This window comes from Gallinula chloropus (genome assembly GCF_964237585.1).
Source record: "Gallinula chloropus genome assembly, chromosome: 1".
NCBI classification, from domain to species: Eukaryota; Metazoa; Chordata; class Aves; order Gruiformes; family Rallidae; genus Gallinula; species Gallinula chloropus.
The window spans coordinates 92,776,173-92,838,852 of NC_140085.1; the positions used below are offsets into that span (position 1 = coordinate 92,776,173).

General features: G+C 38.3%; 2 protein-coding genes across 4 annotated transcripts; both read left to right on the forward strand.

Moving 5' to 3' along the window:
* Positions 1-2,200: 2,200 nt before the first annotated feature.
* Positions 2,201-17,950, forward strand: LOC311203553 (filamin A-interacting protein 1-like; the record flags this gene model as incomplete). 2 transcript variants are annotated; one of them, XM_084278285.1, is made up of 2 exons in its annotated part: positions 2,201-2,311; positions 2,833-5,955. In XM_084278285.1, exon 2 carries the CDS (start codon positions 2,948-2,950, stop codon positions 5,606-5,608), a length of 2,661 nt encoding a protein of 886 aa, XP_084134411.1. In that variant the 5' UTR covers positions 2,201-2,311; positions 2,833-2,947. The 2 variants fall into 2 exon arrangements, with proteins under 2 accessions (XP_084134411.1, XP_084134412.1); XM_084278286.1 differs by lacking the exon at positions 2,201-2,311 and adding an exon at positions 17,762-17,950 and having other exon boundaries at positions 2,841-5,587.
* Positions 17,951-25,065: 7,115 nt separating this feature from the next.
* Positions 25,066-58,945, forward strand: TBC1D23 (TBC1 domain family member 23; the record flags this gene model as incomplete). 2 transcript variants are annotated; one of them, XM_084279229.1, is made up of 19 exons in its annotated part: positions 25,066-25,100; positions 33,201-33,312; positions 33,516-33,621; positions 36,722-36,926; positions 39,479-39,602; positions 41,531-41,655; positions 41,752-41,795; positions 42,567-42,670; positions 43,426-43,548; positions 44,561-44,653; positions 47,214-47,384; positions 47,589-47,631; positions 48,333-48,442; positions 49,106-49,248; positions 50,285-50,329; positions 53,367-53,455; positions 56,322-56,457; positions 57,496-57,690; positions 58,797-58,945. In XM_084279229.1, 19 exons carry the CDS (start codon positions 25,066-25,068, stop codon positions 58,876-58,878), a joined length of 2,085 nt encoding a protein of 694 aa, XP_084135355.1. In that variant the 3' UTR covers positions 58,879-58,945. The 2 variants fall into 2 exon arrangements, with proteins under 2 accessions (XP_084135355.1, XP_084135356.1); XM_084279230.1 differs by lacking the exon at positions 50,285-50,329.
* Between the last annotated feature and the right edge of the window lie 3,735 nt (positions 58,946-62,680).

Consider the following 62,680-nt stretch of genomic DNA (forward strand, 5'->3'; position numbering starts at 1 on the left):
AAAAAAATAAAATAAAACAACCACACAAGCAAAAAATGGTTGTCAAAGGAATCATCATCTATTCAGCACTGTTGAGGTATTTTCTGATAAGTATTCATTAACATTTCTGCATGGGAATAACTGTGTGCTTACTCATGTATCAAAATCAAGAGCAAAAATTTATTTAACTGCAAAATATAAAGTTATATAACACTTATTTTTAGAAACACATTAGAATCCTTTAACTCAGCTTCAGCACTGTGCTTGCTAACTTAACCTCAATGGAGTGATTTTATAGAACTAATTTTTCAACAAGAAATAGATCTTGGTTATAAGAATACTTGCTTGTATTTCTGTTGGAATCTTAAAACTCTATTTTATCTTTTGAACAAAGGAAACATTTTTAGATACTGTAAAGCTTTTGGGCATGACCAAAGAAACTGAATCTCTTGGAAATCCTTCTCGGTTTGTACAGTGACCCAGGTGAGATACCAATAATGTAGGTACTATCCAAATAACCTTTGCACAGACTTCATCAGAGATTGCATTAGACTACCTCACTCAAGCACTCAGGTTGGGCTGGAACCTCAAGTGTTTTGCTGAACCAAGTCTTAAGCACTCCAGACAGCTTGAGAAGTGAAGTTATAGAAGGGATGGGAAAAAAAAAACAAAAAAGAAAAAATAGGAAAAGACATAAAAGCCCCCAACAAATTGTCCTTAGACAGATGCTTACTGGAAGTATCGTTGGGATTATTCACTAAAAGATTTTTCAACTAATTCTATTTTTTACGTACAATTATTTTTTACATAATTAAAAATATCCAGCATGTTGATCGTTATTTGGTCTAAGCTTTCTTTCTAAAGCAATTCAAGGGGCATCAGTCACTGAAGCATTACAGTTTAATTTGGCAGGAGAGATATCACCTAATTAATACAGAAGTGTTGGGTAAAACACTGATTCATTTAGGTATTAATCACCTCAGCTGAATTTCCCTTACAAAAATTAATTACAGTGAAGCAAGCTAAAATATATCTAATGCTAATAAGCCCCAGTCTTTTTTAACAGTATTAATATGTTTTAAATTCATGCACACATAAAAACTGAGTTCATTCCAAATGAAATTGTTAGTTATGCTTCTGTTATGGTTTTATATCTATGGCAACGGTAAATCATCAATTGAACTTCACTACTAAAGCATTTAGAGACAAGGGTGGGAAGGGAATAGAGATTTTTAAACTAAAAGGAACTCAAATTGAAAGTAGCACTGAAAAGCAGACAAAGCTTTATACACCAACACCACAGTAAAAAGTTGCCTTTGAAGATTAATCTGTCTTCTCCCCATTTATTTGTTCTGTCAACCAGCAGCATTCCTTCAAGCTCATTTCACAAACCTCTCCGTCGCCACTTACATGTTTTCATGTCTGTTTTCCCCATTTTACTAATTGACTGTTGTAAAAAAAACTTGGGGCTGCTTTAAGTGTTTGGTATCAACTTTATATTAAAGTTTATTGCTGCTTCCATTCCATTAATTTTCATATAAAGCATTTCATCACATTCAATCTAGTGTAACTTAGGCACTAAAATAAAACCAGCAGGCATAGCACATAGCAGAGGCGTTGTAGGAAATTCCATAATCATAGACTTCTATACAATACCACCATTAAATCAGACAAGTTTGATGGACGGTTGCAGAATGGCAGGGACTTCCTCTCTCAGTGCAGAAAAACTACAATGCTGCCAAAGGGGACATTGCTGAGGCAGCCTATTAAATGCCCAGAAATATGTGTCTCCAGTCATTCAACAGCTAATAAAGAGGTGTGCAAAGGAGGTTGTTATCTAAGCCTCTCCAGAACTAAAAGGATGGCTGCAACAGGAATGTGTCAGTGGGAAGCTGTAAAAGACTCACTCACCACTTGGACAGGGACATCACAATAGGGACCAGAGACACATATGAAACAGGAATCTTATGTTTCAGCAGCAGCTTCTAGAGAGTCATCGTCATTTTGGCGGGAGGGATATGACTTAATGTGTCTTTAATACATTAAGCATGTTGCATCTCAGTAAAGACTGAATATTAATATAAACTTGTAAAATTCATTTTGGAAAACCATTATGAAAACTTTCAAGAATCATGTCAAAACAGGGTTACACTTCAATGGAACTGCGAGTTTTGGATATAAGACCAAGTCCAACCCTAACAAACAGCATGATATTTGGGCTTTCTGAAGTTCAGAAGGCACAACTTGAATACCTGTTTATCTGCTGACTACACTGTGTGCGTGTGTATGATACTACGCCTGCATTTTCACTGAGGATTTGCTTACCTACAAGGTAACAGCCTAACAGCCTAGGTGCAGCTGCATTTCCTTCACACGCTTTAACATCCATACAGTTTAATCATAAAACACTGGGATGCTTTATAAGTGACTTAAAGGTTATCAGGAGGTTTATCATGTTGTAAATTACACCTGCCCTTGAGGGCTGTACTGATTTAATATCTCAACCACTATGAAAACCACATTTCTTAAAGAAACCTGCAAGCACACTGTCAAGACCAGTGTTGATGTTGTAGCAAAAAGTCACGTTGCCCTGGTATCTGCCAAAAGCTGAACATGTATTCAAAGTTGTTAACGGTCACTGAAGCTGTTAACGGTCACACGGAAGTGTCAACTAAAAAAGAACTTCTGAGCAGAAAGCAAGGCCTGTGGGCCTCATGACTCTACCAGGAGAGGTCTGCTCATAGTTACATGGGGATGTTCACGCACACCCGGCAGAGATATCATGGTATTTCAGGTGTGTTTTTAAATGCCCATTAAAATGGCTACAAAATAAAATATTATTTCCTCCCACAGACTGAAAAAGCTTCTTGAACAAGAAACAGAGTATCAGGCAAAAAAAGAGAAGGAAAACAACAAGAAGATAGCTAAGCTGAAGGAAGAATTGTCTAAACTGAAATCCTTTGCGTTAATGGTGGTGGATGAACAGCAAAGACTCACTGAGCAGTTGAATCAACAAAGTCAAAAAATTCAAGAATTAACCACTTCTGCAGAAGAAGCACATGAGAAGTTGGCTTTGGCTGAAGCAAAAGTTCAAGAAGAAGAACAGAGAGCCAGCAGGCTGGAGGCTGAACTTCAAGCCCAAAGTAGTAAGATTTCCCAAGACCACGAAGCAATGATGGCCAAACTAACTAATGAAGACAGTCAGAATCGTCAGCTCCGGTTAAAGTTAACTGCTCTCAGCCGACAAATTGATGAGCTGGAGGAGACCAATAAATCTTTACGAAAAGCAGAAGAAGAACTGCAAGACCTAAGGGACAAGATAAATAAGGGAGAGTGTGGGAACTCCACACTGATGACTGAAGTAGAAGAACTACGGAAACGACTGCTGGAGATGGAAGGGAAAGATGAAGAGCTCATAAAAATGGAAGATCAGTGCAGGGAACTTAATAGAAAGTTAGAAAAAGAAGCATCCCAGAGCAAGAACCTTAAAGGCGAAGTCGACAAACTCAACAAACGAATTATGGAGCTGGAGAAATTAGAAGACGCTTTCAACAAGAGCAAACAGGAATGCTACTCCCTGAAATGCAACCTAGAAAGAGAAAAAACGTTAACGAAGCAGCTGTCCCATGAGCTGGATGGATTAAAAGCCAGAGTTGGTGAGCTTGAAGCAATTGAAAGTAAGTTAGAAAAAACTGGGTTTACGCTTAAAGAAGATTTAACAAAGCTGAAGAGTCTGACAGTGATGCTTGTGGATGAAAGAAAAACTATGGGTGAGAAAATAAAGCAAACAGAAGAAAAGCTGCAAGCTGCAACTTCTCAGCTCCAGATGGAAAAAAATAAAGTGATGTCCGTTACAGAAAAACTACTTGAGGAGAGTAAAAAGGCACTGAAATCAAAATCTGATGCAGAGGAAAAAGTGTCCAGTGTTACAAGAGAGAGAGATGAACTGAAAAACAAACTCAAAGCAGAAGAGGAGAAAGGAAGTGATCTTGTTTCCAAAGTGAATATTCTAAGAAAAAGACTTCAGTCACTGGAAGCTGTTGAAAAAGAGTTTCTTAAGAATAAACTTAAGGAGAGTACTAAATCCAGCACCTCCTTGCAGCAGGAGAACAACAAAATCAAAGAGCTTTCTCAAGAAGTTGAGAGGCTTAAGCAGAAGCTGAAAGAAATGAAGGCCATAGAAGATGACCTTATGAAAACTGAAGATGAATTTGAGTCTCTAGAACGCAGATATGTCAATGAACGGGACAGAGCCAAGCTCCTGTCAGAAGAGCTGGAGGCTGTGAAAATGGAAGTGGCTAGGTATAAATTAACAGAAAAGGCAGAGTCTAATCAAGAGCAGCGTCTTTTTAAGAAGCTCAAAGAAGAGGAAGCTAAATCAAGTCATCTTTCCAGAGAAGTAGATGCACTGAAAGAGAAAATTCATGAATACATGGCAACAGAAGACCTAATCTGTCACCTCCGAGGTGATCATACAGTCTTACAGAAGAAACTCCTCCAGCAAGAACACAAGAACAGGGAATTAGCAAGAGAAATGGAAAGCCTCACAAAAGAATTAGAGAGGTACAGACGCTTCAGCAAGAACTTCAGGCCTGGTCTCAATGGAAGGAGAATTTCTGATTTGCAAGTTTTTTCTAAAGAAGTCCAGACAGATCCAGCAGACAATGAACCTCCTGATTACAAAACCCTCATGCCTTTAGAGCAAACAGTCATAAATGGGCAGCTCTATGAAGACAGCGATAACGAGGACAGGGACAATAATGAGGAGGAACAAACAGTGTCTTTCAAAAGCAACTCATCCATTGCAAATACAGTGAACAAAAAGTTATGGATCCCATGGATGAAGTCCAAAGAGAGCCATCCTCAAAACGGAAAGATTCATACAAAGCAAAATGGAAACTGTGCACAGGCTGGAGACCTAGTGCTAAGCCATACACCTGGCCAGCCTCTACATATAAAAGTAACTCCAGACCACGGCCAAAACACAGCAACACTTGAAATAACTAGTCCTACCACTGAAAGTCCTCACTCCTACACAAGCACAGCAGTTATACCCAACTGTGGCACTCCAAAGCAAAGAATAACCATTATTCAAAATGCCTCTTTAACACCTGTAAAATCAAAACCAGCAGAAGGTTACATGAGCCCAGAGCATGTAATTTCTCCTATTACTATGGCTACTTTTGCAAGATCTCAAACCCCCGAATCATGTGGTTCTCTAACTCCTGAAAGAACAATGTCCCCTTTGGCTTTATCAGGCTCAAGTTCTCAGGAACAAATACTCTCCTCAGAGCCTTTGGAAATGGGAACCAAGCACGCCATTTTTAGAGTATCCCCAGACAGGCAGTCATCATGGCAGTTTCAGAGATCTAACAGTACAGGATCAAGTGTAATAACTACTGAGGATAACAAAATCCACATCCATTTAGGAAGTCCTTACGTCCAAGCTCTCACCAATTCCAAGCCCATCAGCCCTTGCAACCCAGTGCAAGACACCAGAACTCCAGCACTTGCTAATGGCCTACCCAGTAAGCCCACCAATAAAATCACCAGCAGTATTACTATCACACCAACAGCCACTCCTCTCCCACGGCAATCACAAATTACAGTAAGTAATGTCTATAACTGACCCCCATCCATGCTGACACCCTTACCAGCAACCCACCCTGTTTTTCATCCCAGCAAGAATTATTTGGAACAGCCCCTTTACTTTGGGAGAGATCTGTGCATGAACTATACAACAGTATATGGAACTAACGTTAAGTTTTGCCTGCTTAGTGTTATCGAGTGTGCACTTACTGTATATCTTCTCATTGAAATACAGTTTATGTAAAATATTTAGTCTTGCACTTGTATAAATGCATCTTTATGTATTTCCATTTTCAAAATAACTCACATTACTTTTGACTGCAATTTAACTTGGTAAAATATTTTAACATTACAAAATACAGTAAATAATTGATTATTTTTATCATTGCTTGCAGAATACTTTTGTTTGTTATGTGTGGTTTGTATTTTTTTTTGCATGTACAGTAGAATTTGAATTATGCCATAATGTTGCCTGCTAGCTTCAGATAAGATTTGATTCATTATCTTCCCTGCTATTTCCCAACTCCTCCTAGACTTCTCATTTCAAATAATTATCAGCATATCACACACAAACACTCAAAATATTATGAATTGTATCTCATTACAAATTTATGATGCATACACGATACATTCCAGAACACAACCACCACTTTTCTTCCCCATCTTTTTTTTTTTTTTTTTTACACTGTTTGGTTCAACTGTTTTTGAAGCTTTCTGTTAATCCTTCTTGTAAGTGAACTGAGTGCAGAAGTTTGTATCACAAAACTATTCTCGCCAAACAAGGCAAGCATTTTTTTTCCCAATTCAACAGAAAAACTGCTTTATGTACACTGCAAAACAATAAACAGCAATACTTACATTCCTAAAAGATAACTCAGAAGAATGCATTCACACATAATATTTAAATTTCATCTAAAGCTCCTAGCTGTCAGTTCAACACAGAATACATCACACAGGTACGCTGAAGAAGAAACAAGATCAGCAAACTATGGCACACCTTCACATTTTTCATGTAACAGGCAGAGAAAGCTCGACAAAAGCATTAAGCAGTAGCACTAGACCAACTCCATACACAGGAATGCCTCCAGAACTACCATAAATAGGAGTGCCCCATAGAACGGGGAAAACAGGTTAAAGTACTTCAACGACGGATACAGTGTTAGCGCTTAAGAACAAGCAGTCCTGCCTTTCGCAGGTGTGCCAAGCAGTCAATCCCAGCCTCCCAGACAATACTGCAAGCAGTGAACCAACTTCGCAAGGAATGTAAATTGTCCCAAAAGACCCCAAATGCTTTTTCAAATGTCTTTTTTTAAATGCTGTAAACTGCAAATGTAAATTGGAACAGCTGCTGCTTATTCTAAACAGTTAAATGCCTAATGTATCTTATACTTTGGGGGGGGGGGGGGGTAGTTAAAAAAATTAAAAAATTCAACCTCCCTATCAAGAAGGAAATTTGCAAGTAAGCAGAAAGTCCCTCTTCACTAAACCTGTATCTTTATTCTGTTCAGCTTATCTAGAGAGAAAAAAAAATCACTTTTGTAGTAAAATTTAGCAACTGATTCAGCCAAGTCCTTTGGCACATGTTTTCACGTAACAAGGTGTCTTCTATCACTTCAAGTCCACTTGATGGACAGGAATCTAACTGTAGGTAAGAACCAATTTTAGAAGGAAGAGTTTCTATTGAGAATCAAAGCCTGCATCCCATATGCACTTTTCTCAGTTAAATTAACAATGGTAAGAAAAAACGTTAACTTTGAAATGTATTACAATGGAGCAGTGGCAAATTTAAATAGCTAAAATGTGTATCTACACAAGCCTAGCTTAATTTCATGGTGATACAACATGTCCTGAAGTTAGTCGGCTTCATAAGAGATCCTTCACACTTGTTTTGTCTCAGTTAATTTCCACTGACCATGAAACTGAGATCTGACTGAAGATCTGGGTCAGAACAAGTACACAGTCTTATCACGTAAAGCAAACTTTAGCTCCTACTAACTTCAGCAAGACCTACTAACTTCTGACCAAGACAGCAGCCAGCATTTAAGCAGGTCAAGACTATACTAATTTTAGAGTGTACTAGCTATACACAGGTTACTTGACTGTATTCAGGCTACAGGTTAACTGTAGGGGTCATTCAAAATTAAAAAGTCCATTCAAAACATGTTCTCTGCGCTCCCACTGCATATCCTGCTGATCCATGCCCACGATCTCCGCAGGGACGCGTTACAAACTTGGTATCAAGTAACTGTGTCTGCAGTACACACTTGCCAGTCTACTAACTGTACTAACAGCCACTAGAGCCTCCAAAAACTAAAGGATTAAAAGTTGTTCTCCAGAAGCACTAATATTTTCTTCAGTTGGACTTTAAAATCTTGTAGAAAAAAAACCCCATTGCATTCCATACCTTCATTCCAAAATACACAAAAGAAGTGTCGATAGTTAACCACCTGGCTATCTTTTACAATGCCTTGTAAAACAAAAGCACCAATCAGGACATAGCAAAAAGAACACTTAATCCTCTGGACAATTCCCAAGCTATTATAAATATAAAACCTAGGCAAGAGTTTACACCATTTGTATATTTAATTATTAAACAGGACGGTGCTTTTGTTCCTGTCTTACTTCTTACAACGGTGATGGTTTACCAGTAACTTTCCAATTAACAGAAGACAAAGGAAACACTCATGACCATTAGCAGCTTAATAAGTAAATAATCATTGCCTGCAAATGAACTTGCTATGTTTCCTAAAAAACACACCTTGATTAAGGGATGTTTATATTTCCTTGCCGATGAAACAATCTATATGTAGACCTTAACTGGCTTCACAGTGGAATTTTTATCAGTAATTTTGACTAAAAATAAGTTTTGCAGAATAAAACCTGTTCATCCTGTTCCAATTACCACGATCTATTTCAAAGCACACAGCAAAGAAAAACACCTGGATGAATTTGTTGAGAGCTGAAATTTACTTAAATTCTCTGAAGTTAGTTGCAATTTTATTATAAAATATAAAACAGAAAGCATAGCTTAATAAACAAATTACCTATTTACAAATTAACCTCAGGTCGTTCAGATCAACAGTCCATATTTCAGATTCTTTCCATTTTGCTAAGTTGGGAATATTCACCGACTTTCTTGGCAAAGAGAAAACAGCAGAGCAAGGAGAAAATTAAATGAGTTGCCTGAAAATTGATTTAAACAGTCTGAACAAAACCATCAAGCACAATCATATTAAATTTCAAACAAGTAAGGCAGCATTTCTAGGAATTTTGAGTATTCCATAAAAGGTAAGTATTTCAGCTTAATTTGGTGACTGAGACACTTCAGCATTTGCCCAAAAGCCTAAAATCCAACAGGTAATGATTCAACTAAATGTTAAAGGGAAATATGGTCACAAAGTAGTGGATATCAGAGGAATTTAACTGTGAAAGAGACCGTAAATGCTGTTTTCAGCAGACCATAGTATCAACACTTCTTTTCCAAAACTCTTAGCAAGCGTCTATCCTTTCCCCTGGATGCCAAGTTATGTCTCCAGGGAAAAAAAAAAAAAAGGAGAATTAACTGATTAAAAATGGCAGAAGTTATCAGCCCACTTTCCTTCATCTTTTCATTTATTTCAGTGACTAAGCAAAGGAAAACAAATGAGGGCAGCACAAACAGTTGGGTGCTCAGCATTTTTAAGTCATTCTTTTTATGTGACTAAATATTTCAGAGGATGGATGAGAGGAGGGAGGGAAAATGAGGAAAATAAAAAAGACTAAGAAGCAACAATGGCATTCTGAAAGCAAAGAGCCCATCCATCAACTGAGTGGTAGTATTTCAAGTTATTTAATAAACGCCCTCAAGTAGTTAATTAAAAAACAGAATTGACAAAAATTACAGGAGCAGCCAGCTAATCTTCCTGATCCAAAGCACATTAGATAATATGGTGTCTGGGGACAGAATGTAAGGCTGTAATAGAAAAAAAAAAGCATCTGTATGTAAACATTTCATGCAAGGCTTAAGAAGGTATGCTTCTCACGCTGGGGAAAAAATAATCAGAAACAGAGTTGCGCAGCACTACTTTCTGATTAAGAGTGAACGGATGCTGCAGGGTTAGGAGATGGAAATGGAGTAACCATCTGCAGGATGACTTTGTCCCTAGGATACAGATACTGAGACAGGCAAAACAAAAACTGACAACCATCTAATCTCCAGGCTTAAGCAAAAGCTACCAAAACATTATGTTACCAAGAAACAGAAGAGAAAAAGATCCTATGCTTTAAGTACGGCACGAGTGGGTGTATAAAGACATTTTTAAATTAACACTGAGTACTCTAAGTGGAAAATTGATCAAAAAACGAGACCAACCTTCATTTAAAAAACATGAAGTGCTTTCACAAACCTGCAGTCATTGGCCCCAAGACGCAGCTGAATTTTCTCTGCTATTACATCACCTAATACCCACCATACTGTGGGCACTCAGCCTCAAATATGAGAGCTGCCAACTGAACATGATTCTCCTCTGATCACTAAGCAAAGGACTCCTGGGAAACATCTTTTGAGTACAAGAGGAAAGAATTGTTTTAATCAATGACTATCCACTTGTCAAGCAGTGGATATAGAAATGGGTAAAAGAAGTCCCCCTCTTCCCTCTCTTACCCTTTCCACAGCCCTTATCTCAAAATATCCTTTCAGTAATGCTGTCATCAGTGTTCAAAAAGGCGGCAGAGTGAGCCAGGTCAAGAAACTAACCTGGATTTTAAAAGCAAAAACCCCAGGACCCACTTCACAGCACAGCTCTACACAAGACCTGCATCAGCATAAACTGAAGGGGCAACCAAAAAGGATGAGCACTCTATACTGGAATCACTGCCAAAGCCCTGGTCCCATCACCTTAGATGCTAGCACTACTGCCTGAAGAGATATAATCCAGCAGGCAAGTACATCAGAAAGCACTCCCAGTATATAAGAAACAAACCCACAGTGGTAAAAGCAGAGGGTTCTTTCCCCTTCTCCACGCAGAGCACATATGGGCCCAACCTGGTAACCCTGTATGCTTCTTCCTATTAACCGATAAGAGAAAAATACATTCAAAGCTTTTGAACAGACAATATTGACTCTGAAGATGTTTTCATGTTAAAAGGTGTGCATAGGTTATGAGCACAGTTCCACACACCTTTAAAAACTGCATGTTTAGAAGTACCCACATATGCCCCTACCTACCCACAACCTGTACAGAATGAGGCCCGCAGTCAAGAATCTTACTCAACAGCTGGCTGTGCAGCTTTGAACCAGGTGAACTGATGATCTCATAGATTTGTAAAATAATGTAGTGTACAAAAACACCCAGCAGTTGAGCACCAGCAGAAAACATTTATGTGCCAGCACCACCCTCTCCTGGACAGCATTAATATTGCAGGGTGTTTAGCTTTTTAAAAGGCCGTACTACTTGCTACTCTTCTTAAGGACCTCAGGTGCCCTAACAATGTGCCCTAGGAGATCCCTTCGTGTTTCAAGGAGCAAAGGGAAGAGGAGTACCAACAAGCAACTGTTCATTTCAGAACCAGCAATTCCAGATCAAATAGCCCCAGGTAAATCCTTGTCCTCAGGCAGTTGACCCACAACATAACTTTACCTTTCCCTGCATCTTGTAAATTATCTATTAAAAGTGAGTATTTCAAATATCTCAAGTTTAAAATATTATCATATTTCCCAGAGAAGACATGTCCCAAGAAAAGGAAAGCACATCACAGAATTTTAGTAATTAAGAATATAGCTTCTGCCTGTAACTCTGCCCAACTGCACCTCTTTTCCTAACCATCAGAAAGTAGACTTAAACTTGGTGTGCAGAAAGTAAGACTATGGTGACACATTTGGGTACATGAATACAAATCATATCACATATATATGGAAAAAATCTAGTATTAATGTAGATTATTCTGTCAAATAAATCATACGATTGAAATCAAGAGTGCTGTATTGGGCCAAATATCAGCAAAAGAGTAGAAACTGCAGAAAACAGAGTTTAAAAGGGACCTCAGGACATTTTCCCACCTATTCCCTCACTACAGCTGGACTTAAACCCTTTCAAACAAATGGTTGGTTCATTCTGTTCTAAAAAAATTCTGCAATGACAATTCCAGCTACCTCAAGAACCTGTAAAAGGGCTGAAATATCCATGCCATTGAGAATCTAGATAGTTTCCTTTGCTGAAACAGTAAACCAGTGTTTGCTTTCCTATCCCTCCACTGAACTTCAAAAAGTACTTTCTCTGCAACAGACATTCACAGAGGATAATTATCATGTCTTTCCTCAGTTTTGTTTTCTCCAGATTAAACGAACCCAATTGCTCTCCCACTTAGTACCTCAAGTAGTACAACTGCAGATTACTAATCATTTTCCCTCTGCAGAGCTGTTGATAATGGCATGACAATGCAGCACCCCAAGCCTGACAATACACTGGCTAAGGTCTTAGCAACATTATTAAGGATTATTTATACCGCTTACACATCTCAATATAGCGATGCATGCAAGTGGGTTGCATAAAAGGAAATGTAAAGCAACAGAGAATTTTCCCTCTGGATTTCTAGCAGACAGATGCCAGGATCCAGTGAAAGAAAAGGAAAGATCTGAGCAGTTGAGGAGGCCTACCCAGAAATTTCAGCTGAAGCTGCCTTGTCTGGAACCCGAAGGGAATATTCAGTTTTATCACTTAATCTTAACTCATTCTCACTTGTGGACCTGGTTTAGGTTCTGACCACACTCAATCATCCAGGAACAAACTGAAGCCTGGTAAGAGGCATGCTTGTGCGCATACAGAGACCGACTTCTGTAGCAAGGACCTTCAGCACCATCCAGTGGCCACTTTAAGTACAGTAGAAAATGATACTCTTGATCAAATTTCTTAAATTAAAAACTTAATCAGTGAGAAAGAACCTTCTCTAAAGTTATGCATCCTAAAACGAGTTCTACAGCAACTGTAGAGCGGTAAAGAAGAAAACTCAGAACTGAGGTACTACATACTGCCCACTATTTAAATGCACACAGTTGAGAGAGAGATTAGAACCAAAGGCAGGAGAACTACTAGAACAGCACAGAAACAAACATATTTTCTTTCCTTGACACCCCCCACAGACACTTGCCTTAGGCTACTCCCCAAGAAGCTAACATTGTATTGTAGTAAAATACGGTGATGGCCCATATAAATGGCAGATAAACTGCCTCTGTGCTGGTGGGGAAAAAAAAACAACCAAAGCTTTCCCTCATATTTCGGAGCACACTGGTCCAGTTGTTGCCCGAAGTTAAGAAGGGCTATTTGCACAGCCACATGTGAAAACTCCGCAGTTCTCACCCATGTAGCGTTTGTCCCTGAAGTACCTGCTGTAGTTCACTATGAAATAACAAACGAAGCCACTGCATATAAGTTCTCACACTAACAGCCTGTTCTCCTGCCACTTCCCATTACAGGTGACTGACATCTACTTCAGAAGCTAGTTTTAAGCTGAAGAAGTTAAAAGATCCTTATGAAACTGCAGCTTGCTTGGTTCTTAGACCATTGTTCACACAGAAAATGAGCATTAACTGCTTATTTCTACAACCGTAAGCACTCTTGACAAAAAAAGTTGGTATTTTCTGACTCCAACAAAACATGATGCTGTTCTATTTAAAACAGACATGCCACATAGTTCAAAAAAAGTGTGGCTATCTTAATGTCTATGGGGTTGATTGTCTTTGTTGTTGCAGAAATTATTTGCTGATATTAACTGAACTGTGTTTGAAGAAAGTCTTGCTGTGCAAGGAGACTTCCCATACATAAAGAGTTAAAATCAAATTGAAGCAGCCCACCAAAAATCTACAGATAGGTGGGTGGGTTTTGGTCATTCAGGTCTGACCAAAAACTGAAACAGACACCCCAACACAAAAGCATGCCATAGCCAACATACCTGCTTACATGCCTCTACACTAAGTAGTAGTCAAGGAACTAAGAGGATTGCACAAGACTTTTCAGTACACATACAACTCAATCAATGCAGAACTTGATATAGTTCCTTCCAAGTACTTCCCAGACAATTCTCACATATCAATGCCTCTTTAGAGACACATCTTACAGCAACTTAACTACTGATCTAGTCAGTGGACAAAAATGTTATTTTACAACTCACAGCCAAGATTCTTATTTTGTCAAGTACCAAGTTTTAAAAAATAAAGTTTATTCCTTGATCTAGCTACACATATAATTTAACTCAGAAAATTAAGTTTCAACAAGTGTTTTCTCCAATTTAAGTTCAGCCTTTCCTCTCTAGAATTTACATCAGGAAAAAGAAAGCATTTTTGAAGTAATGAATGAGGAGGAAAAGAACTAGAAGGATCGTTTGATAAATCCCTGCCTACAACAGAAGTCCTAGGTCTTTAGTTAGATTGGTACAGCCACTGAAGTATATCTTTAGTTGTCCTGGCACAGAAACTTAACATTAGTATAGTTCATCTGCATAGGAAAAAAGCCCTATAACACAGCTGTTACCCTCAAGTTTGAGCCCATGCCAGGAGCTGCATAAACTCTGATACTGTGGCTATATAAGCAAATATAACACACACAAAAGAGAGTAATACAAACACTGTAAACAGCCAAACCTTGACAAAGTTATCAGTCATAATCCCACTCACAGCACTAATAATTTAGATATATTCAATATTGTCATTCAGAGCTGCAAAATAGATCTTCATTTTGAATCACCAAAAAAAGCCTTTGCTTGGAATAGCTCAGGGGACCATATTGTCAACAGTCATTTTAAAGAGCTGACACTGATTTAGTATGACCTTAGAGCCTGAATACCAGTTAGATGCACAAAACCTGCAAAAATCCAGCTCTACAAATACCTTGTTGAAGTATTAACACTGCTGTTGCATCAACTACAGACAGACTCCTCCAACTACTTTGTACTCTATGGAATCTCTGAACTGAAACACTTTTCAAACAAACAAACAAAAAAACAACCCCCAAACAAAACAGAACCAGAACTCTAAGAGATAAAATTGCACTTTAGCATTCAAGACTCTGCACAAATATTTTTATCTATTGATCTCGATATGTTTAGCAAATGATGGCTAATCTAATTATTTTTCTAGTTAGGAAACTGCAGCACATCATCTCTAAATTCACATCAGGCAGTAACACTGCTAGGAATAGCCCACCCAAACATGCTCATCTCAATACTGTGCCTCATCTAGAAGACCTTATCACATGGTCAGAAGGCAAACTGTTCCATCTCAGTTCTCCAGGAAAGCCATATACAAGTAACACAATTAGCCCTTCAACATCAACACCTTCTTTCTTAACATGGTGCCTCTGGTAATTAAAGCAAAATTCTTTTTTTGTTTGGTTTTGTCCCTGCTTGCAGACAATATGAGTGCTAAAATTCAAGAATACCATGAAAATGCATGTTAATTTCTTTTACTTAGCATTTAATGACAAGTTTTGCTCTGGTTTCAGTGAAAATACTGGGATGCAGTTCAAAAGAAAAAATTTGCTGCCACCTAGAGATAAAGTCTCTTAGGAACACAGAGCAAAGTAAAACACATTCCATTTTCCTTCTACTTTTCACAGTGTATTAAAAACCGAAAGGCTACAAATTGAAACTTTCTGATTTTGAAAATAAAAACCATAAAGAGTTAAACACATTCAGACCCAGGATCTATGTATCTCATCTTTGGTTGTGACCAGCAGTAAATGCTCAAGAAAAAAAAAAAATATAAGTACCAGGCAACGAGAGCAATAAACCCAGCCTCCAGCGCTCTACAGTTTACAACTATCCATAGCTGATACCTACACCATGTTTCTGTGTTTAGCAGTGCTTTATGGATGCCAGGAGTAAGTCTAAACTCTCTCCAAACCAATTTACATCACCACTTCAAAAACTGCTTGTACTGAGTTTCATAGTATACTGAGAAGGGACAATACTTTCTACCGATCTTTAACCCACCTTCTGTGGCTGCCCTTTCAAGCATGTTATTAGAGAGAATGCCCCTACCTACCATAATGTTAGTTTTCTTCTGTTGTTTTTTTATTCTTCACAACCTTCCAAACTTGAAAAAGTTTAGAGTGTGTTGTTAATCTTCATGCAGAAGCCATTCCACAACCAATTGTCTTTGCCACCTTCTCCTGCATTTTGCCATACCTTTTCCTGAGCTGTTTGGACAAAACTCTGCAAAACATCACAATGTAGGCATGGATTTACACAATTGCAGGGTTTGTTTTCTTCTGTTCTTTTCCTAGTAATTCCTTACCTGTTTGACTATCTCCAGTTGCTGAGCAATAAGGACTATTTACAGTGACTCCAGGATCTGTGTTCTGAGTCACAACAGCCACCAGTTACCACTGTAGGCAAACTAGTTTTCCCTACACAGATTATTTTTCATTTCCTAATGCTGAACTGACACGTTTTTATCACCTTGCTACTCAGTACCATGAATTACTGTCAGCTCTTGCTTCTAATACAACTCCCTTTGATACCATATGCAAAGGTCATTTCGGTACTCTCTTCTGATGCAGTTTATAAAGACACTGAATATCACAGGTGTCCGTGAGGCTCAGGTGGTATCTCCACTATACCAGGAAAGCACATCACTTGCCGCTTTTTAGCCATGAGTATTCTCCTCCTTTTTTCCCACAGAAATTTAGCTCTCCTAAGATTCTTTTGTTAGAGACCACTACCACATTTTTTCCCCCCTTTTGGGAAATCATAATATAGTATGGCTACATCTGTAATAGCGCATCTACAGGCATCTACATCTGTCCCTCAGACTCAGGTTTGCCCAAACTACAAGAAATGTCCCAAGTCTTTAAAACAGCCCAGCCAGATACAAATTACCTACTCAAAACGAGCTCTCCTCTAGGCTAACTCCCAAGCTATGCCTCAGAATTGTTTCAGTGTTAGATCCAGGTCACGGTCCATTCAAACAATTCAATACTATTAATAATTTAACAGTTCCAGTGCCTGGGAACATTCACAGACACTGCCTAGTTTGTTATTATGAACTATCTGGTATTATGATACCTATATAACAGTATCTAACACATACCTGAATATTATCCTCAACAAAAAGTGTGCATGTTTTTCCATGACAAAATTAGCAACAGGGGGGGCACATACTATTTCTTATTGTTATTCCTACAGCGTGATCAGTTCAGTAGCTATACTTCGGAATCTTCCATGAAACTTTACAAGTGGCATCACATCCCTCTAGTTACTATTCTATCTCTTTGATCTCAAACTTCAGTTAGCCCAGGTTGCTTTTTTTTCTTACCACTCATTAAGCACGCCTGTGATGTCCAAACTTTCCCAAAATTCCTCCGATCTGAGCACATAAAATGATCAAAAAAACCCTCAAAACTTGATATAGCTCATTCGTATTCATACTTAACTCACCAGTTTCTATGCTGGTTTTGATTGTCCTCATTTGAACACCATTTCCATTTGACAGTGATTTTTTTTAAATAAAAAAACCACTCATTGAACTTCTTTTAGTCCGTTATCAACTATAAAAGGTATAAAAAAAACCCGTTTGTGATGTGAAAAGCACTTCTGATGGGTTGTGCATGTTTAATCCTAGTTTAGGATATAGTATCTTTCAAACAATCTCCTTTTCTTTATAGGACTTCACCCCTTTTCAGAGCTCATTTTAACTTTCTGGCTTCATCTAGTTGCTTCTTTGCAATTAAAGATGACTATGATTGATTCTGGAAGGAGACTTCTCTCTCACAAATCCATCTTGTGCGCACTGTGGTTACTTTCAAAGAATGATCTGCCACAGTAAAGTCTGAGCTAGGTACTGCCTGCTACTCAGGACTGAATCAATACTTGCTTCTGCATGTGCAAGTTCTCAGATTTTCCCCGCAGAGAAGTCACACCTCTCACAGCCTTTGCACCCCATTGCTCACTCAGCCCCCTCAGGCTGCTACCCTAGCCAGAGGGCTGACAGAAAACCCCTCATTTATACTCTGGATCACAATCCATTCAGATGCTTTGACACTCATCAATCAAGTAGATAGGTTACATACAAAGCTGAACTCTCATTACCAAGGAGAGAAAGGAAGCTCAGACAAACAGTTCTAAGAGCAGCACATTTAGTTTTACAAGTGAAGACACTGACAAGCTAAACATGCAGTCCATCCTCCCTAACATATCACTTATTTTCTTGATTTATTTCAAGATTACTGACGCGTTCCGCCGTTCAATTCCAACCCGGATCCCTAAACCAAAGCCTGTGAGCACAACCAAAGTACCTGTCAAAATCCCTGCTGGACATCTCAACAAACCACTCCAAGACAGCAGTTCTGGAAAGCTACGCATTATAAGGACTGTATCTAAAACCTGTCTTCAAAGTGGAGGGAGAAGGTAAGTATTTTTCTATTAATTATCCTTAAATCCCGTTTAATGTCGGTCTGAATCAGAGGAGTAGTTGTTTCCATTGGGGAAAATTCTGAAACCATCCACGTGGTCAGCACATCAATGAACACCAATCACAACCACTTTCTTAGGAGCCAAAGGTAACTGCATGTCTGCAGGAACCAAGCTCTGCTCCTATTTTTCTGGTCTAAGTCCAGAATTTGGCCCTCTAGGTAGAGAGGCATATGAGATACAAATAAGGTTCTCCTGTAAATTCAGCTTTAACATGTCCCACAAATAACAACACTAACATTGTCTCAAGCAGATTTATAAAAATATACGGTCAATGAAATGAAGAGGGGCTGAAGGGAGTGGTGTTTTATTTCCAAAGTTGGTCTAACCTAAGAAGTGCTTCAGTATGGGTATCTGATGTTTAGTACCAAAGACAGAATAAAGAGAGGCATGGAGAAATCTGCTCCTTGTTGTGCTAAGAATCACTTTGAAAACATGATTTGAACATGAACAGTTCTTTCCTCCGTGAGTTAACTAGCGCGATTATCCCTATTTGCACTTGTGCAGATGTTTTCTTAGGAAAATAGATGTAAGAATTGAGATGTATATTGTTTGTATTAAAATGGTGTACATTTATACAGTTATTTGGACTATATTCTTTAGATTTCAGTTCTTTTAAACGGTATTTTGGAACAAAATTTGTGCCAAGCTTAACAGTAAGTTGTGACTTAGACGGAAATGCAATTTTGTTAGACGGAAATGCAATTTTGTTCTTGCATTCTTCCACAATTTTGCCCTTTCTTTCAACTGCTCACATTCAAGTAAAAGAGGTTTACTAAATTCATAACTCTTAGTGGAGTGTGGGTTTTTTTAACCAAATTAATTCTTTGCACAAATAGTTATAGTTCATCAACGAGAGAATTTGCCTTTTTGCTTTTCTTAAAACATAACTTCTTTAAAAGGCTTAACAGTGAAAGTTTCCTTTCAGTCAATGCACAATCCCCACCCCCAAAATATTACAAGAGACTCCAGGTTTGAAGTTTTCAATTTCCTGAAAAAACAACAACTGTTGCTCTAACAAGCACATTTCTCACTGTTCCACTTTAGAAAGTTAAAACTAACAGTATCAATACTATCACTGCAAGGAATCCCCCACAGGAATCCTGTAATACAAACTAACATGAGTTACTGTTTTAATATAGAAAAATAAATTTATTTCCCTGATCTTAATGTCTCCCTCATTCTTCTTCCCCTAACAGAATGCATTCCAACAGTCTAAATGGCTCAACTGGTAATCTGTGGGAAAACTCCTTTCACATAGGTCTTTCTTTAAGAACTGCCAAATCCTAATTCCTAAATAGAGCAAAAGCTGGTGGTGATCACAGTGCCATAGCCAGAATCATGATACTTTTACTGAAGCAAGGAGATATTTTGATGCATTCAGTTACTCGATTTTTTTCCCTTTTGTTTCACAGCTAAAAGTTTAACTTAACCACAGAGACAGTGCAACACATTGCCGCGGCTGCGTGAGACTATTTTTGCAAACCTGCAACAGAAACCTATGCCTCCCTCAGCAGCTCCACAAGAAATTCTCTAGGAGTACTTAAAAAAAAAGGGGGGGAAAGTTTGAAAACATCAGTTTACCGAAAAATGGTTTCCAGCTTGTGTCCTACAAGACACCCTGGTGTCAAAACACAAAAATTAAAGAATAACTATTCTACAGTAAAAAGAAAAGGTTACACATTTTTTTCAACAAATCTGCAGGTAACTATAAAGGTCCGAGGCTGCATGTCACGTAAGCTCAGATCCAAATAAAGTTCACAGACACAAGCCATCATATGTCCTGCAGCTTGCAGGAATGAGGACATGTAAAGGGGTAAGAAACATAAACTTCAAAGAAATTGGCATGCTTCTCAGAGAGATCCTCAGTACAAGAACAAGTTTCATCAGGGCACAGGAACATATGGATGAGCCAAAAAAAAAAAAAAAGAAAAGAGACTTCTTCATACACAGGTCCACCAACACAGATCTCAGCTCCAATCAAGCAACAAAAACTCCTTCTGAATGTGCTACAATGAACAGTCCACCTCTTAGTAGCTGCAAATGACATATTACAAACTGATGCTGTTTGGCACCCTTTGTTGTCAGTGTACAGAAAGAAAAGCAGAGCTCTGGCAAAAGAAATTAAGCCAGAAATTAAGAGCAACAGCATCCTTCAATTTAGAGCCCACAAAGGACCCCGTAAGTACTATCATCCTTCCAGTACCATATTGCACTTCTCACCTATTTATACTGCTAAGATAGAAGAGTTTTCTTGGTCTTTTGCTCCTGTCTTAGGATGACATGATCCATTTCCACCTAGGAGGGCCCCAGTCCACATAGGCTCCTACTGAAAGACCTAGGCAAACTGATCAACAGGGATACTACACTCTTAGGGGATTAAGGGACACAAAGAAAGTGTAGAGAATGAAGGACAAGGAGTGGTAACGCAAAAGAAGGAAACTGGAAGAATTCTGAAAAACAGAGGTCCATCCCTCTCCCTCAACTGCTCGGGAGACATGGCAGGCTGGCTACAGGCGTGATTGCAATATAAAAATCATATTCAAGACTGGAAACAGATATGACATGAAATTTAAGAAAAGGAGGAGGGAAGGAAGGAAGTCGTGCAGTTAAATGACTTGGGACACGTTACACAAAACATCACGGAGAAGTAGACAACAATCCCTAACTCTCTTTCCACAAGTCTCCTCTGAAAGGTTTGCTGACGAAGTTATTGGGCAAGATTCTTTAGTCTGTGTGATGTGACAAGGTAAACAGATAGTTAATCCCTTCAGGGTTCTTTTTGTGGACTTTCGTTTGGGTTGGTTTTTTCATATCTATAAACAACTTGCAGCAGGGTAAACATTCATGTCTCATAGTGAAAGTAACTACCTCTAATTTTAACATGGATCCTAAAAAATTTATTTTCAGTGATGTAAAGCACATTAATTACTTATATATCCATATACTAGGATATATTTTTTGTGTTTTCAGACCATTTGAGTCTGAGCATCTTTCATGCACTTCATCTTAAAAGCAGCCTCTTCTAACTACAAGTCACTAAAATCTAAGACACTTCTGAGGGCTGAGTTATTAGGAAGAAAATTCCATTGGTCAGAACTTATTCTAGGGCTAGTCTCAAAGGACTTGGCACAAGTTCAGTATTTAAAAAGTGTATTTGTTATTCTGCTTTGCACCTACAGTTGTGGCAGACATACTTGGAGAGTAAATATTTTTTAACAAAACTGGATGTTTCACAGAAATAAACTTGATCAAGTCTGTCAGAAGTGCTTGCTTAATAGGCAACTATTTTCTTCTATTGCTGCTTATATTGTACAATGTAAACCTGTATTTCCTATTTCATGCCAACTCTTTTCAAAGCATTTTACAGTATCCATAGAACGCTGTACAAATTAACATTTGATTTTACATCTGTTGTATGTGAAAAACAGCCAACAGAAAATAAAAGTAACACATCTCTTCTTACTTTACCAATGGCTTGTGTCAACTTAATACAACAGCCGGCTCCACTCAAAGAACCTGCCAACAAGTTTAAAAAGGTGGGATATGGGCAGCAGAGTGATGGTTTGCACGTACTGCATTTAGTACAGGGCTGGATCACATGCCCCTAGATGTTCCTGAATTATTTAGTAGCTCAACAGTGCAATTGTAAAAATCCCAAAGAGTTTCAGTCACTGCAAGAGTTCTGTGCGATTCAGTCACATCTCAAAGTCAGATGGCTTATCCATCATGTCAAAAGTTTATCATCCAACTCCTGCTTCATATTAAGTTTCTAAAGGAAAGCTGCCAAGGTTATAAAACTCAGCTCAACATCCACCCCAAATGGAAACTCTGGTTGGCAGAATGTGCAGGTGTAGATTCTTAACATATTGAGGACTCTGGAATGAAAAATTCCTAATGAAGAGCATTGAGCGTGGGAACTGGAACTGCCTGACAAACGCATATGAGACTAAAACTAAAATTGGAATGCTCAGAAGCCTTATTAAGACTTGTGACCCCTCTTTTTTACATACATACAGTTTGTATATATCTCAAACTATTCTCCAAGTACCTTTTCACAGGAAGTAAGCAACCACTGTCAAGGCATTGGAGACCTAGAGTCTCCCCAGAGGTGCAGATCAATCCCGATAACTCCTATTATTTTAAAAAACAGTATCTAAATGCCAATTTTTAAAAATAAATTAAATAACATAGAGTCCTGTTAACTCTTAAAGTCATTTCAGTTGTCTCAATCTACCCGAATTTCTAAATTAAATTTCAGCATTGCAGATGCAACCACAGGCTGGCTGTAAAGTGCCACAAAACACACTGAAAAAAAGTCAAGTCCAGGAGCAAGACACTATAATCATCAGGAAAAGGCACAAATCAGTCACAGTCCCATACTCTAAAGAGCAACACAGTAACACACGGCAAGTGGGCACATACAGCGAGCCCATACAGGGGTGATGCTTTTGAAGTACCACAGGTATTTTTCCCTCCAAAGGCTCTGCTACGGATTTACTGTTCCCAAGGCCTTTCAGAGCTTTAGAACTTCAGGTCGGTAACAGCAACCAACAAACATCACGCGACACCCTGCCAGGAAAGAAACTCGTTTTGGAGGAAAACACAGTTTAGAAACTAAATGAATACAGGGGACACCGAGCTCTGAAGTCGGAGGAAACGGTTTTCTCCCCCTCCCCATCCCCACCGCCCTCGCTTTTCTAAGATTCGCTTAAGAGTATTTCTGTTCAGTGTGTTCCCGCTGTTATTCAAGCGCTTGCCTCTCCATCCTCTGACCATCCCGGGTCTGGGATTAGACCTCACCCGGCCGCCGAGATTTTTGTTTACAGAGGAAACGCCGCCAGCAGCAAGCAGGCAAAAGCAGGCACGGGATGAAAAAGGCAAACCAACACCACAGGAGTGAGAGGGGGTAAACCAGAAGTAAATTAAAAACGGGGAAGGGAAAGGCGGGGGGGGGGCTAGCTGGGAATGGGGGGAGGGCGGGGGGGAAGTGGAAAAAAAACCCCCACAAAGGAAGAGCAAGGGCCGGGGAGAAGGGGGCTGGCCTTCAGGAAAGCTGCTTCAAGCCCAACGTGAGAAGCAAGCTCCAGGAGACGTGTACCTGGACTGCTGCCCGCCCCGGAGGGGCTCTCCCACCACGGCTCCTCCAGCGTGTCACCCATGCTGCTGCCGCCGGCCGCCACGCGAGGGGGACCAGGGGGCGGGGCCGGGCGCGCGCAGCCCGCGCCTGACCCCGCCCCCTCTCCGGGCCGCGCCTGCGCACTGGCACGGCCCGCCGCACAGCGGAGCGCGGCTGTAGGAGAGTGTGTCTGACCCTCTCAGCTTTTGCCGCTTCCAGGCGGTCGGGGGGAGAGTGATGCTTCGGGGAACGATTTATAAGCTTTTTTTTTTCTTTCTTTCTTTTTTTCCCTAGGTAATAAAAACAGACGTTTAAAAAGCGTGAGGGTTCCTCGTTGGCTTTTGGGTGGAGAGAGGGGTTTGGAGTTGGAGGTTTTGGGATTTGTTGGGGGCGGGGAACGGCTGTTACTGAAAGTACTGAAAGCCACGGAGAAAGCTGGAAAAAGAGGAGAGGAATTAAAAATGCAACCCTCTCCTTCACAATATTCTTTTCTTCTTTTTTTTTTTTTTTTTTTTAATTCCCAGAAAAATACGAGGGGGAAAACACGGGGTGCTACCTTGGAGCGGCTGTTACTGCCTCCCTGGGAACTGGATGCTGCGCGCAGCTGAGCGAAGCCTCTTTGCACAGGAGCGTTTCCCGCTTTCACGTCTGAGCACTTCCACGCCGGAGCGCACACCCCGATACCCGCTGCGGAATTAAACAGACGAGTGTCGGGACACGAATTTGTCAGAAGGTGGCACTGTCATTCCACGCGTAAATTACTTGATTTTTGTTTTCCTCCCTTAACTTGCATAGACTTACACTGCTTGGGTTTGCGTGTTTTTCCCTTTGAGGTTGTAAATGGGTAGGGGACGTACGCGATCTAATGTGGGCGTTCGTGCTGCTCCAATGAACACTGGCAAATGAATATTAGCCCCTGGAAACAGCGTCCTGTGTAAAACAGGAGTTCTGACTAGCCTGCCAGTATACTGACTGCAGGGGATGTCACTTAATAATCAGACTCGCACCCAGGAAACAGTTCACCACTATGAAAACTGAAAATACCCTCTTTTTTTTTTCCCCCACAGACTGGCTTCGCTGCTGAGGACACCGGTTCCTAACCTTTCTAGAGGAAGGCACCGGCCGGTGCTGGTGATAGGGCCTTCCCTCACAGAACGTTAGGGGCTGGAAGGGACCTCGAAAGACCATCTAGTCCAACCCTCTGCCAGAGCAGGGTCACCCAGACTTAATCACACAGGGACACATACGGGTGGGTTCTGAATGTCTCCAGAGAGGGAGACTCCTCAGCCTCTCTGGGCAGCCTGTGCCGGTGCTCCGTCACCCTCACAGGGGAAAAGTGCCTCCTTATACTCACATGGAGCTTCCTATGCTCCAGCTTGCACCACCCAGCCTGAAACAGCGCAAGGAGAAGGCAAGGAGCCGAACGCAGCCGGTAGCGGTTTCCCTTGCCGGGCCGCCTCACAAGGCTGATCCGCACCTCCCACTGCCTCCCCGGGCGCGCTGAGAGGCGGCTCCCGCTCGGGGTGGGGAAACGCGGGTGCCGGCCGCCGGCTGCTTGAGGGGAGGCTCCGTCGGCCCCGCGGCGGGGCAGCTCCTGCTCCCTAGGGGAGAGCCCCATAACCGCAGCCTCTCTCCAGACACCCCCGGGAGCCCGCAGCAAGCGCGACTCTGACTCGGTCACACGCCGTAAGGGCGCGGCCACAGCAGCGTCAAACCCCGCCCGGCTCCCGCCTCGTTCCCTTACGCAGGCAGCGCGGACTTCCCTTGCCAGGCTTCCGCGCTTTGCGGAAAGTGCCCTCGTTTCACGACACCACAGGGGGAAGAAAGGGATGGGAGCCGGCGCCTGGTGACGAGTAGTATCGGGAAAAAAAAACCACTACAAACCAGCCATCACCCTGTCGCGCTTTACGGCCGAGCGAAGAGGCACGTCAACAGCTATGGCGGAAGGGGAAGAGGTGCCGCCGAGCAGCTGGTGAGTTTACGGGGGTGTCGGTGCCTCTTCCTCCCGCTTCCTTCTCTCCTCTCGGCACCGGGGCCGAGGGGGAGGAGGGGAGAGGTGTCTGTGGGCGAGAGGGCCTGAAGCCCCCCGCCTCCGCATGTCGCCGCTTCCCCCCCCGCCCCCTCCCCAGCCGCCCCGGATCCGCCGCATTTGTGGTGCGGGGCCCAGGCTGCCCCTCGCGCGAAGGGGCGTCCGTGGCCTCGGCGTCGCGAAAGTGTGGTGGCTGGGGGGAGCTCCCCAGGGCGGGGGCGGCACTCCCATGCCCTCCCCTTCCTTCCCCCCCGCCGGGCTCGGCAGGCCCCAGCGAGGTGAGACCCTGGGGCGAGCCCCGAGTCGAACGCCGCCGGGCGCTCGGCTGCTCCCGGGTCCCGATAGAGAAAGCGTCGCCGTCAAAACAGCGGCGAGACGGGGCCGTCCTCGGGACGTGCCCAGCCCGCAGCGGGGCGGTTGCTCCCGATGACAGCTTTGGAATGAGGTAGGAGCTGCTCGATGTGGGCGCCTGTCTGCCTGGAGTGCAGTTGCTTTGTTCAGTTCGGCGTCCCCCTTTCTCTGCGTTCCTACTCAAGCACCGGTGGCAGCGTGAAGTCCTGGCCAGTTACCCGAATGGTTTTGCCTGCCACCCTCCTCTAGTGCAGCTGCTACTTACAACGGATTTTGCATTAACCTCTAGGAGAAGAACAGAGACTTTCTGGAGCGTGTGCAGGATCACTTTGATGGTAGCAGTGGTGTGATTTTAGTGTTTGTTGCACGAGTATTCACTTAAGATTGCTGAAGTGTCGTGGTTTCACCCCAGATGGGAGCTGAGCACCACACAGTCTGTGTTTAAATACTGAAACTACTCTTACAGCACCCCAAACCTCCATTCCTGTGCATCTTCACTTGGCTTTTCACCTTGTGCTTCTGCATTGCATGTGATTTCTCGGTGTGGTTCTGTGCCACAGCGTTGCTCTTTGTCCTCTCCACGTACACTTCTCACACGATTTCCTTACAGACCTGCTTTATATGATCATTTCCATTCTGATGCTTTTGCTTTTAGGCTTTATTTTATGTGGCAGATTCAGAGTTTCTTAGTAACTATGCTCAAGCTTCTTTGCACTTAGTTATCTCACTGTAAAGAAGCCAGAACTGATACACATGCAGGTAGAGCTGGTATCTGCTCTTTGTCTAGGTTGGTTCTAGGAATACAGCTCTTAGGTAAAACAAACAAGTATCATTTGTAGGTGAATGGAAATCAGTAGGTGTCAGTTTTTAGCTTTTTTATCCTTGCTTTTAATTACAGCTTCAAATTTTATGAAGCACTGTATATAGGTACAGTGTTGTGTAAGTATTATTACTGAATACAGACCTGACTCTTGGGATGTGTAATTACAGAATTAAGGACAGATGCATTGACAGTGTGGTCTTGACACTTTGAAATATAAACCCAGACACTGAATGAGAACTATATTGAAATATCTCTGGAAAAAAACCACTTTCAACCCTAATGTTGAAAGAATATTACAGTCTCCCAGATAATGACAAACTGCTAAAATTCCTGGTTAAGAATGAGGCAACAAGCATGGCTTCCAGATGTATTTCCAGGCACAGCCATTCTAACTGGCACCTTCAAAATGTAACTATAGTAAACTGGATATGCTGGTACTATTAGAAAGGGCAAACATGAAAGCATTTGTTAGAATGATTTTCTAAGAGGCTTTTGCTTGAGCGCTACGTTCGTATGCCAGAATGCATCCTGTCACTAGAGCTGTAGCGTATGGTTAACAGAAAGTTGTCTTCCTTACTGCTTGTTAGAAATTTCACGTGGCTTTTTGGTTTTGTGGTTGTGGGTTTGTTTGTTTTTTAAGGGACTTTCGGGGAGACATTTTCATTTATTGATTTAAACTGTTGCCTTGTGTGTACATGTATGATTGCTGTTGAATAGTTGTTTTTCTAAGTAGAGTATGTAGCTTTTGCATGCTTTTTGGTGTAAATTACTACATTATCATGGTTTTAGAAGTATATGGAACTGTACAATAATATTTCATATTTATTTTAAAACACATCTGAAACATAACACGATGCATATGTACATATGTACACGATGTTGGGAACAAAACCAGCAGCACTGATTCCTTGTCCACTATTCGGTTCCTTAGGGGGATTCAAAGGCAGATGTGATTTTGTGTTCAGAGACTGTGATAGCCCCTTCAGTATGTAGAATCTAGACATGATTATTAACATAAAATACCCTTTTTATTTTTCCTGTGTCGACTTGACATGTGGTGCTGGTGTGATACCAGGGGGCACAAAATAATGATGAGTTAAAATCCTCAACTGACTCAATCCATACTGACTTCTTGGTGGTTTAAAAAAACCCAACAAACCAAACAGGTAAATGTCAGACTAATGTGTCAGTGTGCAATATAATTAAAAAAAGATATATATGCCCTTCAAACTTGTCATATGGAGTTTTTGAAGAATGAGGTCATCAGCTTTTTGTTCAGCAAATACAGGAAGTTTATCAACAGTTCTGATTTAAAAATCAGAAAACCTTGTCAGAACTTGTTTATTAAATATTTCTTTTTAGCTGTTTGGCATATTCTCAAAAATCAAATTGAGAAATTGTGGGTTATGTTGTATTTGACACTGGAAGACATATCTGTGCTCAATGGTAAGAATACTATGAAACACAAAGGAAGCAGGATGCTTTCAAGCTGTGCTGTAAAATCGTAATTACTCTTTGTCTACTTATTTAATTATTTTAACTATAATTTTAGGGAGCATTATATTTCTAGGCAATAGCATTTATAGACACAAGCTGGATTGTTCTTAGTTAAGATGTCTATAATTGGAAGCTATGAGGCTTCTTTCCTCTCATTTATTGAGGAAATAAAATTTTTTTTACTTATTTTTTCTTGTTCAAGTTTTCAGATAAAGGTATAAATAATTCCAAGTTAATTTCTAAAACCTTTTTGCAGATACCTGTTTAACAGTCATGCTTCAGGAAAGTAGTATTTTATTTTAAGAGCTATACTTTGGAAGTTAAAAACTGAACTAACTAAATATAACTAACCATGGATGGAATTATTCACATGCTTTTAACTTTGCATTGGAATCAGTCATCTTGTGAATCCCAAAATACACTCCCAACTGTTTCGGACAACTGGGTGACAAAGCTAGCACGTATACTATTTTTTCTGTGCTTAGAATCTGTCTTATTAGTGCTTGGCCCCATTATATTTCTTTTGAAAGCTTATGAACAACAACAAAAAAGGCTCTTTCTTTTCCTAAAGTATGTTAATATCCATTTGCAAAATTAAAATCAGAAAGTAGTGCTTTTCTCAAATTCTGTAGGGGGAAAAATATTCAATGTTATTCTGAATACAAGGGAGATATTTAAGTAAATGTGAACAATTGATTTTTGTTTGTTTGCTTTCAATAGTGAAGCAGTGCTCTTAATTACTTCCAATTTAATACTGATCTTGTTGAGGGTTGGGTTTTTTTCGTAGCCAGGCGAATCTTAAATTACAAGTAGGAACCAGAGTGAGTAGATTATACAAAAGTATATGGGGGGCGGGAGAAGTTTTTATACAGGTAGCTTTCTGTGGTGGGAAGCTATGTGCTTTGAAAGATAGAATGATGGCTATGAAAATAAATCTGTATTAGCCATTGACTTTTTAAGATATTCATCAGCACTACTCAGCCAGGTTGCAGGGATTTTAAGTAAAGCTTATTTGTGATTACTGCTGGTTATAATCCTGTATGCTAATCTGAGCTTTGCTAAGTAAGGTACTTTGCTTAAAATGCATTTTAATTCTACCTTCTTAGTAACAAAAATAGTAAAAATATATTACAATAAATTAATCCAATCTGTCACTAACATGGATGTGTACAGATGACCCCTATAATTGCGATGGCAGCGTTGTGAGATATATACCTGTCTTTCTCTTTGCATGCTGCAAGCATCAGAAATACCCAAAAACTTGCAGACTGGATGTGTTTGCTGGCCTAGGAGACAGCGACTTTGTAGAAACTAAACCAGATGATACTCTTGGCAACGGTTCATCTGGTGTCGCAGCCTGGGTTCTGGTGTAGGGAAAACAGGAATGATGTGTGAAGTTGTTTAAGAAATATCACTCCTTAGAAAGTGGTGGTGAGCTACTGGGGTGTATCATGAGCAGCTACCATGAGTGTGTCACTTGAGGTGTGTGGGAGAAAATAATCAAAGCAGCTTTTCAGGTGTTCCACCAATGTCAGATCAGTGGTCAAAATACGGGAAACAGTTTGGTAAGGGGTATAATCTAAACTGGGAGTATGTGTTTTAACTCCTTTGGGCCACTGGGCAATATCTTTAATATTCAGATGTGTAGTAGTAGATTCCATATATATGGGAAAAGAGTGACCACCCTGACCATCTGGTTTTGGACTGAAGTGGATTTTAGATAATGAATTTGGTATGTGTAGAAGATACCTGCTGGGCTGTGAAAATAAATTGTTATCAAGTATTGGAAGTGTCCCCATCACAAATTAAAGCCCTAAACTTTTGAAGCTTTCTTCTTTTTTTTTTTCCCTCCAAAAATGCACTTTGACTTGGAAGAAGCAGTTCAAAGGGATTTGTCTTTCCTACTAACAAATGAGCAGACATAATGACTTTAGCAGATACTTTCCAGGCATTGTAATCTGCTGATTGATTATTGTTTTCTTAATACTGTGCATTTTATCCTATGTACTTACAGTTCCAAAACCACTTCCTACTCTCTTTTCCCTACTGTTCACATCCCCACCATTTCTTAATCTCTTCATTAGTATTTGTAAGTGATTATTAGCAACTTCCTCAGTTACATATGAATAAATGGTACTTAGAAAAAAAAAAAAAGCAAAGCTGAAGTCCCATCATTTGATAATTTTTATTTTTTCAAGGTCTTCAGCATTGTTTTGTCTTTAGTCATGTTGAGTATTGGCAGAGGTAGTTACCTACTGATTATAGTATCTTATTAGACTGGCATGAATTTCAGAGATCCTTCTCTAAGTATGGAAATTTGGTCCAGAGGCATGAATCCAATGTTGTACATTATGACATTTAGAACAGTCTGGCCATTCAGGCCATTGCTTGGATATAGGCTGAATTGTACAGATATAGTCAAAATACAGAATAGCACCTGTAATAGGTAATGGAGCCATGGTAGAACAGAAAGAAGGCTGTTCAGGTCTGTGGGAGTTTGCCTAGAGAGAGAAGTGCTGCATTCTTTCCAAAGTAAAGAATGTGATAGTAGTTGTCTGTATGAAGAGAAAACTTCCTAGCTGATGGTCATTCATGGAAGACAAGGATCCAGTTTGCTGGCGGTTTGCTGGAACTTACATAGCGCAGACTGATACAAGGTAAAACACAGCCAGTGTACATGTGTTACAGTACCAAAATCACTTTAATGGTATGGTGCAAGTTAGTCTGAAGAAGATATTTGTTCTTAATCTTTGAGAACTCCTTCCTTCTAACCTCTGAAAAGTCTTGGGAGTTGATAGAGGAAAAGAATAACAAATTATAAGGAGGATAACGCAGCCCCCCTGTTACTTCATGTAACTCGATGTGGTGATGCATCACATCTCTTTGCATGGGAGACAGGCAAATGCTAGCTTTACTACTTCACTTTATAAAGTCAGAATTTGATATGCCTGTCATCTTCACAGTGTACAAAGTGGGGATGACCACAGTTGTGAATATTTTTCAAAAAGTAATATGTTAACTATCAAACAGAGGAAGCACAAGTTTCCAGATAACATGTTGCTCTGGATGTTAACCTGTGCACAGCTTTTTAAGCCATTAGGTATGAGTAACCGGTACAGTTAATACTCCTGCGTCTGTGAAACATTGTTTAGCAGGTGTGGTTTGGTAACTTGTGTAGATGTGTTGTTTCATGTATATTAAATTACTTTTTTTTTTCCCCCCCGAAATAGTTTTCTGTGAAAGACATAGAAACCATATTTAAGTACTGCAATTTAAGACCTTTCCCCAAAAATATAACATCCTGTTGCATTCATTATGACGTGCTGGTGTCATACAATTGGTTGCTATAATTATTATACAGGTGTTCTGTGTGCTATAATTCAAGGCCTAGCTGTTGCTCTCAGATCTGTTTTGTCATATTCAGCATGGACAGAAACATGTATCTAAGAGCATCTAGCTCTCTTCAGCTGATGTTTGATGTTGGCTTCTGTTGAAGTTAGATCATCCCAGAGTTCAGGTGGTTCTGCTGAGTGCTAGTTCTCTTTGTGTAACTGCCCTGGAAACACTTGATTTTTATTCAGGGTGAAACAATTCAGTGACTTAATCTTCCCAACTTTGATTGTTGTGTACACAGTCAGATAATTGGATAGGTGATGGTGTGCATTTCAGTCGCAGGAAAACGGTATTCACCTGTGCAGCCTGTAGTTCTGTAATAAGTGGGCTTTAAGAATGTTTTTAAAATACTAAAAATATAAGAAAAGAAGGCATTGTCAGTTGCTTTGTAACTGTACTTTCTTCATCCAAATTTGTAAAATTTCTTGAAGAAAGCTCTGTTTTACCCCAGTGTATACTTGGAATTTGAAGTGCTACCAAAAAGTACTGGCAAAGAAGGTGGCTGATACAGTGGAAGGGAAATGCTTACTATGCAAACTTGTAGATACTTTCAGAAGTTATTAAGGGTGGCTCCTTGTTGAGTGTATGCATGCATCACATTCTTACAGATAGAGGTTTCAGTCTTTTTAAAAAAGGGTGATTCTAGAAAATCAGAAATTTGCATGTTAAGCTTTCAGAAGACCAGACTTGAGAAGCTTTATATCAAGGAGTTAGTTGTGGGTGTATGCAAACGGAAGAAGTGGGTCGAGCTCAACAGCTGACATTCTTCTGTGGGATTTGGAATTTACTATTTGCATGTAATGTGGATTAATTGAGAGTTGTACTAATAACACTTAAACATCTGTTATTACACATGTATAAAGAGATGCGTTGTTCAGAAGGAATGCATCTTCATACTTGAATATCTGTCCTGGATAAACAGTCATGTTTTATGTTTTACTTTGGCTGTAGACCTCCAGCTTTGTGTTTAACTCCTAAGGTATGTGAAGCAAAGCCTTTCTGAAGGCATACGTCAAGGGTAGTAGGAGACAGTAAAGATGATTTGACTCGATGATCTTGAAGGTCTTTTCCAACCAAAACCATTCTATGATTCTAAGATACAGGAAGGAAGAAGTTTTGCCAGTGGGACCTACGTATCATTGCCATTGCTCTTTTTTTCCAAGTGAACCTGGTGCTGTGTCACTGCTGTGCTACATAGTACTGAAATTCCTGCAATCATCAGATGTCATTCTCTCATGTTGACAGCGTGGAACTGTTGAAACAGTCTGCAGAAGTTATCAGAGAGATTGTGATGTAATCATTTCTGCAGGCGTTCCTTCTTACCTATTCATGCTTACAAGCTTTTCTTATCTTACTATGGCGACTTAATGTATCACTCCTGCATGTGTATTTTGCTACTTTCTACACTATTATTTACATTTTTGTATGTTTTAGCCCAGCCTTGTGCGTGTGTCTACGCTTAAATTACTACACCTAAAAGGTCCTGTTTCAGGGAAAGATAGGCTTAAAAGGGGACTGTTCTAGACTTTTGAAGTAAGTTTTCTGTTTCTAGGTCATGTGGTATTTTATTTAAAAGAACTCTGCCATGTAATTTAGGTGTAGTCTTTGTTTTGAATGCACTGTGTCTCTGAAAGTTTGTTGTGTATTCCTTAAGTTTTAAACAACTAAATTTACATGTTTATGATAGGTTTTGCAACACTGGCACTTCATGAAAGCAAACAAAAATGGTCTGAACTTTTTTTTCTCTTATATTTAAGTTGAGAGTTGAATTAGAATTAGAAGTTGAACAAGCAGCCTTAAAGATAGAGGAATAAATAACATTTAGCAAATACCTATTTTCTTTGGCACATTGTCTTATAATTTTATGTGTGTGGGGTTTGCCTGCCAATAGCTGCCAGTCTACATCTATTTAATAGGTAAACATTGAAAAATATTGTACAATTTTTTTTTAATAAACACATTATGTATTATTATTGCAGGGAAAAAGATCTTGCAGACGCTCTAGAAGAAGGAGGCTGTGATCTTGAAACTGTGAGAAACATCGTTCAAGGAAGACAGTTGCCTGCTGATCTGAGGGCCAAAGTCTGGAAGGTAAATAGGAGCTTAAACCAAGAAGGAGGAAGTACTTGAAGTTGTGTTTGATTTGGGGTAAATTATTTAGTTACCAGGCATCAGTAGTAGCAGAATTTTAATATGTATGTATATTTGATTCATCTTTAGGATATTTAGGATATAATTGTGTAACTTCAGAAAGATACTAAAATGTTTAGAGGATTTTCTATTTTTGTTTTCAGATTGCACTTAATGTTGTAGGAAAGGGGGACAGCCTGGCATCCTGGGATGGCTCTTTAGACCTGCCAGAACAGAGTATAATTCATAAGGATTGCCAAGAGCTAATTGGTAAGTTCCATTACATTTAGATCACCTATGCGAAAACTTCAGTGCTCTGGAATGTTTTAGGGTTTTGGTTTTTGAATTAAATAATCTGAATGATGTTTACATTTTGGAAAAAGACGAGAGGGCAGAGAAAATGAGATGGAACTTATGAGAAAGTAGTAGTCTTATTTGTACTCTGACTCTGAGATAGGTGAAGTCATGGAAATTGAAAGTGTTAACTTGTAAATGATAGTTTGCATGGTCAGAGCCAAAGGGCAAGAGAGCTACATGAGTTGAAAAAAAAAATTTTTTTTCTGTTTTCCAAGCTCCATCTTTTAAACCAGAATTCATTCTATAGAATTCAATCTATAGTGTCATTCAGGTTTTTAGTTGTCTAATGACTGGTACTTAATGTTTTAAGATTAAGCTCTTATAGCACCAAAATCAATATAACCTCTAAAAGAATTATATTAAACATTTTGGACTTTAAAGACTTTTTTTTAAGGTATTTTTTAATAGTCCTTACAGCAAACCTGAGAGGCTTCTGTGATAGTAGGATGCCAAGACATTGGAAATAATATTCCAGTATGTCTGTAAGGAGCTGCCACAAGATCTGGTTTGCAATTCATCACAAAAATGGCCAAATCACTGTTCAGATGATGGGGTCAATATTGACCCATAAACTAGGATACTTCTTATGGCATCAATAAAGAATATTGTATTTTATTGCCTGTCATCTTTAATTTCTTCTTGTGTAGTTGAAAGTTAAGGCAAATAATGGAGCTACTGTTTGCATGCATGAATACATACATACCTACTACTTTTAAAATGCAATTCTATGTTTTCTAGCTCTAGAATCTAGTAGGGGTTATTTTCTCTCTCTGTCCTGCAAAGGAAAGCGCGAGTGGGAATTGCACTGTGGTATTTAATCACAGTGTGTGGTTTGGAAGATGGCAAAACATCCCAGTTATTATTCATAACATACAAAATTAAGCACTTTAATGTCTGTTAGTTTTCCTTTTTGTCTTTATTGCAAAAATTTTGTAATATGTAATAATATTAAACTCATCAAAGTAATAAATGGAAAGTTAATTCAGAGTGAAGGTTATCTAGAGATTTCACCGTTAGATTAGATTACATCTGTTTTAATGTCTTAGCAAAGCAAATACTCTCCAAATTTAAAATAAATCTTCAGTGGACATTTGAGTTTTATGTGCTATTTTATTTTCTTGAGAGATAGAGAAAAGGAAATGCCAAATATTGACTAGCTTTGATGGGAAAGTATTAAAGACTTGAGTAATAAAAACTTTCATTAACAAGGATGACGCTCCTGGGCAGTTTAAAATAAGAGGGGGATGTTATAATGCCACTGCATTAATGTAGTGTGTGTAGGCATCTCTTCCCACCCCCCCATCCAAGACATAACATAGCTATTCCTTCTTTTACTATAAATCAGTTTAGCTGTAGTAAAATGTACATAATCCAAGTGGATTAAAACAGTTTTATTTCAGAAATACATAGTTTGCAATTGTATGTAATACTAGACTCTTTAAAAAACCTAAAGAGGTGTTTAATATTAACCTGAAAATTGTGTGAACCATAATGAAAACATCTTTATAGTATCAACACTGTTTTCCACACAAATCCAAACCATAGCCCCATGCTAACTACCATGAAGAAAACTATAGCAAGCAAAGTAGCTATTTCATCACGTGGAAGTCATAATCTGGAGTATGGTGTATTTCAGTATGTCTTAGATTCGTTGCCTCAAGTGATGTGGATGCCAACACTTCTTCTGAAATGTTGTCAGCCTTTTAAGGAAGAGTCTGTACAGAAAGAAGAGGAGGCTGAGGGGAGGCCTTGTCGTTTTCTACAACTACCTGAAAGGAGGTTGTAGTGAGTTGGGGGTTGGTCTCTTCTTCCAAGTAACAAGTGGTAGAAAGAGAGGCAGTGGCCTCAAGTTATGCCAGAGGAGATCTAGATTGGGTATTAGGAAAAACATCTTGACTGAAAGAGTGGTCAGGCATTGGAATAGGCTGCTTGGTGAGGTGGTGGAGTCACCATCTGTGGAGATGTCCAAAAAACATGTGGATGTGGTAGGCCAGGACATGGTTTAATTGCAGTGGTAGTATTGGACAGATGGTTGGACTTTACTGTCTTAGTGATCTTTTCCAACCTTAAAGATTCTATGATTCTAAGATCCTTCGGAACTAGTGATGATCTAAGCTTTGTGTATGTGTCAGACTAAATAATGACAGTGTTTAGGAAGCATTTAGCTTCTTTCTTTAATTACAGAACAAACTTTTTTCTCAACTTTCATCCAAATGTAACAATATAAATTATGGGTTCAGAATTAATCTGTCATTATATAGGGGATATGTTGGCTTTTCAGTAACCCTGCCATAGTTGTATGAATTTGAAATGTTTTACACTATATAAAAGTTTATATATTCATGATTAGCGTTTCTTCTGATTATCAACAGTACCAAATAGAACTTTTAAAAGCTAGGTGTAGTTGTATCATTTCTCTTTTTATAGTCACCATAAAAATTCCAATTTTAACCTACTGTTAGGAAAATTTCTTTGAAATAGAGATTAAAAATGTGCTTCGTATGTTAATACTAAAATTTAAGTCTGTAAGGCTGGCTGATTTCAGATGAACAATTTTCATAAATTTGCATGTCAGTGGGTTTTTGAGAAATTGGAGGTATGCATTGTGCATTGATCTGTGTTGAAATTCAAATGAATTTGTGGTAGAGTTGAGTATAAGTTATGTGCTGAGCATGTCAAATAGGAATAGAAAAGGGGAATTCTGTGCATTAAAAGAATCTACCTCTGTTTCATATAGATCCTGGAAAACACAAACTTCTTTAATCCTGTTGACGTGATATTTAAATTCTTTTTCCTACTGGGTTTATAAAATCTCTTGTATTTTGATGCGTCTTTGGGTATCTGTCTCTAAGCATTTAATCCAGGCTGCTGGTTTTTTCTTGGTCTGCTTTTGTTGCCCCTTTTTTTACTTTTCCAAGCAGTCCCCATTGGTGCAATTGTGCTATGAAATAACTTTGCATTGTGTTTCTTTGAAAGGCTGCTAATGTGGTTTATATTGCTGTGCCTATTTCAGACCAGTTGTCAGTGCCAGAAGAGGAGAAGTCAGTATTACTCCTGGATATCGAGTCTGTTATTACTTTTTACTGTAAATCACGCAATGTTAAATACAGTTCTTGCCTTGGCTGGATACATCTACTCAAACCTCTGGTGCACCTTCGTTTGCCACGCAGTGATTTGTACAACTGCTTTTATGCTATCATGAATAAATTCATTCCAAGGTAAAGCTCTCATTCTTTTGCCTGTATAATATTTTTATTGGCATTAAAAGTATTTTCTCAGAGGATGCATGTTCTGGTTTCAGCTAGAATAGCATTGTTTGTAGTAAAGTTGTCTGATTACCTCATATGATAATAAATTGAACTGTCTTTCAATACCTGTTGGTTTAAAGTCCAGGAGATAAAATTGAATTGATTTAAGGTGTAAGGAATTAGCATGTGACTTGTGTAGACTCAGTGAGCATCTTAAAGAACAACTGTCATTTCACACAATATCAGAATGATTTGTTTAGGAGCTAATTCACACGTTACATGAAATAATTTATTGGTCCTGTCACTTGACTCAGCTTGTGTGTCCTTTTGATTAAAAATACCGTTGGTCTCTCTGAACAGTTGGGGATAGTGGCGTTATGGTTGTGTGACTCATGTGACAGTAGCCATAGAAGGCTTTCAGTGTCTAGTGTTTGAGTTCCTCTGTAAGAACCTAGGTGCTGTTTCAACCAGTAAACAGTTGTAAACAGTTTCTCTTCCCCCCCTCCCCACCCCCCCCCACCCCCCTTTTGTTTTCTCAGTGAGAGAATGGAAATCAGTAGAAAAGCAATTTGTAGTAGAATTGCAATTATCTGCTTAGGTCAGTTTGGTCTCGATTTGATGTTTGCTGGGCCATCATGACTATTTGATAAAAGCTTCATTTTTAATTTTTTTGCTTGTTTTTTTAATAATACACTTTTTATTCATTTTTTTCTCATGTCTTGTAGTGAGCATGAAATATTTATTGGGAATTTATCCTAGCAAATATTTACAACAGGTGAGAGAGATGTACAGCATGATCTCTCGGACCATGTTATATCTTGGATAATTTTTTTTTTTTTTAAGAGCATCTCTAGCAAGGAAAAAAAACCCATTATAGGCTATTTTAGATGAGGGAATTTTTGCTATCTTTTTCCTTGGAAAGACTGTTACTTACTATGAAGGCTTTTGGTGTAAGTATCCTGTGGATACCTCTCTATCTTCTCCTGCCTTTCTGCTAGTATGGTTAGTTTTCTGAACTATACAAAATTAACAGTTAGTATGGAAGCCCTAGGTCATAGGTATTCTGTGTCTGGGCCGTAAGTAGAAGAAAACACCATCTCAGGTATGTAATTGAGTACACAGTGATTTGTGTGAGAGCTTATGAGGTAGTAAGCTAATAAAAGCTGCCAGCGGATAAGGGGAGTGTGTCTCATCCAAGAGACCAGGTGAGGAAAGTGCATTACATCAGTGTTACCTGTCAGAGGGTAGGAAATAGTTCCCTTTCTTTTGTCTTTAAAAGCAAACAAAATTCCCAACAACAACAAACCACCATTCCCTGAAGTAAAATGTAGGTCAGCTTCCAGGGCAGTTTATTTCTGTTTAGCTAAAACTTTTAAAATTTGTTTTTGTTTTGCTTTTGTTTTTTACCAGTCTTTCACATGACTGGGCATGTTGCCTCTGTGGGGCTTCAGCCTTAGAAGTAATGGATAGGTACAGGAATTCACAATTCTCTTGATAAGGGAGGATTTTAGGGTATTGATTTTGCTTAGTTTTTTGGGTTGGGGAGGGAGGTTTGTGTTTGATTTTTGTTTTTCTTTTTTAACTGGGTATTTTTAAAAGATTATTACAATGGGTACCAGAAGTAAAAAATTGCTAAGCAAAACAGTTGAGAAAAATATCTAAACACGTTTGTTCCACTGTCAGTAGAAATATGGAAAGATGCTTCTTAAAGTTATTTTTTGGTATATATCCATTCTTAATGTCAAAATGTGGTAAGGAATGACTGACTGGAATAATTGACCGTATTAACCATTCAAACAAAAAAAGTAATTTGCAAGTCTAGATTCTTAAGATAAATTCATCACCTGAATATTTTTCTTCTTTTCACACCTTTTGTTGTGTTAACTTAGTGGGAAGTCAGAGTTCTCCTGATAATTTCAAAAAAAATGCCTGTGTATAATTTGCTGTGTGTGTTTCCATTTCATCACCATAGACATACCCTTGTTCAAGAAAGTTAGGCCAATAATTGTGTTTGGAGATGTATGTCACATTTCACATATGTTTTTAGCTAAGTTTTTAAACACTTAAGATTTGTTCCTAATGTCTTTAAACAACTAATTGTTCATTGTAAATACGCTTTTATTTCCTGCTCAATGAACTGACATTTAACTGTTGTTCATTTAAGAAATAAGCATCTTTGTCATTTCATTTGCCTGCCATATTAGTTAACATCTATACTATGCTAGCCATTTTCAATATTTAAATTTGTTTTGAATACTTCTGTGTTATAGACTTTATCAGGCATTGACAGTATTTCTTTATTTCTTATTAATATTGAGGGGTTTTCAGTGTTTATGGGCTTTTTGTTCATTTGTATTCATTTTTTTTAACTCTTGAAGCATGCTGACCTTATGATCAGCCCATGTGAATTAAAATAATATAGGAAATCGCATAGTCACAATTAATAAAGAATTGCTACCGTACACCTGACAGCTGAAATATTACGTGGGGGTTTATGATTATTTTCACTGCTACTTTTTTAGGGACTGTTTTATGAAAGGAAGGCCATTTCATCTATTTAGACTGCTGCTTCAGTACCATGAGCCTGAACTGTGCTCCTTTCTTGATACTAAGAAGATGACTCCAGACTCATATGCACTCAACTGGGTAATAAAGTGAAAGTAGGGAAACATAATGAAAAATAAATTTCTGTTAAAATTTAAGTATATGTTGCCAAATTATGTACAAGAGATTAGAAATGCATATACTGAAATAACGTGCATGCTTTAATGTAGTGTGGTTTGTCTTTAGTGGTTTAACGTAAGGCATGAGAACTTACAAACACCATATTTTTATTGTACTGGATATTAATTGAGCCATTGATGTAAGGAACTACTTGGAATTAGTGTGAATAAGAGCAACTGATACACTCAAAAAGTAAGGAGCCATTTCTATAGTGGGCAGCTGTTAGGTAGGTATGGATAAACGTCGGTCTACCTGGTTTTTAAAGTCAAATTACTAATAATTTAAAACCTCCACACAGGTAGTTGTATTAGTGCTTACATCTTTTTTTTTTTTCTTTAATGCAGTTTGTGTAGCAGGACTACAACATAGAGCAGCAAAATTCTCATGTTTCTGTGATACTCAGTATATACGATACAAAATCATGATCTAATGCTTGCATAGGCTTAGTCTGTAAAGTAACAAAGAAGTCTTTATGACCTGTTAACTTTTCTAGGCTCCTTCATACTCACTGACCTTGTAAAATTGTTTTTAAAGGCCATTACTATCTATTGAAGAAATAAGACTGAAATGAACAATGAAACTACAAGGTCTGCATTTGTTTGAATTCTTTTTTTAGATTATATTTTTAAGCTGCTACCAATTTTAATGCTGAAATGTGGTCAGAAGAATTTCCATATTCTCAAAATCTACCTTTTGCCAGTCAGCAGCCTTCAAAAGGGGTATCAGGTCTCTTCACTACTGAAACTTTTTATTTTAATACATAATTTTCCTTAGTAAATGCAGGCTCCTTTGGAGATGTTTATTAAAATTTTAGTGATCACTATGAAAAAAATCTTCCCTTTGAAATGAGGTAAGAAGATGAGATAGTGTGGCTGCCAGTCCTCAATGTCGTGCTTTCTGCTGTACAATCTTAGGAAAAAAAGCCTGAAACCTCATTTTTGTATTATGAGATTACATTCAAATTCCTTGTTTCATCTGTCACAAAACTCAGTCTGCACAGAGGTGTTTCTAATATGTAGGAATACATAAGCACCACTGTTCAGGGACATTTTGTCTTCAGCTGTCTTTGATTCATAGTTGGATAGAGGTTCTTACTATCCATTATAGAAGTATACTAGGAAATATTCCATGAATGGGCTCTAAAACCAGACCCGGAGCTTCTGAAAGCTGTAGCTGTGTTGATGCAGAATCTGTACACATCAGCAAGTTCAGCAAGACCCCAGTGAAGCCAGCTGGCATGCTGGCTTAGTTGTGATTGCAAATATTATCTGGCATGTGTGAAAAGAAATTACTACCTTTTCTTTTATCTAATTTGAACTTTGTGTATGTTGCTTGCAAATATTTACTTACTCAGTCCTAAGTGTAATGTAAAGTTAAGTGATCTTGCCAAACTAAAGTGCAACTGTGTTCAGTTAGCTTGATTCTACTGTGTTGTTCATGTTGTTTACAGGATCCTTTCAAAATCATGTTTGCCAAGCTAGTTGAGTAAATATATTGTCTTCTTATTGTGTTGTTGATATAATTGATATTTAGCGGCTGTGAGCTAAACAGTATTCCAGCCTGACAGTGTGACCTCTGGTTGAATTTGCAATGCTGACAATGTTCAGCTGAGTTTGCCTTCACACTAAGCGTATTTATTCACAGATAATCTGTAGCATTACTGCACTGTTTCCATAAAAATTTTTTTTGAGAGTAGAACTGTCATTCCATATGTGGTGCAAGTGTATGCTTTAACATAACTTTGTAGTTGTTATTCTCTTTTCGGTATCTTGTATCTCTGTTAAAGATGTTACCCTCATAAGATTGTTCCTGGGTATTGCTTTTTCTCACACTATTTTCTAAATTTTTAGCTTGGAAGCCTCTTCTCATATTACTGTTCAACTGAAGTCACTCAGGCAATATGGGATGGATATCTACAGCAAGCAGATCCATTCTTTATTTATTTCTTAATGTTAATCATCCTTGTCAATGCAAAGTAAGTATATATTAATTCATTGGGACAGGTTTAATTGCTTTTGGTTTGGTTTGGCTTTAGTGACTTAATCTGTGTCTCTGACTTTACTGTTTTCAGAGACATTATCTTAGCACAAGAATCAGATAAAGAAGAAATGATAAGTAAGTACTTTTCTTGTGTGGCTGCTAGAGAAATGTTTACCATATAGTATAATTCCCAGCAATTATTATTTTTAATTACTAAGTAACTGCATTATTTAGTTATTTTCCTGTTACTTTGTCATTAATGAATCTCCTCAACCACTAATTCCTTTCTTACTGTTCTTTTGGTGCATCACATTTGCCCTGTCCGTAACATCTTCTTGTGTTTCCTTTTAGCACTCTCACACCTAGTTCTATATTTCAATTTGGACACCGTCAAACAGTCACCATGCTTCTAAAGCAGCAGCTTTCAAATCCCTCTTTAAATCTGCTGCACTTGTTGCATTTTCCAGATTATTTTCTGTGTTTTCACTTCATTTAAGCCTAATTAATTGCCTTTGGGTTTGGGTGGGTTTTTTGGTTTTTTATTGCATGATATAAGTAGTATTTTGCAGAACTACACCCTTATACCATATAATAAATACTACTGCTGATTAAATACTCTGTTTTAGAGCATTCTCTTGGTCAGGTCTCTTTAGAAAAGGTAGCTTACTTAGTATTACAACTGGAAGCTAAAACTATAGAGGGGTTAAGAATGCAGTCAAAAATAATTTTTGTAGAAGGGTTCAATTCTTTCCACCTGGAGCATGAATTGACATTCATTTTTAAACAGTAAACTCAATTGTGTTATTCCTTCTTATTAACATGTTATCTTTATGATGTGAAATGATGTTTCGTGCTTCTTTTCGATTATCCAAAATAATCATGCACTATGTTGTTTGAATAACTCAGAAATTTTAGAAACTTCACCAGCCAATCTCGATACAGAGGATATAGAAGATCTCTTTTCTTTGGCACAATATTACTGTAGCAAAACTCCAGCTTCTTTCAGGAAGGTAATTTTGGAATTATTCTTTTTGGTGACTCTCTAAACTCTTGCTGATGACAGTAACTTTTAATATCTCATTGTGATGTGTTTTTAAATATTTTTTGTTAGTCTGGTGGTATTTACTGTTAGGAACTTTAAAAGATAACAAAGTCAAGTGGAACATGTTAAAAAGAAGCTTCCCTGCAATATTCTCACTTCATGACTGAAGACCTTGTTTTGCAAAACAAAAGAACCAATGAAGGAAGAATGCCATACCAATGTCCTTGTGTGTTGTAGTACTACACACAGTCCTAACTGTAATTGCAACAGAAATGGGAAAATGTACTTACTAGAGATAAAACTATCATCTGCACTGTTATTGGAGTTCTTCCTTACTCAAGATATCTGACTTGAGTGAATTAATGAAATAAAAGTAATTGGTGGCCATTGCCATTGGCTTTTATATATGTTCTTTGTGTGTGTAGACAGATATGTAAGGTGGGGGGTGGGCAGCAGGGAAACCCAACCAAACCAAAAAAAAATCACAACCCAGGTATTCCATCATGTTGTCATGGTCAGATTGGTGAATAAACGTCTCTGTAATAGGATTTTGGGCCTTTCAGAAAGAATTTCATTTGATCAGAAACTTCATTACTGAGTGGACAAGATACGCGTTTATTTGGCTTAATGTTTGTGAGACAGTGGATGTAGTTTTACTTGAAGCCTTCACATCTAAAGACAATGGCCTTCAGTTAACTATTTTTTTCTCTCTTGCCTTATTAGGACAACCACAGTCTTTTTGGCAGCAGCTTGCTGGGCCTCAAAGATGACGACACGGACTTGAGCCAGGCGCTCTGTTTAGCGGTTTCTGTGTCTGAGATTCTTCAAGCAAATCAGCAACAAGGAGTCAGTATACTGAGTTACTCTTCCCCACCCCCCAATTTTATAGAAAAGGGAAAGAATCACTTACTGCTTTGTATATAACAGAAAGTGCTAGCAACGAAGATGAATATTTGCTATTTCAGGGAAAAGTACTCTTGTCTTGAAGTTCTCTGTTGTGAATGCTCTGCTGACTGCAATGCATTTGTGCTGTACCAACTTAAAGCTATGGCATAGGAGAGCTTAATACTTATTTGAATCTGAGAAGTGGGACCTTGAAGTAATATGTTGCTAATTTGAATTCCTTTACAAATGTGGCTGTTGTAGAAGAAAATTTAAAAACCACTACTCATTATGTTTGAAAAAAATGCCATTAGGAAATACCTGCCTTTTGTCAATGAAAGGCTTAAACAAACAAAAATTGATTCTGTAGTAGCAAATTGCAGGCATGACTTGGATGCAAGATCTTCATTTAGAGTATTTAAGACCAACATATTGATAATACATGTAGCTAGGTTATAGTGTTTCTTACTGACTACTGGCTTTTTGTAGCAGTTTCCAAACCCCAGTTTTATCATGCATATTTTACTTGGATTAGAGGAAAAAAATAAGCATCGGTTTATATTTTGTTTAAGTTGGTAGGATATAAAGCTCTCCTTATGTGATGTGCTGAGTAGTAATGGACTGTTGTGCTGGGACTCATGTGTTGTCCCTTCTGATGTCCTGTTGGTACGTGCCCTCATACCCACAACATTTCTTCTCAGTAGACATGAAATAATTACACCGAATTGCACTTGGGCGATTCTTCCTGAAGCACAAGTTCATGTCTTAATGGGTAATCACTATTAGAATACTGTTGGTGGTCTGGGAACTGTAGAGGTTCAGATTAATCAAATACGATTTTCCAATAGCTGTTAGCTCCTTTGAGGGTTTTCTGTAGTACTGGCATTAGTATTAAGATACAGTTGAATGATGTACTTTCCCATCAATGATTACATGATTTTAAAAATTTGTAACAGGCAAATTCTTTCTCTTTCAGGAAGGAGTAAGGTTCTTTGTAGTGGATTGTCGTCCTGCAGAGCAATACAATGCTGGGCATTTATCAACAGCATTTCATTTAGACTCTGATTTGGTTTGTATGCTTTTTCTTTCTTTACTGATTTTTGAATCCTAAGTTAAATAGAAGGAGAGAGAAATGTCTGTCTTTGGAAAGTAATTTACCCTTAGTTTAGACTCCAGTAAGCTGACTGCAATCTCTAGCTATATGATGTTCAAAAGTTAGCTGCTTTGAAGGAGATTGATTTAACCATTGCTATACTGAGAAGTTCAGTTCTTAATGACAGTAGAATTTGGGATTGAAGATTACCTGTTCTTTGCTGTTGAAGCTGGAAACTCATACAGGCAAAGACTAGACATTGCTTGGAGGAGAAATCTCTTCTTAGCATTGTAATTTCTAATGAAAATGTCATTGATTTTAATAAGGAGTGCTTTCCTGCTCCTGTCCCCTCATGCCCAGCCAGTCTTGCTGCAGGTCTCTTGTAAGGGCTGTATGTCTTGGAAAGGATTTGATTGCATCTCTAAAATTTTTGCAGCACAGTATAAGAGGAAGTGCATTAATTTTGGGACTGACATATGCTATGGACTGATTACTTCATTAAAGATCTTGCTGTAGTACCCATTTGATTATGAATTTCTAATTGAATATTCAAATCATATTTTTCTCTGTCCTTTTTCCTCAAATCAGTTATGCTTCAGCTGCCTTTACAGTGTATTCTTAACTCCCAGATTAACCCTCTACTATTTAACTTAAAGAAGTCTGTGGATGCTGCATGGAATAATTTGTGTATATATGTACCCCATAAAAGGTTTTTCTATGTTTCTTAAGAAGCTCGGTCCTGCATCTGTTATCTTTATCTCTCATTAAAATGATGTATTATTCCATATTATTTCCACAACTATAATTGTCTAGGAGGCAAAAGGAGGCTGAGGGGAGAACATAGCATGCTCTTACAACTACCTGAAAGGAGGTTGTAGTGAGGTGGGGCTTGGTCTCTTCTTCCACGTAGCAAGCAGTAGGAAGAAAGGAAATGGCCTCAAGTCATGCCAGAGGAGATTTAGATTGGAAGGGGAAATATATTGACTGAAAGAGTGGTCAGGCATTGTAACAGGCTGCTCAGAGAGGTGTTAGACTCACCATCCATGGAGATGTTAAGAAAATGTTGGCAGTGTTAGGTTTACTGTTGATATAGATGATATGGTGTTCTGGTTTTAGCCTAGATCAAAAATTATTTAGGAAAAAACTTTCCATGTGGTATGTGAGTGTTCTGCTAGCCTTAATTGAACATGATATTCAATAAGGTAGACATAAGTATTATAATCTACTAAATAGTTTAAAAGCCTAGTGTTATGTGAAAAAGAACTCCACGAACACAGTTCTTAAATTGGATGTGATTAGTTTGTAGTTGTTTAAATTACATATTGAAATTAACTTCTGCAGTGCCTGTCAATTAGTACAAGATCTTTCGTGAACCATGCTGGCTGAATGTCCCCAGGCTCATCTGTGTTTTCAGAAGTTTAATTTCAGGAAAACATAGTAGGGAAAAATTTTTGAGATTAAAAGCCATTAATGGAACTTCAGTGCATTTTATACGCTTGTATGAGTGAAGTACACATAATATACTTTAAGGAGAGGCAGTGAGGAAAGGACTGAGGAATCCATCTCTTTTATAGGTAGACTTAGAGGAAGTAGTGATGTTTAGCACCTATGTAGTAAAAGCAGCAGCATTTGGTTCTAGGAAAGCCACAGTGAGAATTCAGGTTGACTTACTGATTGCTACGTGGTATACTTGTTACTTGGTACTTTACCTTTATGCTGGATTAAATGACAATGAGAATACCTTCTCTTCCCCCCTCCCCCCATTCAATGCAGGCCAATATTTCCTTATTAAGTGCCTTCCCACAAGAACAGGTTAAATTTCATCTGTATTTAGAAAGTGTTTGTTTCTCCGTCTCTTTTGTATAGCTGTTCATTGGTTTTCTACACATAATAGGTGTTCAGGAGAGCATGAATAATCCCAGCATGAATTTTCTTGTGCTCCTGATTGTATTTTTTTTTTCCCCCAAATCTTGATAAGTAAATGAGAAAAAGCTTAGTGGGGAGACAAGAGGATAACCTTATTGACATCTAGAAATTCTAGGTATTTTAAAGGGTTTCAAAACAGCAAATTTTGCATCAAGCGTTGCACTCAAGCATATGTAAATATGGCAAGCAGTCCCTCTGCCTTATTGACAGCTTAATGCAGCATAGAATGATAGAATGCTCTGGGTTGGAAGGGACCCCAAGGATCATGGAGTTCCAACCCCCTGCCACAGGGATGCATGAAAAGCTTGAAAGTTGTAAAGACTCTTTCCACTATTATTTGGTGTCTGCAAAAAGTAAACTAACAAATGTTAGCTGCATTTCTTTCCTGGAAGAGAGCAGGGCAGAGTGAGAAAGAAAAGGACCATTCTCAGTGTTCTTCACGTAACGTGATGTCTGGGTCAGGCTGTTTGTTGTGTATGTCTCTTGTACAGTACTGATGTTGCCTTGTTTGTGCTCAACAGATTACAACCATTTTCAAAGGTTGTATCTTTTCACAAGTTGTTACAGTAGGTTGGTGTCAAGCAGCACTTGTTGTTTGTTCATTCCACAGATGCTTCAAAACCCATCAGAATTTGCACAGTCTGTAAAATCCCTATTAGAAGCACAAAAGCAGTCTATTGAGTCTGGCTCTATAGCTGGTGGGGAACATCTCTGCTTCATGGGAAGTGGCAGGGAAGAAGAAGATATGTATATGAACATGGTGCTAGCACACTTCTTACAGGTACACATTTAATACTGAATTGAAGTATGCCTGCACATATCATTGATGCTAAATGGCAAAGGACTTTCCTCTTAAAATCTTAACTGTTTTCTACATTACTAAAGTTGACAGTTTTTATTAAATGAACCCTTGTTCCTTTTCCATGCTTGCAAAACTCATTCCATGAATCTTTGCTTCAACCAAAAAACGTCTTTTCTGTTGCAGAAAAATAAAGAATATGTAAGCATTGCCAAAGGAGGATTTATGGGTAAGCTTGTTAATAATGAACTCTGCCTTGAGAAAACTTGGTATATTAACGCTATTGGTATTTTTATTAGGCTTTGGCTAGAAATGAAATAAATTAATAGGAAATAAGTCTCATTTGTCAATTTCTTTGTGTATATCAAAAATGTGCACTTCCATGCTTAGTTAACTGTCATGCCTTACCCACATTTCTGAATAGTGAAAAATTAATACAGGAAGCAGGGAAATTCTCTCTTTCTACTGACATACTGTTCCTGATGTTTAGCATCCGTAGATTGCAGATTTGTATGAAAATGCTATTTGATAATTGCCATTAGTTGTTGTTGAGTTTTCTTAAATAATGTGTTCATAATTCTAAAGTTAATGTTGTCGGAATCAATCAGGCTCTGCAACAGTGCTGCTGTATAAAGGCACTGCTAGTACGTGCAGCATCATAACAGCTATCTTTAAGATCAAAGCAGTGATTTATTTGTAGTTGCTGCTGTATTTTAACTGTTTTCTGTACTATAATAAAGACTATCCTAAAGCTTTTGTACTACTGAAAGAAAAGCCGGGGGATGATTATAGTGGTATCTGAGTTTATCTGTTTTATTAAATCACATGGAGCAAAAATTGTTACGTATTAGTCTTAGGTACACAGTATTTTCATCAACAGACTAATTCCAACGGAGTTATGAATGTTTTTTTTTAATGGCCATTCAACAGCCCTCCAGCAGCACTTAGCAGATATCAATGTTGAAGGACCAGAAAATGGATACGGCCACTGGATTGCTAGTACGTCTGGCTCAAGAAGTAGTATAAACTCCTCTGTTGATGTAAGTGAATTTTAAGTTCAGTTGTGTAGGGGAACGGGAGCCCCAGATGTATTGAGGGTTTGGGGCTTTTTTTTTTTCCATACTCCTTATGCCTGTAGAATGCATTACTGCAAGTCATGATTGTGTTCAGTTGTGTGTTTAATTTGAAGCTATGTTTAATGTCTAGTTGGAAGCGACCTAAACGTTTTTATCCTTTTGAGAGGAAGAGCTTGTAGAGGAACTTGCTGTAGTTGTTCTCCAGCAGAACATATGTAACGGACAGTTCTTTTCTTGGCTTTTTACTCTGGGATTAAATTACTGTAAAACTTGCCATAAATTCATGGCAAAGCTCAAAATTGCCTCTTTTCTACAGGTGGTATATTGTATATGGAATTTGGCTTTTAATATGGATAAAATTTGTCACTAATAGAATTCCTTCCTCTCTAGATTTTCATAGCAGACTGTTCAGTAATGAGATTCGTTAAGCTTGCTTTATCAACTTTACCTCAGACAGGTACAGTTGCTGTCTGTTAGCATTAATTATTCTTTGAGTCCTGTAATTAATATTGTACTATCAAAAAAGTAGATCACTGTTTTGTAGCCTGTTTAACACTTTCTTAACAAACTAGAGGTGAAATAATGTTATTTTTATATGACTAATCCTGAGAAGAGTTGCTTTTACAGGGTGATTCTCCTAACGGTTCAAGTGATGGAAAAGGAGTAAAGTCCTTGGTGAATAAAATGACGGTTGCTCTGAAGACTAAATCTGTGAACGTGAAAGAAAAAGTTATTAGTTTTATTGAAAATACATCCACTCCAGTGGACAGGTACGTCACTTAGATTACTGTGAATTAGCAGTAAGGAATAACTTCCCATTTCAGGTGGCTATTTTGTAGATGCAAAGACTGCATTAAGTGGCAAAAAAGTTATCTTCTACTTTCAGCTTTTAGATTTTTCTACCCCTACCCTCCTCACAATTTTATCGTGACACAGTAAACCTGCTGCGCTGCCTTAGTATTGCAAAGCCAGTGAGAGCAGTCTTTTCTCTTGAATGTTTATCTAGAATTTGTCACTGCATGGTTAGTTTTGTTGGGTTTGGTCTGTTTTGGTTGTTTTTTACTTCCCCATCTTGTCAAAGTGAGATTAATTTTTTTTTGGAAGACCTTGACTTTCAAGTCCGGATGTAAAGCTGCTTTTCAAACCCAGAATCCACTCTCATGTCTTCAAGTGGAGCTGGGAATGAGAATGTGCAAACACATTAAAATACACTTTTAAAGTTGGAGGTCATCTTTCCAAATACCTTTCTTAACTAGATAAAAGAATAACAGCTTTCATCTGTCAAAGCTTTAATTTAATAGCCTGTTTGGAAGTTCTTTAAAGTGCAGCCTTTGGAGTTGTATGTTGCTAAGACATTTGTATTCAGGAGTCTCACAGTGCTTGTTTTTGTTTGATAGCAGGATTTAAAATACTTGTCCCTAGTTTTTTGTAATCTTGTACCTAATCAAAAGGTACAGATTGATGTTTCCTTTTGCGTTAGATGATTTTTTTAAAAACGCTATTTCACAATCGGAGGCAAAAAATTCTTAAGTAGCACTTGGTAGTAGCTTTTGTTGTGTGGAGAATTCAAGGTGCTTATATAAGCCATACATAGCTTGAAAAATGTGTATTTTATTAGAATTTTTACAAATATTTCTCTACCTCATGCCTAGCTGTCGTGAAGCATTGCCTTTATTTATAAGCATCCTTCTTGAAGAAGACACGTTGCCGCTGTAGATCATTTCAATTATTTACCTAGATTTTTTTCCTTTTACATTTTTTTCCTTTTAATTCTTTTGTTCTGTCCTCTGCCCCAATGTACTATAGAATACCTTTCAATATTCCCTGGCCAGACAGAGCAAGCCTGGAGCGGTAAGCTTGATAATTAAGCGGTCTGACTAAAACCACCTTTGATGTATCTAGCATGGCATCACAATATTTGTAAGCATTGGTCACACTGACAAAATTGCTCATATATTTTTATATTAATCTAGGAGGGTTGCATATATATAAGGTATTGTTTTTTACAAGTACTGGTCAGGGGAATAGAGGAAGAAAAAGAATGCATTGGCAGTGCTTTCTTAGTTTCTGCTTTATTATCTGTTCTCTTACTATTGATTTTTATGGAATATTTTTACTTGTCATATCCTATGTACTTTTTACTAGTGACCTGTTCTAGTGAAAGACACTAGGAGCAATTGCTGAACAAATTATGGCTTCGGCTTTTAACAAAAGAGACTACGGCTAGGAAAAGGACTTGCTATAAACTGTTCATAAAGCATCATCAGAGCTTAGATATAACTGGGAGCCCACGTGGAAATTCTCTTTGGAATTTTTATGCTTCCTATCGCATGGTAGTAGAACATGCTGATAGAAGCAGAGGTGGTCATTACTGGGGAAAGGAAAATGCTGAGTTAATCAGTAAATATGCCTTGCAACTCTCCCTCACCTTGCTCACATAACTATTGCATTTCACACAGATGTGAAGTCCCTTCACATTTGTCTCAGATTTATATTACTAAAATTATTTTAGAAATAAAAATTGTGAATCTAGTTTATATAAAATTACTCATGATAAACGAAGGACAGCTCATGCATAATAATTTTGGACCTTTGGTTATACTTTAAGAACTCTTATGTTCTAGCTTTTGACCCTTGTAGACTGAAAACCACAGATACTCATGCTGGAAGAATTAATGAAGATTTTAAATGCTGTTTGGGTTTTCAAGGATTTTAGAACAATTTTTCTTTCAAGTAGTTTGCACTTAATTTGAGAAATGTTTTACCCATAAGCATTACAGACTGTTGCTATGTGAGCAAAGCCAATAAGCAGTATTTTCTGGGAGGAAAGAAAAACAACCAAACAAAAACAGTTGGAATATCTCAATAGGACATGATGTATTTCATTTTAGAAATCCTAAAGATCATGGGGATTTCTCCTTACATTTTGATTGGTTTTCAGAATATGGTTCAGAAAGTGTTAGAATTCCAGCTTAAAACACTTGATGACTGTGTTCAGTAACTGAAGAACACTTGAATCTGTACCTAAACCCAGGAATTTCTGATATATCGAGAATGTAGTTACTCTACTTGCTCCTGTTCATTCATATTGCTTATCTTCTTTCATTGGGAAGATGCAATAATAAATTGGCTCACACTATGGATCACTAGCCTGTTCTCTTAAAAACCTGGAATGGCATTCTTTTTGCATCCATTCAACTAGATCCACTTTGGTTTTATCACCAGTATATTTCATTTTGGAAGTTTGCCACTTAAAGGGAATTGTGTTCAATTTGTAGCAATGTTATGCTGGCCTTCAGCATTAAAAGGAAATCCATTTCTAGTTTAAGATGCTACCAGGTTTTTATAAAGTAGCTTTTTACTTTCTCTTGTCTTGACTAACTTTGATCTCTAAACACCAGTGACATCTTCTCTTAAAACCTCCTTGTGTAATTCAATTTGACACTATTTGAATGTACTGATTCTTGCTCAATTGGTTATGTATTACTAAAGCATATTTACAAAAGCTTCCATATAGAAGCACTGCCCACTTGAATTGTCAGTGTCATTGATGCTTATTGTCTTAACCACTAATGAGCATGGTTTTGTATGTTTATTTTTTGTTTCATTGTAGAATGCATTTCTGGTTTTGGTTTGTTGGGTTTTTGTTGTTTTTTTTTTCTATTAAACATTTTCTTGTTTTGTCTACATTCATAAATTTGAGCCACAGAAAAGATAGGTTTCTTTTTTAACTTTAAAATATGCTTTTAGGTATACATAAGCACTAGCATTCATTTATATATTGCTAAAGAGTTTGCCCCTCTGACTTGATTCTACAGTAACATGTAAACTGGAGTTTGTGAATGAACTTAAAACATGAACCAGGGCTTATAGTTTATAGGAAATACGAGTACATATTATGGGGTAGGAGGTTAGAGAAATTGAAATGGGGGAAGGGATGGGCATGTTTTATTTTGTTGAACTACTACATGTTACCAGTTCTAAAGGCTAAACTCATGAACTGTTTATTTTTTTGCAGCAATTACCTATTTTGTGGCTTTATAAACCTTTAGGTTTTCTCATACTTTCAGGTATTCTCAACAGTCAAGGGCCAGAACTTTTAATGTGACTGCTGTGACCCTGTAATCACAGCAGTTTGAGCTGGAGCTTTAAAATACCTCAGGATTTGCAAGTGTTATTGTCACATTAAGACTCAGTTGTATTTGTCACTTAATATGATCTATAGAAAGAGATTTAAATCTGATTTTTGAGGTCAGTATCTATGCAGAAATCACAGTGATGGTGGGATTTTAGCAGTAGGAATTGCTTGACCACAGATTTCAGGATTTGCTTCATGCTGGACAAAGTAATGGACAGGAAGACAGGGTTCACACTACAGTGGGTGGCCTACAATAACCCCACTTTGAAGTGCTTAAAGTATTTAGTTATCTTTTGAGGATTTAATACGAAAAAAAAGAGCTTCCAGACATCTTAGTTAATAGTCTTCATTTATCCTCCATCCCAGTATGTAAAGCTGCATCCTTGTAAAGCTGCCGTGACTGTCCAGCAGTGTTTCAGTTTCATGCTAGAAACTTCACAGCCTGTTATCAGTTTTCAGGTTTTTGTCATTTGAGAAGGTAACCAGAAGCTCTTTTTAAAACAAAGCATTTCTTTTCACTTTATTTGTTACAACAGTCAGCCTTGCCAAGTAACTGAAGTAGGTGCTTTCACTAACCAAATTGCTTGATGCGTCAGTCACAGCTTCCTTGCAGGCAGCCTCATGAAATTCTCTTGCCCTTCTCAGCTGCACAGTTGTGTTTACGTTTTGCTCATATGTTACTGTAGGAGTCATACCATCAGTTTTCTTCTCCCTTCCCATGTCCTCTCCTACCCTTTTCATTGCCAACAGACATGTCAGCAGCAGTGACAGAGTAGGAAAACCCTACCGTGGTGTGAAACCAGTGTTCAGCATCGGAGATGAAGAAGAATACGATACTGGTACAGTAGATTTTCCTTTTACCTAGATTAGCATATTTAGATAAAATTATGAAGTTTGGCTAAAACATAAGAGTGTATTTTACGTCTTTGTCTTACAACATGACATTTTTCTGACTATTCTCATTGACTGTGTGTGCTGTGGGGGTGTCTAGAACCAAGAAAAGAAACACCCTCTTCAAACACAGAGTAGCAGACTAAATGAAAAAGATTTTGTGGTAGGCACCAGGCAGCCAGTGGGGAGAAATTGAAATGGATGTGATTAGTGGATTGTTTATGTTCACTTTTTATTTCTGTACTAAAGATCTGTTTTTTCTACCTGTAAACCTGCAATTGTGCCTCTATTACAACAGTCAGCAAAATGTAAAGGACCCAGTTTGACTGACATATCTCAGGGTGAATCTCTGGTGTTGGCACTTTGTAACAACATGAGTTTCTGAAGATATCATTGGAGCTAGGCTTCAGGTGGCCAATGTATGCACACCTCTCCAGTGCTTTGGACTTGGCTTTTTTTTTTTTATTGACTTGTTTAATGATTGATTCATTCCTTGACATGCATGCAGAATGCTGTAGAAAAAACATGCTATTTTTTTTCAAATTATTTATGTAGTTAAAAAATGACAGGCAAAACTGGAACACCACACTTTTCACAAAGTTTGTTGGGATTTTTTGGAGACCAGTGCTAAGGTTAGAATGGTGCCGACCTACTGCTGTCCTGGTTTTGTTCTGACACTGTTAGCTCACTCCCAACCATCATCATCTCACAAGTAACTGTTCTGTGACCAAAAAGTACACTCAGCTTCCATGTGAGAAACAAATAACTAGACTAAGAATCTTTGACCTACAAAAGAAATAATTCTGGAAGCTTAATAAAAGAGACTCCTAGGATCTGAAGATTTTTAAGTAAGAGTCATGGCAAACAGTTGATCATTGTTTGTCAGCTATAAGAATTGAGAAGGAGCAACATGAAATTATTAGGCAGAAGCTTTAAGGCTAACAAGATACTTCTTCAGATGCCATGTAATTAAATTTGCACAGTTCTTTGAGCATCCATAATAGTGTTTGGCAAAGTCCTGTATGATTTCAGAAAACCAGGTCCTCAAAGACAAATCATCTGGAATGCTTTTTCAGTAATGGTTGTTCGCTAATTTCTACTTACATTTGCTTTTAAAAGCACCCTGAGACTTAGCAGGATCACTGCAATGATTTGAATAAGCAAAGCAAATGCATATGAAGTGAAATGTGTCTTGCTGCGGTACAGAAGACCACAAAAAGTGAATGGGTTTCAGCTTAATTGTTTTTGTGAAGTTTTAGCAGGTCTTCTTGTATTTAATTACGATTAGCTATAATAATTGCAACCTGCTCTTGGTGGCCCTGCTTGAGTAGGAGAGTTGGAGCAGCTGGCCTCCAGAGGTCCCTTCCATCTTCAACCACTGTGATTCTATGAAATGAGGATGGATTTTATTCCATTCTTTTCAATTTCATAATGTATTTTTTCATTTAAAACCTTTTCAAAAGTGTGGCTATAATTCAGAATTGCCTTCCAATAAAGTTTAACAAAGTGCAGAAAACTGCCTTTGAAAACGACACTTTAAAGATACATCCTTCGAAATTATTTCTAGGAGTAATTTCTATGGATTTAATACAGTTCATTGCTTTAGATAACTTGAATTCCTCTTCTGTGGCACCAAAATTACTATGTAAACATAACTGTCATGTTTAGACACAAAAGCAGCATTTTGCATCTATGTGGTAACAGTTGCAGGAGTTTGGGGTATTTCACAGAAGTCTCTGCTGAAAACTTTGCTATCGAGTGTGTTTGCAAATGGCCTTAGAAAAGGAGGTGAACCCAAAGACAACAACTTTTGCTAGTGTTCCCAGGTGATTCAGGGTAGAAAGGAGAGACTAAAGAAGTGAAGAAGCCTTTTGGAAGTCTCAGTGGCACGTGAAATTCAGTCTGAATTAATGTGAGGCACAAAATTCATGAGAAAAAACAATTCTCGTTTCAGATACAGAATTGTAGGTTCTGTCTAGGAGCGGAGTATGTTTATAATAAGTGCTCATTAGCTGTCAGAAAGGCAAATCAAATACTAGGAATGATAAGGAAAGGAGCAGAGAATAAAGTAGAGGCCATTATGTCACTGTATAAATCTGTGGTTCACCCACACATTGAATATTGTGTGTCTTGATTCCCTACCTCAGAATTCACAGAATTGTAGGAGTTGGAAGGGGCCTCCAAAGATCATTGAATCCAACACCCAAACAGCATGTTTGAATGGGAGAAGGTTCAGAGAAGGTAGGAGGGATGAGGAAAGATAGGAAATAGCTGGCACAACAGGCATAACTGAATATTAGAACATTTGTTATGTGAAATGGGCAATTTAAGGAAAGAAAAGTAGCCCACAAAAAGGGTGTCTGGCCTGGAAAGGGATCAACAGATGCTTATTTCTTCCTTTGCAAGAAACTGGAAGCCATGAGGGGAGGCTTTTCTGGGATGTAATTGATGTGGTTTTGGTACTCCTTGCCAAACACCAAGACGTTGGTGGTGTAGATGCAAAAAGCTTACATGGCTTCAAGGAGGGTCTGGACAAGGCCATGTACACAAGATATATTAAAATTTACTGAATGGACAAATCATACCAGCCTAATAAATCCCCTGGGCAGAAAACATTTGTCTGCTGAGAGAGAATTAAAAGGGAAATACGATGTTCATGACTTTTTCTTTCTTCCCTCTGAACAGTTGTTGATGGCTAGGTGGCCCTTGGTTTCAATCAGTGTAGCTACTATGGGTTTAAATGAGTTGAGAAGTTGTCTGATGTGTGAAAATCTTTTCTTCTTTTCTTTTTATATCCACCCTCTTTCAAAATAGATGAAATTGATAGCTCCTCAATGTCAGATGATGATCGAAAAGAGGTTGTCAACATCCAAACATGGATAAATAAACCTGATGTGAAGTACAACTTCCCCTGTAATGAAGTAAAAGAAAATGGACATATGTTTCCCAGGTACTGGAATTGGTCCTAAACTTAATGAAAATGTCTGGCTTGATACACTTTCTTAAAAAACAATAAAAATTGGGCAATTAAGTTATTCTTGATATTAAACTAGGAAATGAAGGTGCAAACAACCTAGAACAGAATGTAACTACTATATTTGCATTCTTTAAATGCAGTGTTAGAGAATGATAATTATGTACAAAACCTAGCATGAAGTTTTATTTTGCAGAACACAACGAGAATATTTTTCTCACTATCATATATATCCTTATTTTTCAAGACCAGGTAGACCCAAGTACCTGTAGCTCTTTTTTTTTTTCTTGTCTGCTTGTCCCTGTGCCTTGTGCTACACACCCATCTTGACCTTAAGATTCAGAGATCCTGTTAATCCTGCAAGAGCAGAACATGACGCTTGCTGCATTTTGTTTTCCCCAAAGACTACAAATCCTGTTAAATCTGGCTAACAGAAAATTATGTTGGGCTTTCTCTTGCATCATGGTCTGTTCTTGTCTTTTATTATTAATTTTCTTTTCCCACTGGGTTTATTTTATATGGTGTATGATTAGTGAACTACTATGGCATGATTTCTTAAACTGAGTTGGAACTCCACTAGTGTGTTCCACCACTACTGTGTTCGCACCACTGATTGAACATGTACTCCTTCCATGAAGAAAGCAAAGGTGGGTCTTGAACTGAGCTGGCTAATCAGCATCTCCATGTTCATGCTTGTACAGTGATTGACACTTATGGAGTACCGGCATGTCCTTTTAACTTGGGTTTGATGCTCCACATGTAGAGGTGCTGCTCTGTAGGTGGAGGAATGTTACTGGGGTATGACTGAAGGCTGAAAGAAAGAGGCTAGATAGAGGTGTTTCCCCTTCTCTCTGTGTGGCCTGATACATTACTGGTGTTTGTGGTCCTTGTTGATAGGACTCACGGCTGTTGTGTTGAAGAGATGATGTTAACTGCTCACTCTGTTTGCTGTTGAGGATGCCATGCTTGCTTCCAAAAATGACTTATGACACATGTTTTTTCTCTTCCTTCAAGTCATCTCCTGGTAACAGCAACTCATATGTACTGTTTGAGAGAGATTCCATCGCGGAAGGGACTGGCTTACATACAGTCTCGGCAGGCACTCAGCTCTGTAGTGAAAATCACATCCAAGAAGAAGCACCCAGAACTGATCACCTTTAAATATGGAAATAGCAGTACTTCAGGCATAGAAATTTTGGCAGTTGAAAGGTAAGCCATCTCAGGAGCAGAGATGTAAGTATTGGTGGTGTACAGAATTGCTGTCAATTGGAAGTCAGGGGCATGCTGTCATTCCCAGAATGGAGTTCAAATACTTTTTATTTAGGAATAGATTAGTCAGATGTGAACTAGAAAAAAGATCTGCTAGCACAATGAGGAGAGTTTACAAGACCCATCACAGAAGAGCTCCATAGTCTGCAGCAACAGAGGCTGGAGAGGGAATGTGTGCAAGAGTTTTCTTTTTGTAATATGTCTTAAATGAAAATGGAGTTGACAGCTTTCTGCAGCCTGAAGTGCAGATTTGTGAAGAGCGGGATTTAAGAGATTGGTCTTTCTTGTGTCATATCTTTTTTGAGGCATCTAATTCTTTCTTTGCATTGTACAAGATGTCTAGAAGCCTAACTTCAAAACTCTGAACCCCGCACACCTGATTCCCAAGAGTTCGATATTGCTGTGCTTAGCATTTGTGGGTTTAAGTCTGGGGAAGTTGCTGACAACAGTTGGACATCATCTTATCCCCTTCCTTGGGAAGAACTGCGTGCAGTGGGTGCTCTGTTTTCATAAGGCTTGGGAGATGAGTCTCCTAGCCAACTAAGGAAGTTGTTCTGTCCCTGTTGAATGCTTAGCATGAAATTAGTTTGGTGGGATGGCAGACAAAGATAAATTAAAGTCTCGCAAAGAATTATGTTGCTTGTTGAATTACTTCACCACCACCTTATTAACTGAAGCAAAGGCTTGCAAATAAATAATTTAGAGCTATCTATAGGAGTTGTTTAAAGAAAACAAAGAACTGACTGCCATGCTTCAGTCAGAGTGGTAGAGATCTTGAACTGCCTTATCATATACCATTGTCAATTAGACAATGAGAAGAACTTTTCAATTCCAGGATGATCAGCTGTAAGTTTACAAATGAAGTGTTTCATAGTATAAACAAGAAAAAAAATAATTTATCAGTAACTTTTAATCTTTAGATATTATTTCCCTCCTCCTTCTTCCTAGTTTATGCTAGAGGATAAGTCAAAGTAAGAATTATGGAATTGAGACTCAAATTTTATAGTGAATTAATGATGGCTTTTTCTAATCTTTTTTTTTTTAAGGTATTTGATTCCAAATGCAGGTGATGCTACCAAAGCCATAAAACAACAGATCATGAAAGTATTGGATGCCTTGGAGAGTTAATACCTAAAGACTTTGTAAAGAACAGTTTATAAAGAAGAAGCAACCAAGATACTGTATGTGGACACAAGCTGACTGTTTCCCAACTGAATACTAACTTGAGAGAGATTTTTTTTTTTTTCCTGTTTGCTGATGGGAGTGCCTGAGTAGCAGGCTTAAGATAGGGTAAATTATTATCAATTTCTGAACAGGATTTTAAATTTTTTATTGGGGTTTTGTTTTGTTTAACAAATGTTTGTTATAAAGGTCAGTTTGTTTCATTTTTAATGCAGCCTTAATGTGAGCAATCTGCATCTTCACAAGAGATGATGTGGCTGGGTTCACATTAAGCATGTTAAAGGAATGAAGCACTACCACGTACGGAGCAGCGCTTGAAGACAGAACGGTTTTCGAATCACTGTTCCTTGAAAGTGAAATGTCTCCATTACCTACAGGCAATAATTTTGATTTTGCCTACTGGGTAATATCAAGGACTGGTTTAAAAATTGATATTTATGAGCAGAGCAGATAACTCTTAGAAATACTGGTTCCTTCTCATTAAAAATGGTTAAGTCCAGCTTGGGCTGCAGATAAATGGAAAGAATGTGAGCAGTGTGTAAAATTAACTTTCAGTCTTACCCACTACTAGGCTAAATACTTAGAATTGGTGGTAAGGGTATTTTTAAATACCAAAATTAACTGTGCACATTCAGCTTTTACTACAGGGTTGTGATTTTTTTTAATTAGGCAAAATTTTACTTTTCACAAGTTGGGGCTGTTTCTCTATATAAGGATGAGTGCCTGACATTGAAATGCTAAGTTGGTGCTTCATGACAGAGTATGACTCTGGAAAAGAAATTACCTTGTTACTCAGAAACAAAATGTCTGAGATAATAATTAGACTTTTCAAACCCTTCAGTTCAGCACAGAATTGAAGGTGTGTTCAGCAAGAAAATTAATGCACGCAAATAAAGCAAAGAGTTTCAAGCACTGTATACCTGTGGTAAATGTATTCTTTGCCTGTTGCCTTTGTTTATTCAAGCATTTGTTTATGTTCTTTTAATTAACATCTTCTAAATAGTTAATCTTTGAGAGATGGCAACTACATGATTGTTTATCAGCAACTTTCTACTTGTTCCAAGAACGGTTCTCCTGTGAAAAAGCTCAGTGCAGGAATGTCCTTATGGCCAAAGCACAGCATCTTTGTTGACTAATGTGGAGATTACCAAAATCCTCAAAATTAAGGTAATAGGGGTTAGCTTTGCTGTGTGAAGTCTTCTAAGTATTTGAATCAAAAACGGTGAATTGTTACATCATCACGAACTAAAATAAACTGACCTTTATAAAAAACAATTATTCTAACTTATTTTAATAGTAATCAAGCTAGGGCACCTTTAATTCTGGAACTAATTATTTTTGTTTTTTTTTTTACTTTCCTTCTTCTTAGTATCTGAGTAAACACCAATAGAACTTGAACTGTTGAAGATATTTGCATGAAATTGCACCTGGGCCAATGCTCATGTATTTATAGTTTTGCCCAGCAACTGTTGTATTACATTTTCCTCTTCCTACTCCCTTCTGAAAATATTCTGAAGAGTCTCTGACTCTGTGCCTACTTCAGCAATGAGATTTTTTTCATGTAAAGATGTTTGTGTTACTGTTTATAAACTACAGTTGTAAATAAACCAGTACAATTTGAACATAACTTGTTCTGTCAGAAAGCATGTAGTTGCATACGGTGTGAATTCTCTGAATCAATTCACAGTTTTTCCTAAAGGCATTTTATAAATGGAGGTGAATTTGATCTTTGGAGTGGAAGAAGCTGATTATGGATCATAGCTGCTGTCAGTGACACATTAATGTAAGTATTTGGGAATTTAGACTAATTTAATGAAATACTTTTGGCTGAGTCATAGTAACCATTTATAAAAAGGTCCGAATGAGCTGACAGATGGTCCAATTATAGAAAGGGTCTCTGCATAAATTCTAGACTCCACAGCATCATGTTTTTATATTATGAAAATGTTGACAGAATGATACCACACATTTCTCCTCATCATTGGGGAACTGAGAAAAGCAGTTGTCAAAGCACCTGGTTGTCAAACCAGGTGTATTTGGGTATTAAATACAGAAAGTGGGTAATGTTTATTCTTCTCTGAGGACAATGAATACAGACCTTGTAGATCTATAGTAAATAAAGCTATAGGAAGTCAGTTCTTAAATCTCTTCTGTGTAGAAATGTATAAGCCAAGCTATTAAGAGCCTAATTATTTGTAATTTTTAAGACAGTGTGCAAGTTATTGACAGACTCATCTTACACAGTCCAAATGGAATAATTTCAATGGTGGTTTATGCATCCCTACCTCCAAGTTAAAGGGTAGTGTTGCCTTACAATGTTCATATCTGTAGTTAGTATTTGTTACAAAACTTGTGTTGCTAAGCAGAAATTCCAGCAGTGACAGTTTGAAAAGAAAAATTGAAATAGCATGCTGCTTCTTGTCCCTTTCATCTTCAAGAGATTTGTTAAAAATTGTTGGTAGAGGTTTCCAGGCTCTCGTATTTTGCATGCAGTGCTGTCTAGATTGTTCAGTGTAAGATGACAGCTGCTATGTTGCTGGAATTTTAATTTAATTTTTTTTGGGGGGGGGGAGAGGGGGAGGGAATGGGGTCTAGCAGGAAAGAAACACTCTTCTCAGAGTAAGCTTTCCTGCCAAATGGAAGCTCTTAACCTTTGTGTTTTATAGCCGGGGTCAGTGCTTCTGTACTAACTGAGGGCTCTCTGGTTGTCTCACAAATTCTTTTGAATTCTGATCAGTATGAGAATTTGTACAGAATTTGTTTTACCCACCAAAAATACTCTGACTGGAGATGCAATTTTCTTTACATTGACTTCTCCAGATGTAAGCAAAGGTTACTTGATGTTCCTTCAGTGTAGCTCCTGTTAGGCCATATACATGGGGCTCAGCAGTGTTCGTAGCTTTTCCTTCCAACCGCATTTTGGCTGTGGCTTCAAAACGGGTTTTTTTAATACTATCAAATAACCTTATTCAGTGTAGAGGTAATCTGCTGAATGGTTGAGTTCCCCCCTTTTGGGAAGCAGAGGGGTGGTAGTGTGGAACTGGTTCTTCTGGGCATATTTATTTAGTGCATTCAGACATTTTTTAGTTTGAAACTTGAAAAATACATTGTCTCTCTCTGGACGGTGGGAGACCAGTGGATTTTTAGCCTGTGCTTTTCACCTTGAAGGGATGATGCTGCTTCACTGCTTATTCTCCTATTTTGTGCTTTGCCCAAAACCTCCTGTTAGCTTAGGAGACAGCTGTTCTTTATACCTGGAGCCGTGCATAGTGTGGGACCTTCTGGGGAGATTTTGTGGTGGAGTTGGTTTAGGTTGTTTTTTTGGTTTGTTTTTTTTTTTTTTTCTTTTGGGTGGTTTTTTGTGATTGTTTTTTAAGAAAAAAAATTATATGCACTGTTTCTACTCAGTGGGCAGGTGTAAAAAGGAGGAAGGCTGCTGCATCGTCCCCTCATTTGCAATTGTCCATTGTTGGTAATTCTGACATCCTTTGGCTTGGTCAGTTTGGTGGTGTCCCCTTTATCGCTCCAAGGGGCAAATTGAGCAGTTTATTTTGAAGGAAGGTTTGTAAACTGCAAGCATTTTGTGGTGGTTATGTGCTTCCCATCCTTTATCTCTCTGCACGTTTCCTGGAAGTGAACGTGTGTAAGAGGTTGATCGCCCTGTGTTACCCAATTTGTTTTATCTTTCGCCCTTCTGCTTTCATGTGCTCTCATCTGGTGGAGATGAGAAATACTGCCCCTGCGTAAC